This window comes from Urocitellus parryii, chromosome X, assembly GCF_045843805.1.
Source record: "Urocitellus parryii isolate mUroPar1 chromosome X, mUroPar1.hap1, whole genome shotgun sequence".
NCBI classification, from domain to species: domain Eukaryota; kingdom Metazoa; phylum Chordata; class Mammalia; order Rodentia; family Sciuridae; genus Urocitellus; species Urocitellus parryii.
The window spans coordinates 28,146,196-28,218,284 of NC_135547.1; the positions used below are offsets into that span (position 1 = coordinate 28,146,196).

Genomic DNA, 72,089 nt, shown 5'->3' on the forward strand with positions numbered 1-72,089 from the left:
GGGAGGAAAAGCATAGAAAATATGTAAAGGCAAAAAACATTTACATGTGCAGAAGTATAGTTGGATAAAACTTTATGTGTGCTCCAGGATCTCTACAAGCATTGAACTTATCTGGTATAAACATTTCATGGAGTCATAGCAAAAGACAAACCTGGAAATATAGTTGGTGGTGACTATGAAAGGTCAAAGTAACACTTTTGGTCTCCATAGAGGAGGTGATAGTCACTAGAGGATTTTAAGTTGTCTAGTTACATGACTAGGTTTTCATTTTAGCAAAAAAAAAGTACTTTTGTAAGCATCCTTGAGTATGGATTAAAAGGTGACCATATTGGAGGAAGAAAGACTATTTAAGAGGCTGTTGCAGTAATGTAGGCAAGAGATGATGTTTGTTGGAAGGAAAGATAATTATAGATAATTATATCATTTACAAGATGATTAAAAAGTTGAAACTGCAGAATGTAGTGGATATGGGTTGCCTGGAGGGAAGAAAAGAATCAGAGAGAAGTCTGTGCTTTTGATTTTGAAAGATTGAGAAGATAACAACGTCGTATTTTATAATAGGTAGTTTAGAAGGAGGAATGAGCTTTAGGGAAAAGATAATGACTTTAGTACCAGTGTTGTTTTTAATAGTTCATTAGGACATTGGAAAAAATACAATATTTCTGCTTTATTTGTTTAGTAGTGTAGAATTACATATTTCCTTCAGGTAGCTTCTACAGAGTAGTCATGAAACCTCCACTGAGCTCAAAAAGAGAATTCAAGCAAAACTCTCCAGCGTTTTCTGTGGCACAAAAGACTTCATAAAAAATGTGAAATTTAGAGTGTTTCTGGAAGAATGAGTAAGAATTCATTAGAGACATTCATAAGAAAACCATTCTAGTGGGGGAAGTAACATAAACAAAAGCTGAGAGCTGGAAAAGATCACATAAGTTCTAGAAACCATAAGAAATTCAAAATAGGTAAAATATGTTTGGAAAATAGTGGTAGAAGAGATATAAAATAAATTTTCACTTGTATCAGAATGAAGACTTTACATGTTACCCAGTAGGCAAAGAGAAACTAATGAAAGTCCAAACTAGAAATTAGCATCCACAGGTCTGTATATGTAATTGCTGATGAGGCATTGAGTTCAAAGGAGATCACAAATATTGGTGAGGATGTGGAGAAAAGAGGACCCATATATACTATTTGTAGTATTATAAATTTAGTACAGACATTATGGAATATAGAATGGGGTTTCCTTAAATAACTAAAAATAGGATTACCACATGATCCATCAATATCATGACTGGGTATATATCTAAAGAAATTGAAATAAGCATGCCAAAGAGAAATATCTACACTCTCACATTCACTGTAGCACTATTTATAATAGCCATGATATGAAATCAATCTAAGTGCCCATCCACATATGAATTGATAAGGAAAATTATATATATAATAGAGCACACTTTAGCTTTTAAACACATAGGAAATTGTCTTTTGCCACAACATGGATGGATCTACGGACATTAAGTAAAATAAACCAGAAAAAGAAAAACACTGATGTTCTCAGTTATTCTAAAACAATCACACTCAGAAATAGACAGTAGAATGGTTGTTAACAGAGACTTGGAATAGGATGGATAGGGAAAGTAGAGACGTTGGTTAATGAGTACTAGATACAGTTAGGAGGAATAATATCTGGGAACCTATTGCCCATCATTTGAAATATAATAATAATAATAATATATATTTCAAAATAGGTAAAAGACAGGATTTTAAAAGTCCTTACCACAAAGAAATTATAAACATTTGAGATGATGGATATGCCAGTTAGCCTTATTTTATCATTCCATGAGGCATAACACACATATGTATAAAAATATCACATTGTACACCATAAACATATGTAATAATTTGTCAATTAAAATAAGACTTTAAAAGTGGGCATAGTATATGGAAACAATTTGAGAACTATATAATTTTATAATTATAATGGACAACAAGTGTGTGAATGTAAATAATGGGTATTATGTTGATGGTGATGGTAATAATTATGATGAAGATGCTAAAATTTGCAGCTACTCTTCAATGATAACCCATATGCAGGAACATGGTAAGTTTTCACTATGTATTATTGCATAGATAGCTTGTAATAACCAAATCTTTTTATATCTGTTCTACTTGTAAGATAAAAGCTCAGACAGTTAAATTTGCCAACATTTTTTTTTAATTTCCAGAAGTAGAAGAGCCCAATTTTAAATCTAAACTCTCTCCAGTGTACTTGTGCAATGAAGCAGAATAAATCTATTCTTGTTTCAAAACAAAACAAAACAAAGCAAAAAAGATCAGAAAGGAAGTCTATGGTTCTTTTTTGTAGTATCAGGTAAGACTGTGAGCCTTAATGACTCCTAATTAAGACCTCCCATCAATTCTACATCCCAAGAGATTTGGCTCGATGTGGGATCTTCCTGCTCTTATTTGAGGTTGCCAGACTTTTTTCTTATATACAGAAACAGCTTCTGCCACGGAAATATGACATCAAGCAGGCTTGAATTGATTCTTCTAAGTTCAATATGCCATACAAACATTGAGATTTCCCTTGGAAAGATTATTGCTAAGAGTCCCAGATTTTATCTTGTATTCCTTTATATTTTATTAAAGAAAACAGTTCAATCAAACTCCAGTGATAGATATCAAATATCTAGTTACAAAGCAGATTAGCAACCTATCCAATGTATCTGGCTATTTCAAGGCAAAGAAATTTTGTTTGTTTAGTGTGTATGTGTATGTGTATGTGTATGTGTGTGTGTGTTTGTGTGTGTGTGCATGTGCATGCACATGCATCCATGCACGCACATACACAGAGTAATAATTTACTTTTTGTGTAGAATTATATTTTGATGATTATTTTCATTAATTCAGTATTTCTTCAAGTATGATATTCAAAATTCATGATCCTCATCCTCAACCTACTACATAAAATGTCTAGATTTAAAACCCAATGATAAGCATTTTAAAGACTCTGTATAATTCTGATACAACTTAAAGTTTAAAAACCACTAAAAGATGGATTCTAGATATTAATAAGGTCATAAGGATATATTTAATTTAGAGATTTCCCAGAATCTACACTTCACAAGTTGCTTTTTAAATGCAACAAAATAGGCTTTCTTCAAAATAGCTCCTGGCATTCTCAAGCAAGAGAATAGAGTAGCAGATTAGAAAGAGGATTCAAGGGCTGGGGATGTGGCTCAAGCGGTAGCCGCTCGCCTGGCATGCGTGCGGCCCGGGTTCGATCCTCAGCACCACATACCAACAAAGATGTTGTGTCCGCCGAGAACTAAAAAATAAATATTAAAAAAATTCTCTCTCTCTCTCTCTCCTCTCTCACTCTCTCTTTTTTTTTTTAAAAAAAAAAAAAAGAGGATTCAAGGTTTCAATCTGCCAAGTGGCAAGGTGGTGAATTAGGACAATAAATAAAACTGAAAATAACAATTGAATTATTATTTACTTACTGCAATGGTACAAACAAGAGGCTAAAATGGTGACAACTACCCCATAGGGTAGCCATTTCCCCCATGGAATACAATAGCACTGGGCAAAGATCAAATGGATATAGTACAGGTGGGGGTAGTTCTTACTGCAGAGAAATCCTTAACTAAAGATTCCTTCATTTTATGAACATGTAGGCTGGATATAAGGAGCGAGGGAAGCACTAGCAGCAAAAACATATTGAGTCAAAGAAGAGATGCCTGAAACTATCTCAGTTGAAGCCCACATAATTTGGTCTTCAAACAGAGGTGCTTGGGATGTGAAAACAGGTGTGTGGTGTGTGTGAAGGGGGGAAAGAATATGGCTGGCTCAAAAGGAGCAGCCTGAATTCTTTACTATAACTCCCTCCAGAAAATTGCAATGCACTGGATGTGTACCAAGTCTGGTGTGGGGAGAGCAGCTTTACCCCATGAGGCCTTCCAAGCAAATACTTATAATTCTCTGTAGCCAGACATGAAAGAAACATCATAAGATTCCTACCTGGAGCTGAACCTTTCAAGAATTAGACTAGGAACCAGGAGATGACAGTTCTAACCTCAGTTTTGCTAGAGATTTATAGGGATTCTCTGGGTATTCTCTTTTATCTTTGGGCCTGTTTTCTAATTTATCAAACTCATGCTCAGTCTATAAGGGTTTTTTCTGCCTCTGTTGTTTTCCTTATTTAAATTTATTTTAACTAATATATAAAACATAAAATTATACATATTAATGGGTATATATACATATATATATGTGATTTTTTGATACATGTATAATGTTAAATGCAAACATATCCTTAGATATTTATCATTTCATTATGGTGAAAACTTTAAAAATCCTTTCTTCTAGCTTTTTGAAATGTATAGCACATAATCACCCTCCTGTGCAATAGCACACCAGAGCTTCCGCAACTTGGAACCCAGTGAACAACCTCTCCCCATTCCATCTCTCCACTACTATCCTCAGCCTCTAGTAACCACCATTCTATTCTAAACTTCTCTAAGATCAACTTTTTAAGCATCCACCTGTTATATCTAATGTTTTGTCATTTCATTTCTGAGAGAAATTGTTTGGTATTCATAGCTGACAATACCTGGATTACTCTTCCTGATACAAGAGCAACTCTCATGTTAACTAGGGAAAAATAGTTAATGACTATTAAGCAACCTCTTAGCTCTCAGACTGAGGATTGTGCATCTTGTCTTAGAAAACTGGAGACACTTTTCAACAGTATTTTGCTTTCTGAGAATTCTGTTCAGCAAATACCAGGTAAAGGTCAAAGGCAGAAGCAGATCTTTTAGAGGAGATTCTTGACAAGAGTCTTTTTCCAGTATGGTTTATTAAACTCTACTCTTTATGATCAGAAGGTGCAAAACCAATTTGTTATGGTGTAAGGAACTGGTAGAACATAACAAAAGCATCCATAATGGGGAATTATATTTAACAATTTTTTTCAGCAGCAAGTTTCAGATGGTTTTAGCTATCTAAGATAGAAGTGGATAGACGATTAAATGCTCCAGAACAGGTCTGTTGTTTATTTCACTTTGGTTCTCCAGTCTAGAATATGTAGCACATAAAAGAATGCATATTGCTATTTGCAATTTAGTATTATCATTGGTATTACTAAGTATTAATCAGTATTACTGAGTGCTTATTCAATTTTAGGCATTTTAAATATATATGCTTATTTGATCCTCAAAACCCACCTTATGAGGTAAACACTATTATTTTGTAAATTTTATTATATCTTTTTTGTTCTGGGAATTGAATGCAGGGCCTTGTGTATGCTAGGCATGTTCTACCACTGACCTATACTTGCAGCCTGGTAAACATTATTATTATTTCCATTTTACAAATGAGAAAACTGAACTTCATAGAGGCTACATGATCTAGAATTACATAACTAGTAACTGGTGGAGCCAGGATCTGAAATTAACCATACCTGATTTCAGAGACTATATCCTTGGTTACTATCTTCTAGTCAGATTAATTTAACTGGGGACTGCCACATCCTTGGGTGGCTTATATAATTACCTAGGTGTTATAATTTGAGGATTGCTAAAATATTTAGCCAAGCCAACCATTAGCATTTCTTTCTATGTTAGACTTTAAAGGTGGTTTCATGCATAGTGTATTATATGAGCTTTAGATTGCTGTGACCAAAATGTCTGACAGGAACTACTTAGAGGAAGACAAGATTTATTTTGTTGCACAGTTTCAAAGGATTCAGTTTACAGTCAGTTGGTGCCAAGGCAGCAAAAATCATGGCAGGAGGGCATAGTGAGGAAAGCTCTTCAGCTCCTGGAAGTCAGATAGCAGAGAAGGAGAGAGAGAGAGAGGATGAAGCCAGAGAGAAGAAAGACCCTTCAAGGACATGTATGCCATTACTTACTTCCTCCAAGTAGGCATGTGGTCTTCCAATAAGATATTCTTCCAGCCTGGTAAACAATATTATGATCTCCATTTTACATTTGAGAAAACAGAACCTCAGGGAGACTATGTGACCTACTCAATATTACATTGGTTCTACGAATTCACTATCCATTGCATGACTAGTCCATTCAGCTATTCATCAGATGGATTTGTCCACTGATGAGATCAGAGCCCTCATGATCCAATCATTGCCTAAGAGCCCCACTTCTGAACCTTGCTGCACCTGGGGATCATGCTTTTAATACATGAGATTTGGGGGAACATTCCAGATTCAAACTCTTGACACATAGTTTCAAATATTTAAATTGTCATAAGACAAATACTGGGCCAATATGCCTGTGCATATTTTAATGTAGTTTTCCTATCAAAGACTGATCATATGGGATTGTTCATGATCAATGAGACAATCTCAGTAGTTCAAAAATGTAAGATTCACAGAGGATTTTGAAACCTTGCCATTGATAAACCTTATTAACACTAAGGGCTCTATACTAAAGGAATTGGCTACCCTTGTTTTAGAAATATATTAATAGTAATCTATCATAATAATAAACCTGACTGTCAGGATTAAGAGGCTATAATCCTCTATGTGTTGAATATTGTTATGAAAAAGAATCTCTTTGTGGATATGTATGCACCATGATACAAGAAGAGACCAGAAAAACTTGTATTTTCTCCACTCTGTGTTTCTTTGTGTCTGCTTTCAATCACAATGGGGGAGATTAAGGTAGCTTACAAAACACTCTATCCTGTGGGGGCTGACATGGCAATTTTGGATATTTATTTTTAAATGTCAGTACCATTTTGGAATGATATTTGATGGCATAAGTTCCTTAGTTGTGGTTTACCCCCTAAAATGTAGTATGAGGGAGTCACAGAATACTTAATTTTAGTCAAGTGTTAAATCTGAAATATGGACCAGGAGAATAAGAGCTACTCTATTGAATGCATATTTGAGGGTACTGTGGGATGGCAAAGGTGGAGGGCAAGGTTAACACTCAGAGGCAGGCAGGAGCATCCAAAACTAACTTTACTTCTCTTTAGTACAAAGCATGATTTTGAGCATCTCCATCTTGACAGGGATAGAATTTTTAGAACAGCCAATTTGTGTTGTTTCCTTAGCATTTATTATTTTCCTCCTGAATTCACCGTTATTTACATTATAAATGGTGATACAAAAGGCCATAATTGAATGTTCAGCAGCCTGATTGAAGTCCAAAGAAAGTTCACTAAAAATCTTGAAACTTTGTAGTGAAAAGCAAAAGTACATTTGGAATAACTCTCTAACTTAAAAAACACAAGACAGCACTTTTCTCACACTGGGAATTAGTTGGTTGATGAATTAATTTTACAAAAGATTGCATCCAGGTGTTCTTAAATAAGAAGTCTCATAATGCAATATAAATGCTTCCAAAAATGGAAATAGACTATAGTGAGTGCAGTGGGAAGAGCATGGACTTTGAAAAGAAACAATCCTAGGTTGCAATCTTGGCTCTTCTACTTTATTACCTGTGTGGACATGGACAAATTATTGAACCTTTATATGCCTCAGTTTCAGTTTTCTAATCTATACAATAAAGATGATAAAAGTACTTTTTCTGCTTCAAAAAGTTGCTATGAGGCTTTGGTATGAAAAAATATATATGGCCTAATATATTTCCTGGTACATGGTAGGTCCTAGAAAATATTAGTTTCATTCTTTCCCCTGGCTGAAGGAGGTATTTTGGGGTAGAGAAGAGAGACTGATATCTAGAGGGATGGGAGCCCTAGTTCATGAAAGATGAATCCTAATAAAGATGCAGCAGCACTGAAAGCATGATGTGATTCTGCAGGCAAAGACGATACAATATCTTTAAATGGTTTGTGCACAGTGTCTCAGGGAGCAACTTTCTGCAGTGTTTGGAAAAAAAGGTATAGCTAGCAGAATATAATGGCAGCATTAAATCCATTTGTCTTGGGCAGTCTTATCATTATCAAATATGGCAAATGAACCTTTTTCAAACTCTTACAGAGCTATCCCTGTGTATGAAAGAATAGGCTGCTTATTCAAGTGAGGTTTTCAATGTGGGTTGCCTAGCATTTGGGGAAAAGTTCCTATTCAAATACCATGATATCACTGTAGCTCTTCAAACAGACAAAAATAAATAAATAAATAAATAAATAAACATTTATTAGTGTTGGAGAGGATGTGGGGAGAATGTACTCATATACTGCTTGAACAAGTGTAAATAGTCATAACCTTTTGGAAGATGGCTTGGCAGTATCCATAAAATATTAAATCAGGTATATCAGCCCCCAAATTCTACATCTATGAAGATACCCCAGAAAAACACCTGCATATGCATTTGGAGGCATATAAAAAAGATGGTTATTGTACATTTCATTGTAATAGCCTGACTGCCCACCCGTTGAACAATGGTGAACTATTAAAACATATTCATGTAATGAAATATTATGCTGCCATTTTAAAATGAAGAATATTCAAAACTCAAATAAAATGTATCAAAGACTTAGGAATTAGACTAGAAACTTCATACCTTCTAGAAGAAAACATAGGGTCAATACTGTATCACATTGGTGCTCGCACTGACTTCCTGAACATGAACCCTAAATCTCAAGAAATAAAAACAAGAATCAATAATTGGGATGCCATCAAATTAAAAAGCTTTTGTTCAGCAAAAAAATGATAAAGAGAGTAAAGAGAAAATCTATGAAATGGGAGAAAATCTTTTCCAGCTGCTCCTTTGCAGGGCATTAATATACAGAATATATAAAGAACTCAGAAAACTTAACACCTCTGAAAAAATAACCCAATCAATAACTGGGCAAAAGAACTAAATAGATATTTATCACAAGAAGAAAAACAAATGGTCAACAAATATATGGAAAAATGTTCAATGTCCCTAGCAATCAGGGAAATGCAAATCAAAACTACACTAAGATTTGATCTCCTGCCAGTCAGAATGGAAATGATCAAGAATGCAAATAAAAGTAAATGTAGGCGAAGATGTGGAGGAAAAGACACATTTGTACATTGTTGGTAGGACTGTATACTAGTACAATCACTCTGGAAAGTAGTTTGGAGAATTTTCACAAAACTGGGAATGGAACTACTATCACTACCACTAATACTACCACTCCTTGGTATTTATCCAAAAGAACTAAGATCAGCATAATATATTGATAGAGGTAGATCAGTGCTCAAAGCAGTGAAGCTCACAATAGCCAAGTTGTGGAACCAGCTAAGGTGTCTGTCTATATATGAATGAATTAAGGAATTGTAGTGTATATATAACAATGGAATTTTATTCAGCCATAAATAAGAATGAAAGTATGACATTTGCTAGTAAATGGATAGGAATGAAGGATATAATGTTAAGTGAAATAATCCAGTCTCAGAAATTCAGGGGTCAATTTTTTCCTCTCATATATGGAAGCTAGAGCAAAATTAAGGAAATAAGGAGGGTAGGATCAGATAGCATAAAGATATAGAGAAGATCAGTAGAGTAGAAGAACAAAATCCAGAGAGAGATAGGAGGGACAGAAAATATGAGAAAATGGAGAATGAATTTTAAAAATTCATACTATGTGCATATAAATATACCACAGGAATTTCTCCTTTATGTATAGATACAACCAATAAAAAATAAATAAGTAGATGAATGAAAGGAAGAGCAGTAGAATAGAGGCAGGAGAATGGGAGTGGGGAGAAAGAAGACAAGAATGTGAACTGAAATAGAAGTCTATGCATATATAATCTGTTGGCATGAACTCAACCACTATGTCTGAGTAAAATGTTCTAATTGTTTTAAATGAGGTGTATTTGATACAGGGGCACAGAAGTATGGAAATATTCCTATGATTAATTGTTGAGATATAAAAAGAATTTACAATAGAGCATTTATAACATGACATCAATTTCAATTTGTAAAATTTGAAAAGAACCTCAATGTAATATATTTGCATAGGAAAAAGTCTTACAGGATATGAGTTTCCCATGGCATCTGAAGAAAGGAGTGCTATTGATGGGGGGAGTCTTAAGGGATCACTTTGCTTGTATACTTTTTAAATGTCTACCTTATTTGAAACTCTTTGGATAAGTATATTTTACTATTGCAATCTTTTCAGTAAATAAATAAAACACATGCATGTGATAGATAGGCAATTACTTCTAGCTCATGTGTGCTTTGTATTTTCTGAGTTTTAGTTTTCACAATAGTAGCTAAATTTATTAAATGCTACTATGTGCCAAGCAATGCTCTGAGTGCTTTACATATAATCTCCACATATACTTATCTTCACATTATATAATATTCTCAAGATAATTATGAGGTAGGAAGTAATATCATCTCTATTTTACCAACCAGAAAAAAACTGTGTCTCAGATAAGCTAAATAACTTATTAAATCTCACACATCTTGTGATAGAACTAGTATTTGAAGCCAGAGAGATTCACTTCAGAGATGGCATAGTTAAGCAGTGTTCCATGTTGTCACTCTGAAGAAAGAGGTAAACAACAAGTTCTTTACTCTCAAGAAAATTAGAGACTAGTTGAGCAGATATTCATTCTCTCTCTGTCCCTACACACACACACACACACACACACACACACACACACACACACACATACACACATCCAGAAATACACGTGAAAATTGCAATACAAAATTATTGACAGGGCTGGGGTTGTAGCTCAGTGGAAGAGTGCTTGCCTAGCATGTGTGAGGCACTGGGTTCGATTCTCAGCATCACATACAAATAAATAAAATAAAGGTCCATTAACAACTAAACAGCAAAAAAAAAGTTATATACAAGAGAGTACTATAAAAATGCTACTGGAAGCATCCATAAAAAATATTCTCTGCAGACTGAAGAGGTCTGAAGCCAGTGCTTGGAGTTAGATCTAGAGCTCATTTTCTTGCCCAACTTTTCTTTTGGTCAAGAATATGCTTAATGGTGAGCTGATGGGGTACTATAATAGCTTGAGGCTAAAGAATTATTCAAAACCTAGAAACTCATCCAGATTTCTGCATATATGTTACTCCCCAGAGTTTGGATATTGCAGCAACCCTGAACCCCATCATGGCAACTGAAGCAGTTTGGTTGGCCTATGCTGCAATGAAATCATCTACAGATTAGGTCAGGAGAGCCACTGTAGCATGCACATAATGGACTTAGTTTGCTCAAGGTTACACTGCTGTTTTGGTGGCTCATGTAGCATGATGTTATTTTCCTTTGAGATAAAATACATCACCTGGCTACAATATTCCCTTTACTTCATAATTTAGATAAAGGGTTAAAGGGATTTCAATAAGGATTTTCTTTCTTCCTCCTCCCCTCTCTAAACATGTGCACATACACATACATATATGTGTACAACAATTTCACTTTTTGATGTTTCCATTTGTGTTTTTCTCTACTGAATATCATTTACCCTCCATAAAAGTATTGATAGGATTGGGGTCAGCTCTTTTCCTATCCGAAAATGAGTGATGAGCCACCACTTTTCAAAGGATATCACCATGGACAGAATGAATGATTGGACTCCTAATAGAATCCTAAGAATAGGCTCCAGTTTTCAGAGATGACATTTCAGATGCTTACTTGGAGGACAATGAGTTAGTAGTACCTCTGCAACATGATCAATTTATAAAGGGCCAGGGTTAGGGTTATATAACAGGACTGTCTGAAAGAAGAACCTTATAAAACAGAGGGGGTGCAAAAATGTGCTGTGCAATTGCATAATAATCTTGTGAAAAGCAAAATGCCTTATTCATTTTAATAAAAACACTGGGAAAAATGATGAGTCTTCACTCTGTCTAATCAATTGCAAGCCTTCGCAATAAAAGTGAGGCTGCTTTTTCCCCACTAATAAGCACAAAATCAATCTTCAAAAGCAACATATTTTATTGCACCTATTCTTGGCTCTTCAACTCCCCAATTCATAAATGTTTATTTTTTCCCTCAGTTTGGTGGAGATGGGTTGGGAAAGAGCAGAACAGTTCTCATAGTTGTGTATAGCTTTCTGACCTGTGTCATGGGGCTGTTGTCAAATTTCTTCTTATTTTAATAGTAGCTTGTATGCTCTTTTGGCTTGGATTCCCAGGCCCATAAAAGTCATTTTGGGGGTATTGGTCATATAGGATAGAAGCACACTAAAAGGTAAGACAGAAAAGAGCCTTGATTTACCTCTGTTGTGGATAAACCCTGATCATTAGCAAAACGGCTAGACTCATGCCTACTTCTAGGTCCAACAAGGCCCATCATTCCTTGAACCTCTCTTGCGTATTTCATCCCTAACTACACATAAACACTTGTCCTTACATTTCCCTTCACCTCCCCATTCAAACACCCCAAACCTGTGTTTTCCTCTTTTATAACAGAACAAGTTCCTGGCTCTAGCCTACTTCCTCTAATTCCAAAGATCTGAAAAGGTGATTTATTCCAGGAAGCATTTGTTTATTATTTCACAAAAAAACCTACCTTCCAATATAGGTAGTTCTCTTTAGTGTCACCTGGGTACACCTTGCTTTATCTATCAACATCTACTTATGTGGCCTTTTTATTCCATTCACAGAATTCTCAAGGACAAGAATCAGGTACATTTTAGTTTTGTATCTGTATCACATAGCACAGTGCTTGCACAGGGAAAGGGCCAAGGCAGTATTCTTTGCATCAAATTAAATAGAGAATAATGCCTGGTATCGTGAGTTAAGAGGGGGCAGTAGGGAGTTAATAAGATAAATTTCTAGTTAGAGTGCATTTTGGGAATTAGTGGTATTTAAGGAGCCTAAAACCAAGAAATATAGAGAGCGTAAGTTACAGCATCATGGCAAACAGGGATAAAAAGCTTGAATCTGTGACCCGGATATGTTTACCTCTACAAGTTTATGTCCTTCTAGCTAACCACTGTGAGGATTATTTCCTCAGAGAGGTATCTTCAGTGAGTCACACTTATAACCTATTTTCCTAAGTTGAATTGGATTTTATGAGTGATTTACCTAGTTCAGGGACTCTCAGCAACATTCAGGGAACACTCTGTGCCCATGGTGAGCATCAAGGTACACCTGTCTTGATTGAGACAGCTGTTCATTTGTAATCAGGGAGGCAAGTGGTTCCAGGTCAGGACTTGCCAGTATTATGGAGAAATAGTTTTGTTTCAGTAGAAGCTCACTAGTCAAGGTGGTATTAAGCAATGAGATACTGAGGACTTTTTTGGGTTTTTTTAATATTTATTTTTTAGTTGTAGTTGGACACAGTACTTTTATTTATTTATTTTTGTGTGGTGTTGAGGATCAAACTCAGGGCCTCGCATGTGCTAGGCAAGCAATCTACTGATGAGCCACAACTCCAGCCCATACTGAAGGCTTTTCTAAGAAGAAGAATACCAGTGCAAATGGAGAGGATAAATAGGAGTGTGTGGTGGGAGATGAGGAAGAACTACTTGATACATATACTTAGACTCATGTCGCCAAATAATAGCAAACATTTGGAAAGTATTTACTCTATGCAAAGTATAATACTCAGTACCTTATAAGGATCATCTTATTTGATTCTAACAACCATGTGAGGTAGTATTATTATTAACCCTATTTTATTTATGAAATTACTAAGGCTTGGGTAAATGAACTATCTTGCCAAATGCCACAGAAATGTAAGTGACAGAGCTAGGAATGTAATTTTGATGTATTTGATTTCAAAGCCTATGTTCTTTCCTGTAATTAAAGGTAAAATTTATATACAGTATATAGAGAGTAAGTCACAAATGTAAAGGGTACAGTTGGGTAATATTTTACCTGTGTATATATCTACAAGGTGATGATCCAGGTTAAGATATAAAATATTAACACCTTCCCAACAAGTTCCTTTGTATCCCTTCCCTATCAATAACTCCCTCTATATACCCATATACATACATTATAACTAACCACTATTCTGACTTCTATCGCCATATATCACTGTTTTTCAAAGTGTGGACCCTGAACCACAACATTAGCATCACTTGGGGACTCAGTAAAAATACAAACTCTCAGGCCTCATCACAGAACAACTGAATTAGAAATACAGGGAATGGGGGCCAGAAACTATGTTTAACAAGCTTTCCTGGTAATTCTATAATACAATCCAGTTTGAGAACTGCTGCAAAGAGTTGTTCTGCATGTTTTAGAAATTCATATACATAAGTAGAATTATATAATATGTAGCCTTTTGTGTCTGGCCTTTTATACTCAGCAAACTGTGAGATTTATTCATATTGCATGTATAAGTAATTCTTTCATTTTTAGTTGCTGATTAGTATTCCACCATATGAATATACAATGTTATCTTTTGATAGGTCATTAGTGGAACTTTTATTAAAAGAAGTAGTTTGTCTTATATTTGTGTATGCCAAATAATTTGTGGAATCACAAAATTAAGGCCCAACTTGTACAAAAGTAAAGGTCATTATATCATATGATATGATTTCAGAAAGTCAATAGTACCCTCAAAACACTCTTATTTCCTTTCTAATGCCAGAAAATTATTTGATAAAAAGCCTAACACTAGAAAAACTAGGGATAACAGGAATATATCTCAACATCATAAAGGCTATCTATGCTAAGCCCCAGGCCAACATCATCATCATTCTAAATGGAGAAAAATTGAAGGCATTCCCTCTAAAAACTGGAAAAAGACAGGAATGCCCTCTTTCATCACTTCTATTTAACATAGTTCTTGAAACACTTGCCAGAGCAATTAGACAGATGAAAGAAATTAAAGGGATATATATATATATATATATATATATATATATATATATATAAACTTACATTAGCACTATTTGCTGACAATATGATTCTATACCTAGAAGACCCAGAAAGCTCCACCAGAAAACTTCTAGAACTAGTAAATGAATTCAGCAAAGTAATAGGATATAAAATCAACACTCATAAATCAAAGGCTTGTATGTATATCAGTGACAAATCCTCTGAGAGGGAAATGAGGAAAACTATCCCATTTACAATAACCTCAAAAAAATAAGATACTTGGGTATCAACTTAATAAAAGAGGTGAAAGATCTATACAATGAAAACTACAGAACCCTAAATAAAGAAATCAAAGAAGACCTTAGAATATGGAAAGAACTACCTTGCTCTTGGATAGGCAGAATTAATATTATAAAATGGCTATACTTCCATAAGCACTATACAGATTTAGTGCAATTCCAATCAAAATCCCAATGACATTCCTCATAGAAATATAAAAAGCAGTCATGAAATTCATTTGGAAAAATAAGAGACCCAGAATAGCCAAAGAAATCCTTAGCAGGAAGAGTGTAGCTGGTGGCATCACTATACCAGACCTTAAAATATACTACAGAGCAATAGTAATAAAACCAGCATGGTATTGGCACCAAAATAGACTGGTAGATAAATGGTGCAGAATAGAGGACACAGAGATTAACCCACAAAATTAAAATTATCTTATATTAGACAAAGGTGCCAAAAACATGAGTTGGAGAAAAAATGATGCTGGGAAAACTGGAAATCCATATGCAACAAAATGAAATTAAACCACTATTTCTCACCATGAACAAAACTCAACTCAAAGTGAATCAAGGACCTAGGAATTAAACCTGAGACTCTGCATCTAATAGAAGAAAAAGTAGGCCCTAATCTTCATCATGCGGGATTAGGCCCCAACTTCCTTAATAAGAATCCTATAGCACAAGAATCAATAAATAGAATGGACTCAAACTAAAACCTTTTTTCTCTGCAAAAGAAATAATCTGTGAGGTGAATAGAGTCTACATCCTGAGAGCAAATCTTTATCCCTCACAAATCAGATAGAGCACTAATCTCTAGGGTATATAAGGAACTCAAAAAAAAAAAACCAAATAATCCAATCAATATATGGTCCAAGAACATGAACAGATACTTCTCAGAGAAGATATATAATCAATCAACAAATATATGAAAAATGTTCAATATCTCTAGCAATTAGAGAAATGCAAATAAAAAATACTCTAAGATTTCACCTTACTCCAGTCAGAATGGCAGCTATTATGAATACAAACAACAGTAAGTGCTGGTGAGGATGTGGGGAAAAAGGTACACTCATACATTGCTGGTGGGACTGTAAATTGCTGCAGCCAATATGGAAAACTGTATGGAGATTCCTTGAAAAACTTGGAATGGAACCTCCATTTGACCCAGCTATCCCTCCTCCTCGGTCTAAATCCAAAAGATTTAAAAAGAGCATACTACTGGGACACAGCCATATCAATGTTTATAGTAGCACAATTCACAATAGCTAAACTGTGGAACCAACCTAGATGCCCTTCAGTAGATGAATGGATAAAAACAATGTGACATATATGCACAATGGATTATTACTCAGCAATAAAAAAAATAAAATCATGGCATTTGCAGGTAAATGGATGGCACTGGAGAAGATAATGCTAAGTGAAGTTAGCCAATCCCAAAAAAACAAATGCCAAATGTTTTCTCTGATATAAGGTGACTGACTCATAGTTGGGTAGGGAAGGGGAGCATGGGAGGAATAGATGAACTTTAGATAGGACAGGGGGTTAGCAATGATGGTGGAATATGATGGATATCAGTATCCAAAGTACATGTATTAAGACATGAATTGGTGTGAACATAATTTATATACAAACAGAGATACGAAAAATTGTGCTCTATATGTGTAATAAGAATTGTAATGCATTATACTGTCATGTATTTAAAAATAAAATCAATTAAAAAAGAAACCTAGACTTTTATTCCAAAATATACATTAGAATTTAAAAGGCATGTATTACAAATTTCTTTTAAAGATAGATTAAAATCATACTGAAATGGTAATGACCTATCCTTTCTTGATAATAAAGTATACATGATATCACTTACTAATTTCAGTACTTGACACACATTACTAATCAATCATGCTAGTTTTATGTGTTGATTCCCAATGCAATCTCAGGATCCTTCTCAACAAATCATCCCCAGCAGAAACTATCAATCCATCAATCCATCACAACTGGCATAGCATCTCTAGCTCTATGCCTCCCTTTCCTGTGTGTGTGTGTGTGTGTGTGTGTGTGTGTGTGTGTGTGAGATTGTAATGGTGCTTAAAACTAAAGAGGCAAAGAAGATATCATGGAAGGGATGTATGGATCAGAAAGGAGAACCAAAGTCACATTATTTTTCTCTGTGACACATTTTATTTTGTGGTTGCATTTAAAAGTCCATGAGGTTTGAGTAGTCAAGATAGAGTAGACTCTTAATTTAAGTGAATCTGTGAGAAATCAGCATAATAACACCAAAATGATAACAATAATTTTATAGTTTAGATCTGAAATGTCACTCAAAAGTCTGAGCATTAAAGGCTTGATTATCACCCCATGGCACTACTGAGAGTCAGTAGAACCTTAAAGAGTTGGGGCCTATTTGAAGGAAATTAGGTCATTGGGAGCATGCCCTTGAATGGGATATTGAGACCTCAGCACTTTATTCTCTGTTTTTGCTTCTCAGCAGCCATGAGATGAACTGGTGTCCTCTATTACACTCCAGCCATGATGTACTACCACTGAAGGCCCACAGCAACAGGGCAAAGAGAACTTGGACTGAAACCTCTGAGTCACAATAAACCTTTTACTTTTTTGTTGATTAAGTTGGTATTCTGTTACAGTAAAAGAATATGTATATGTCCTTATGATACATGATTTACCTGAATTATCTTATTTAATTCGTAGAACTCTGATGGTTCAGTATTACTATCCCCATATTAAACACTGCATTGAAGTTTAGAAAGGTATCTAAATCCCCATGACAGAGCTGAAATTCAAATCCAGGCTATATGACTCCATATCTTGTGTTCTTTAGAAATAATTACTCTTTACAGACACTGAAATAATTAGATTTATTTATGGATACTTAAAACTACTTTTTCCCCCAACATTCCCAATTCTAGCTTAAAGTGTCTGAGGCTACTTTCCTGTTTTAATAAGAATATAGTAAACATCATTGAAGATTGCAGGGTTATCATTAGCATCAGAGGTTACATTTTAAAATGAGAGTCATCAGTGACATAGGTGTAGATGATTAGATATAGGAGATTAATTACTGCTATAGTGTCTTCTACCCAGTTAAATTCTAAACACCATATGATCACACACACCCACAGAAGTTAATTTTTGAAGTATCAATGAATGAATAACTTCATTCATTTATCAGGCATATTATACATGTCTATTATGTATGTACCAATTGTTAGACATGAGGGCAAGGATGTATCTTATTCTCTTCTATATTCCCATCACATATTTCTAGTAAAAGATAGGTGTTCAATAAATATTTGTTGAACAAGTGGAGGTATGAATGAATTAATTCTTCCATAAATTCTAGACATTGTATGAAGTTCTGAGACAAGCTGTAATATTGGTCATTTGCCTAAAAGGAAGGAATTAGTGTAGAGATCCCATTAGTTAAGTAAAGATTACATGCATCTGACTATTAGACTTCTGGAATTTCCATAACCAATATGTAAGGGAAATACAAAGTTTGGTCTTCTCAGAACATATCTGCTATTTTCCCTCCAATAACTAAATAGTTAAGATTTTATGTCCAACAGACAGAAGCTTGCTTCTTTAAAAAGTAAAGCTGAATATATTGACACTGACAGGAGAATGTAAACACTGTTGTCCATAGTGAATTTTACACTGAATGCTATATTTTTAAAAATTCAAAATAATGGAGAAAGGAACAGAATTCCCAACCATTCTTTTCACAGTTAAAATGCATTACATGGTAAGGTTGTCTTTTTAAAAAACAAGTCAGCATTGGTTTAGTATTGAAAGAAAATGCTTCAGTGATTTTATAAAATTGAAAGGAGCAAATTCCTAATCCAGTGAAAGTGAACATTCAAATATGTCTTATTCTCTTCTGAACTTATGTACACCTCCTGGGACAATGGCAAATATCTTACCTAAGCACATTTCTATGGTAGCACAGATCTCCCTGTTTCACACCAAAGCAATACAAATGGCTCACTTGGACAGTTGAAGTGGTACCCACATAACCTTAGCATCAAGTGATATTAGAGTCTACTGAGCAGAAACCAGAAGGCTTATGTTACCCATAAGAATAATACCAATCATTCATTCAATTGGAACCAACCCTCATGCACACACAGTTGTGTGAAGCAGGAAATTTTTCCTTAAATGGTAAAAGAAATGATAACATCATTTTTTCCTATCTCTTGTAGCCACATAGTGAGGATTATCCATAAGGAAAGTCACAAATATCAATAAAAAATTCATTTGGCCCATGTTAGAAATCTATGGCCATGTTGTAAGAAATGTTATTAGTGATAACCATTGAGGGCTCATGTTCCTGAGTGATGCTGTGATTTGGAAAAAAAAGATTTCTGGAGGGTTTTTTTGGCTATTTTATAGACAATGAGTGCTATGGTGACATGCTATGGATATATTTGATGAAACCATCTATAAAAACTATTTTTTTTGAAGAATGATGACAGTATGCAGAATCCTTTATTCCAAATGTGAATATATTAGTTTCCTCTTTCTGAAATGACAAATTACCACAAACTTAGTGGCTTAAAACTACATTACTTATTATTTTACTTTTTTGAAGATAAAAAATCTTCAAGTCAATGTGTCCATAGGGCTATGTTCCTTTTGAAGGCTTTAGGGGAGAATCAGTTTCCTTAACTTTTTCAGCTTTCAGAGGTCATCTGCATTCCTTAGTTTAAGCTTCCCTTCTCCAACTTTAAAGCATATCAGTTCAATTTCTGTTTCCATCATCACATCTCCTTTTTCTTTGAATCTCTTGCCTCCTCTGACAGGGACCTATGTAATTATGTGAAGCCCACCAGAATAATGAAGAATAATTTTTTCCTTCTCAGGATCTTCAACATTTGTAAAAAATCCCCTTTTCCATGTAATGTAAAATATTTGTGGTGATTAGGGTGTGGACACCTTTGGAGGGAGGACATTAATCTGTCTGCCACACTAGTGTAGCTGCAATGATACAATGCTTTACTCACTTGGTTAAGGCACATAAGTTTATGAGGCCAATATTGCTTCCCTGATGCTTGTAAATACCCTCCTGATTATTATGGGTTACACTGTTTGATCCTAATAATCACTGTAGAAGGTAGACATTATTATAATCTTAATACTGAAGATATAGTACTGGAGCTCAGAGAAATTAATAAACTTGCTCAAGTTCACAGAGATAGTTTCAAAGACAGGACTCAAATACATGAAAGCCTTATTCTAAGGCCCATGAAAATCCTAGTTTCTCACTCTGCCTCATTAGATGTGTTAGGTTTTCTTGCTCTATTTTCTGGCCACAGATGTACCTAAACCTTGACTAGAAATATCACAGTTGGGTGGTTTTTGGCTGCATGTGGCTAGCTCAGTCATCATCCCTGCAAGTGCAATTCAGTGTAATTCAAGGAACAATTAGTGAACTTCAGTGTATGCCCCTTCTTGAGTAAGGTCCATGCTTCACTGATGATTATGAGCCATTTGAGGCATATTGCTGTTATATTACATCCAGAGATATAGATTGTAGACAAGTAATTTAATGATTATCTCAGGATAAAAGGAAGCAGATACCTCCTGAGTTCGTATGCCTTGCCACTAGGAAATTGTCAACTTTCATAAGCTCTTATAACTCTGGAGATAAGACATAGTTTTCACCCTTAGGAGATAAGATAGTTTTCTACATTTTCTATTTGTTTAAAAGACAGTCTTTAGGATAAACACTCTCTCATCCTATGGATATGGGAGTGCAAATAAAATTTATAAAAGTACTACATGAACTCAAGAGTAACATGGCTATATTTCTTTTAGTACTATGTAATTTTGTCTTTTCAGGGACAGTAGAAAGTTAACTCCAAAATTGGAAGTCATGGTGGCATTTATCTGATTGTTATATTGTTCAAGGAATGTTTTTAGTCTTTGAGAACTCTAATCCACTCTTTAATTAAGTTCTCCATCTCAGGTATCCAAACTTCTCTACCTGTTTCATATAGCATATCACCCATATGCTCTATTTCCTACCATAGTTCAAACTCAGATTGCTCCTGATTTCCATTCCCAATGAAGCCTAATTTTTATAGTTATAACAAATGTGCACCAAGTTATTTAAATGCACAGAGAAAGGGAGTGAGAAGGAGAAGGAGAGAGAGGAGAAGATATTAATTTTTAAAGCTCTCCTGGAACTTCCCCCTAGTTTGCTCCTCATCTAGAACTCCTTCTTTTTGTAATATTCTCTTAATCGTCCAAATACACAGTAGCCTCAAAAGCTACTTCTTTATTCATATTTGGTTCTGTTTTATACTTCTTAAAATTTAATATATATTAGACATTTTTGTAGATTCTAGAGATACAACAAACACAAAAACAACACAAAGAAACAAGACAGACCCCATAACCTAAAAGTTAAGAAGAAATAGTTACTTTAACAGCATAGTTGGGTTTTGGTCAGTGTGGATAAATGCTCATATAGCTATGGGAGAACATAATTTTTGAAGAACTAACTCCTCCTTTTGATGTATGAAGAGAAGTTAATTTGATTTAAAAATGAAAGATTCTGTTTCCCAAGTAATATCTTTGGCTTGCCTCCTTTCAGTTCCAGGTTCATAGTTTCACTCTGATCCCAATCTAGGTTAACTTAATCTCAGACTGTTTATTTCAACAGTCTCTCAGCTAGTCTTCATGTTACCTCTCTGGTGTCCTAACTGCTCTAATATCCACTCACTCCATCCATCTTCTGCCCTGCTAATAGATTAATTGTCATAAAAATATTACCTTGCAAAAACAATTCATTATCTCTCCCCAACCTCTCCCAGTGTTAAAAATCTTGATTGACTCACTACTACTTTCAAAATAAAATCTAGAGCCTTCATTTGGGATCCCCAGTCCTCCTCCGTCTGGTCCTCATCTATGGGTCTAGCCTTGTCTCCTATAATTTCTGACATACAACCAACTCCCTACTCAAATCTGTGCATAATTGCTCAAAAGCTTGCAGATATATTCTTGCCTATATAATTTTGCTAGCATGGGTTTTGTTCATAATTCCTTCATTTATCTAATCCTTAGATCTAAGTCCTATTTTCCTTTCAAGAACTACTCATTCTCATATATTTTATAGACCTGAATCAGTCTATCCAATCTTTCTGTGATTACTGCTTTCTTCAACAGACTTATTTCACCTATCACTTAGCATATTCAATATTCTACTGTACTTACTTGCCATGTACAATTTCATTTTCTCACACTGGACAGTAATCCCTCAAAGACAAGGACTGTATCTTGTGCCCCTTCGTATCACCATAATTTAAGAAGCTCGGAAGATTTCTTATGATGATGGCGGCAATGAGTCAGTCACATGGTACATATAAGGAAGAGATGTACAAAAAAAAAAAAAAACAACCTTTGGAATCCATCATTTCCCACCATTAAAGAAGGGTCATCCAAATCACTTATATGGAAGATCAAGATGAAATCATTTTGGGGACAAAATTAAGCCAGATATATAAGCCCACAAGTTAATAATTATTTTAAAAAAACTTTATGCAGTACTTGCTGTGTATTGGGCATTATTCTAAATGCTTTATAAGTTTTAAGTCATTTAATTCTCAACAGGATTCTCCTATTACTGTCTGTATTTTAAAGACAAGAAAACCAAGACTCAGGGAGAGTAATTCATTTTTCCAAGGTCACATGCCTAGAAAGTGCTAGATTTTCAATTTCAATTCAAGTGCTCAAATTCTAGAATATGTATTCTTTATTATTGTATAATAACTGTACTTCCAAAAGGGAATGGTGTGTGCAGTGACAAACTGGAAAGCATAGTATATGGGTAAGTTTATTTAAAAGAAAATTATAAACTCAAAAAGCATGCCTGTCAGAGTCCTAACAGTTTCAATTCCTGGTTTGAGTTCAACAATGACAGAATATTTTTTACTTCTCTGTCCTTAGTTATACCATATATATTCCAGGACAGCAAGGATCCCATTACATCCCTTTTACTTTGACTTCTATCACGTGTCCATTATGGAAATTTCCAATCAAAAGGAAATACCATTGTTCACTGTCATCATTTTATATGTTTAGGATTACAGATTCAACTTGCAAAAGATTGATGGACCTTTGAAAGGAGCTAATGGCTCCCCTGCATTTGCTCCCATAGCACTTTGTTTATACATTTACCAAGGTATTTATCAAATGTCAATTTTATATTTATAATGAAGTTTTTACTATTATTAGGGCAAAAATTTTCTCTCCAGACAATTACTTATAGATCTTAGCAGCTTCTAACAGATTTGATGTATATTAATTTAAAATATATTAACAAGTACCTGTCAGCTTCTAAATTATTCACTTTACTTTCTGAAGCAGAACTTCCTCATCTATAATGACTCTAGATATAAATTTAGATATTACTAGTCTCAAACTTTAAAAAATAACACATTAATCTGCATCTTTGAAAATGTTGATAGTTTTTTAAATATTTGTTTTGTTGAGGTTCAAAGAAATAAATGCAAATATGCAATGAACTTGGAAAATTCTAGAAACTTTAAAGAAAGAGAGTAAGTAGACAATTTTACAGTTACAAATTCAGATGAACAAGAGCACCATATTATTTATTTTCCTATAACTGAACTTCATCTAGCTTATTAACCTGTGTCTCAACTATCTTCAGTAAATTTAGTCTTAAATATCATACATCTTTAGTACTTATAGTTTTAAAATCAGTTCCTTATGATTCTCTTCATTCATTTCTTCCTCCTCCCTTCTTCTGGGTGTACTAATTTTCTTTGTGTCTGAGTGTTTACCTTCTATACCTTTTGACTTCCACTGAGGTATATGCTCACATACACCTATATTTATATTTATATATTTATCTAGCCTAGTGTTAGGTATCATCTTGTCTGCATTCAGTGCTGATGCTCCTACTTGTATAACATTCTTGGTATGGGCAATCCATAGTCATGATTTGGAGGTAGGGTAAATGGATAAGTGAAAGGATGGGAAGCCTGGTAGTAAACTTACACTGATAGAATCTCCCCCTTGTTTAGCTCATATAGATAAGTGAGTTGCTGAAAACCTCAATCAAGTTTAACAGTATTAGGCTTTAGTGGTCTGATTTGCATCTTCTATTTAGTTCCCATTCCTTGTGCTATGTTGACATCTTGGCAGTCATGCAATTTCTTTCTTTTCTTTTTTTTTTTTTTTCATTTTTGGTACCAGGGATTGGACTCCGGGGTGCTTACCCACTGAGCAATATCCTTGGCCCTGTTGTATTTTTTATGACAGGATCTCACTAAGTTGCTCAGGGCCTTGCTAAGTCCCGAGGCTGGCTTTGAACTTGTGATCCTCCTGCCTCAGCCTTCCAAGCCACTGAAATTACACGTGTGCACCACCACACCCAGTACAATTTCTTAATTCTCATTTTCCTTACTCCATTCATATCCCTGGAAACTTTTAAGACTTCCTGAGATTTAGGGAAAATTGATGATATATTAATTCCTCTCTGCCTAAACATGCTACATTGCTGTTTAGTGGTAACCCAAGACAATCTTAGAGTCTCCTTTCTCCAAACAATACAACTGGAAAGTGGGGCACTTTTAGAATTCTCAATCTATTTGAATTTTTTTCTATCTTCCCTTTCATTTCATTTGTTTTTGACCTGGAGAGAGAATCAGGAATCATAGTTGCCCACTAACATCTGAAGTTTTCCTTTCTCTCTAAAGCCTCTCCAGACTTCTCCCCCAGTACAGAAAAGATCTTTCTGTCCTCTTTTTTTTTATAGCTGAAAACTGTCCCTGTATTATAAATTCTTCCCTACTAGATAGTTCAGGATGTAAACCTTGGGACTATCAATCTTTGATTTTGATATGAAAAAGCAGGTTTTTAGAATTCTGAAGTACTCTTCTTCTCTTAAGTGCCTCACTCTAGCAAACCAAAGTTTCTTTGGCTTTTATACTCTCCTAACCAAGGACTTCACAATATTATTGTGAAACTCAAATGTAATAAAATTTGATTCTTTGTTATTGCTGGGTTATTGTTTGTCCTAGCTTCCCAGGGGCAATAAGCTTCAGTGTCAGAGTCCAATTTTTAAATATATTTTATTTTTAATCAACACATAGTAATTGAGCATATTTAGAGGGAAAAATACATTCAATAAATGTATACAAAATAGAGTGATTAGATCAGAGTAATTAGTGTATCTATCACCTTATACATTTATCATTTCTTTCTCAACTAACCCTTCTCTACTAGATTATTTTCTCCCCAATTCTATCTACTATTTACTTTGAAACAATCAAGTATTTGTTGTTAATTATAATTATCCCACTGTGATACAAAGCATTAGAAATTATGCCTTCGATCCAAATGTACCTTTGTACTCATTAACCATTTTCTCTCTGTACTATCCTCTGCTGTTCCCTTGTCAGGTTCTGGTAATAACTATTCTATTCTACCTGATTGAGAAAAAACCTTTAGTTTCTACAGATAAATGAAAACATGAGACATTTGTGTTTTGTGCCTGACTTATTTTACTTAAAATAATAAATACCAGTTCCATCAATGTTACTGAAAATGACAGAATTTCATTTGTTTTATGGTTGAATAATATTCTATTGTATACACACACACACACACACACACACATCACATTTTCTTTATCTGTCCATGGGCACTTGGGTTGATTTAATGTCTTGGCTATTGTGAATAGTGGTATAATAATCACGTGAGTGCAGGTGTCTCTTTGACACATTGATTTCAATTCATTTGGGTATATACCCAGTAATTAGATTGCTGGGTCATATGTACTTCTATTTCTAGTTTGTCAAGGACCTCAATACTGTTGACTATAATGGCTATACTAATTTACATTCCCATGAACTATGTATGAGAGTTCCTCTTTCTCCACAAATTTACAAGCATTTGTTATTTTTTATCTTCTATAATAATAGCCATACTGAGTAGGGTGAGATGATATCTCATTGTGGGTTTGATTTTCATTTCCTAGGTTCTAATTTTGATTGTGTAATGTATTGTAGGACAAAAAGAATTACCAAGAAGGAAAAAAAAATCATCAATAAATATTTTAAAAGATTATCATGTTGCATAAGGAAATACATATCAACTATAATTCCAAATCCCAGGAAAACATTGATAATATTTCAGGGCATCTCCTTTATTTTTTGATGCATGTATATATATATATATATATATATATATATATATGCGTAAAAATTTTGGTATACATATTTATGTATGTGTGTACTCTAGGATAGATTACTTACTATTTGTTACCTATATGATAAATCTTTACATATTCTCTTAGAGGAGGAGATGAAGGGCAAATTTTCTGGATGAGTTATTACCTCTTTAGCATATCTCCTCTAACATTCATAGACATTACTTGTTATTCTGTGGAAATAGAATGCTTATTCCCCTCCTTCTGCAAGTTATCTTATGACCTTCACAAATAGACATCACAGAAAGGAGTTCAAGCTGCTTTATACTCAAGTTCCTAGGTGATAAATCTAAACTGTAGAGTCATGGTGGAAGACGTACATTTAAAGTTGTTTGGTGAGCCCTTAATTTTTCTATCTTTTTCTGTCGTCTTATTGAAAGTACATTAGTTTTTCTAGTTCTATGAGTAATATCCTTGGGTTTTTAATAGGAATTGCATTAAATCTGCATAATGCTTTTAGTAGTATGGCCATTTTGACAATAGTAATTCTGCCTATCCAGGAGCATGGGAAGACTTTCCATCTTCTAAAGTCTACTTAAATTTATTTCTTTAGTGTTCTTTTGTTTTCATTGTAAAGGTCTTTCACTTCTTTCATTAGATTGATTCCCAAATATTTTATATTTTTAAAGTATATTGTGAATGGGATAGTTTCCCTAATTTATCTTTCAGTGGATTCATTGCAGATGTATAGGAGTGTGTTTGATTTATGAGTGTTGATTTAATATCCTGCCACCTTTCTGAATTCGTTTATTAGTTCTGGAAGTTTTCTGTCATTAGCAAATAGTGATAATTTGAGTTCTTTTCCTATTCATATCCATTTAATTTCTTTCTTGTGTCTAATTGCTCTTGCTAGAATTTCAAGGAAAATGTTGAGTAAAAGTGGTAAAATGAGGGCATCCTTGTCTTGTTCTAGTAGAAGCAGCAATCATGCAATTCATTTGGAAAAACAAGAGACCCAAAATAGCCTTAGAAAGAAAATTCTTAGAAAGAAAAGCGAAGCAGGAGGCATCACAATACCAGACCTTAAACTATACTATAGAGCTAGAGTAACAAAAGCAACATGGTATTGGCACCAAGACAGACATGTAGACCAATGTACAGAATAAAAGACATAGAGACATACTAGACAAAGGGGCCAAAAACATTCACTGGAGAAAATATAGCCTATTCAACAAACGGTGCTGAGAAAAAAAAAGGAAAGTCACATGTAAAAAAATGAAATTAAATCTCTCTCACCTGCACAAAACTCAACTCAAAGTGAATCAAAGACTTAGGCACTATAACAGAGACCCTATGTAAACTAGAAGATAAAGTAGGCCCAATACTTCACCATGTTGGCCTAGGATCTTTCTTAACAAGACCGCTAAAGTGTGAGAAGTAAAACCAATAATCAATAAATGGGATAGATTCAAACTAAAAAGCTTCTTCTCATCAAAAGAAACATCAATAATGTAAAGAGAGAGCCTACAGATTGGGAGAAGATCTTTACTACATGCACATAAGATAAAGCATTAATCTCTAGGGTATGTAAAGAACTCAATAAACTTAATGCCAAAAAACCAAATAACCCAATCAATAAATGGTCTAAGCAACTAAACAGACACTTCACAGAAGAAGAAATACATTAAATCAACAAATAAAGGAAAAAATATTCAACATCTCTAGCAATTAGAGAAATGCAAACCAAAACTACTCTAAAATTTCATCTCACTCCAATCAGAATGGCAATTAATCAAGAATACAAATAATAATAAATGTTGGCAAGGATATGAAGGCAAAGATACACTCATACATTGCTGGTGGGACTGCAAATTGGTACAACCATACTGGAAAGCAGTTTGGAGATTACTCAGAAAACTTGAAATGGAACCACCATTTGACCCAGTTATCCCACTCCTGGGCATATACCCAAAGGACTTAAAATCAGATCCTACAGTGACACAGCCACATCAATGTTTATAGCAGCTCAATTCACAATAGCTAAACTATAGATCCAACCTAGGTGCCCTTCAATAGATGAATAGATAAAGAAAATGTGATATCTATATCTATATATAGGCATATATAGAAATAGATAATAGATATAGATATATATGTATATATGTGGAATGGAATATCACCCAGCTTTAATGAAAAAATTAAGTTACGGCATTTGCCTGTAAATGGATGGAACAGAAGGCTATCATGGTAAGTTAAATAAGCCAATCCCTAAAAATCAAAGGCTGAATATTTGCTATGTGGATGCTAATTCACAATAAGGGGGGGGGGACTAGGGAAAAAATAGAGTTATTTTAGTTTAGGTAGAGGGGAGTGAAGTGAGGGGAGAGGATAGGAAGGATAATGGAATAAAACAGACATTACTACCTTGTGTACATATATGACTACATGACTGATATAATTCTACAATATGTACAATCAGAAAAATGAGAAATTATACACTGTATGTATGATATAACAAAGTTCATTTATGCATTCTACTGTCATGTATGACTAATTAAAACAAAAAATTATAAAGTAAAAAAAAAGAAAGTGCAGAGGTCACATTTTCTTGTTGTCTCATGTGGGTTTCAATCTAGCTGTGTGAAGAAGATCGCTTTCTTTCCTTTCCTCATGCTTAACTTCTATCTTCCCTCTTGAAGTGTCCACTTCCCCTGTTTCTTCTGTGCCTATTATCCCTCTATCAGATATTCACAAATCTTAGGTCAATGTCAATCAATCAATTAATCCATCTTGCTCTCTGTCTCTCTCTTTTCTTCTCTCCCTCCCCCTCTCTCCCTTTCTCCTTTTCCTTCTTCCTCCCCATCTTGCTTTCTTTCCTCTTTTTATTAAAAAAATGTTTATTTCTCTACATGTAAACTGTTGGCCTCTACCATGTATTGTCTGTTGAAACTGCTATTTCAGAGAGAGAGAGAGAGAGAGAGAGAGAGAGAGGTTCTGAGTCCTATATAATTGGAGGTGGATATGGGGAAGGAAGGATATCAGGGTGATTCTCCATTCTAGGTTGAGGTTTGTTCTTTGATATTTTTATGTTCTTGGAAACAACAAAATAAACAAACAAAAAAGGAAATCTCAAAGGGAAAATTTCTTTCCTGCCAGAACCAGTTATTGGATCCTCATAGGAAATTATTGCTCACTTGCCACTATAACCATGACCTTATATTTGTCCCTTCCTCAATCTGGATTATATTGCAAAGCCTTTTCCATTAACTTAACCCTAAATGGCATCACTGAGGTATCCTTTGCAATTTTTTTTTGTATTTTAAAAACATTTTTAAATATCAAAATGTTATTTCATCATGTCTATCACCACAAAGTATTTATTTACTCATTTATAGTTTAATATTTAGGTTGTGTCTCTATTTGGGTATTATAAATATATAAAGATCATCTGATATATCAAATTTGTGCCCATGTCCAATTAATTCCCTAAGATTGTGCCCTTAAAAGTAGAATTTAAGGCCAAATGATAAAAAATTGTATTTATTGAAATATTTTAAATTACAAATTAATTGTTACTCAAATTATAAAATTAATACAAATCTGATACAAAAAATAAAAATGAATAAAATAGAATTTATGTCATTTTTGTCATGTCATTCCTTAGACATTATCATTTTTATCAGGTTAATGTCTATTTTTAGTATGAACAATATTAATGTTCTTTTTAATATTATCAATTCCTATTCACAAAGGTCATCCACTTTAAAATCCCACTAGTGGTTGATAAAAATGGTGCTCTCACTGAATAAGCATTAACCTTATGGAGTATTGTTCATTAATATTGTTCAACATTGATTAATAGATTTTGAGGGTGAACTTTTAATTTAACAATACTGATTATATGTGTAATCATCATTTATATATATGTATTACAAATTTTATATTTTTACGTGGTGACATTTATCAGCTTTTATCTTTGTGATTTGTGATTTGTTTTCACTTTATAAATGTGTTTTGTAGTTCAATGAGAAATTTTGTAAAAATACAAATTTCATTTTCTTTAATGTATAAAAATATGAGTCGAACCAAAAATATGTAAAAGTTATCACATTTGTTTACATTGCTAATTTCTTTTTATTCCTTATTTATTCACTTACTTTTGAGTCAGGGTCTTCTATATTGCCCATTTGGTCTCAAGTTCCTGGAGCAGCTAGAACTAGAGATGTGTGTCACCATGGCTGGCTAAATTTACTATTCAAAAAATAAAAACTAGGTGTCAGTTTAGGAATCAGGAAAGAGAGAACCCCCCCCACCAAGTTGTACATTTTTACTTCTACACTGTGTATAGCTTTGTTCACAGATGGTTTCTTTTACTTCTACATTGTGCAGGAATTAAGTTTTAGATAGAATTGAACCTGCTCAACAGCTGAGAGAGACTAGAAATAATGGGTCCATATCCTGTTACACTGTCATATAGCTCAAAAAATGGTGTAGCTGCCACTTTGTAAATCATAGAAAGTATAAACCAATCTTCCTCTGGAAGCTGAACCAGAAAAAACCTCTCATTATCCTTGGGCTTTGTAATATGTGTGGAAATATAAGGAGTCTAAGGAGATTCAAAATTTGATCTCTATCAATTACCAGTACAGTCACTGATGGCCCAGGACTCCATCTTGATGACATAGCACGTCTGTCATTAAGTGTTTTAGTCCTTCAACTTCATCTTCTCCTAAGTTGAGCTGATTACCAGGTAATTTGAAGAAATATGTTCCCAGCTATAGCACTAGCACATGGGGTAGCTGGTGCTCCTCTACAATCAGAACTTCTATGATCCTCTTTATTCCAATTTTATCAAAATTTCCCCTCATATTCTGAAACCTGGCTACAATGAAACTAATCCCCAAGAGGAGCTCTTTTGTTTCAAAGGTATGATTGGTAAAAGGGTAAAGGTTGGTAGTGTGCTCCAAGGTAAGGAGTCTGATTGGCTGGATGGATATATTTGTTGTTGAACTGGTAGATCTCCTGGGGCCAGTCAGTCAGCCAGAGAGTATTTAGGCCAGATTGCTGGTGAGCTCCTCTGGCATTGGCAGTGAGCTAAAAGTGGGAAGCAAGGGAGACTTTCCCTGTGTGGGCAGTGGTTACCTGTATCCTGTTCAGCAGCCGGAGGCATCTATTAACATAAGAACACAAGAGGAGGCATCTGGCCCACACTAAGTAGCAATGTACATATCAAGTTGCTATATGCTTTAATTTGAATCTTAAATGTTCTGGAAAGGCCCATGTGTTAAGAGCTTAATCTCCATGCCAGGCATTGTGGCATACACCTATAATCCCAACAACTCAGGGGGCTGAAGCAGGAAGATGACAAGTTCAAAGCCAGCCTCAGCAATTTGATGAAGCCATAAGCAACTTAGTGAGCCCCTAAGCAACTTAGCAAGACCCTGTCTCAAAATAAAACATAAAAAAGGGGCTGGGGATGTAGCTCAGTGGTTAAACATGCCTGGGTTCATTTCCTAGTACCAAAAAAAAAAAACAACAAAAAAACAAAAAAAGAGTTTAATCTTCAGCCCATGTTGATTTTGGGATGCAGTAGAATCTTTGAATGGTGGCCTAGTAGGAAGTATTCAGGTCATTGAGGATATGTCCTGAAAATGATTATGAGACCCCAGCATCTTCCTCCTTGCTTCCTCAACATGAAGTAAATGGTTTTGCTTCACCATGTGCTCCCTACTTTTGCCATATAGCACCTACACTAGGGTCTAAAAGAAATGACTCCACCTGATCTTGGGGTAGAAACTCTAAAACCATGAGTCAAACTATAACTATTCTCTGTATAAACTGATTGTCTCAAGTATTTGTTATAGTGTGTTAACTTTCATCATTGTGACAAAATATCTGAGAATAACAAATTAAAGGAGGAATAATTTGATTTGGCCCATGGTTTCAGAGGGTTACATCAATGCTATGGGTCTGTGATGAGGTACAGCATCATGACAGAGAATGCATGGGAGAATAAACTGTTAACACAAGGGCCTTGAGGAACATTTGAGATCCAAATTATAGTATATGTAACTTGATTTATAACAAAAATAGCATTACTACTCAGTGTGGGCCAGATGCCTCCTCTTGTGCTCTCATGTTAATGGATGACTGCAGCTGCATGGTGGAACAGAGCTGCTACCTCATGGTGAGAGAGAGAGGGAGGGAGGGAGGGAGGGAGGGAGAGAGAGAGAGAGAGAGAGAGAGAGAGAGAGAGAGAACACACAAGAGAAGAGAGGGGTGCATGTGTGAGTGAGCATGAGGAGGAACAAGATATATCCAATGGCATGCTCCCAAACACCCATTCCCTTCAACTATGTTTTTCAATCTACAGTTTCTACCTCTTCCCAGTAGTCCCTTCAGCCATGAATCCATCAATTGATTAATCAATTGATTAATCAATTGATGGGATTAGAGATCTCATGATTCAATTACTTACCAAAAGCTCCATGTGGGGAAGGCCCAAGACGTCTATATTTAGATTCCCACATCAAGACTTCTAGGTGGTTATGTTTTAATATGTAGTCAAGGTCATAAACACCCTGATTCAGCATATGTAGTCAAGGTCATAAATATCTGCTTGTGAGCATGTGCTCACTATGTAACCTATTGGCACCATGCCTTCTTTGTTTGGCCTGCACATAGAAAAGTCCTATGGAACATTCAGGGAACTACTGCTGCCTTCAAATAAAGCATGTCTATTATCTCAACTAGGTTTGTAACTTTTTCCAACTGCCAGAATCCCAAATCTTCTTCCTAGGGTCTGAGCCCCTCCAGGACATTCTCACTTCCTCTGAATATTGATACACTGGGGACTAAGCCTTCAACCCATGAGCTTTTGGGGGACATTCCAGATTCAAACCATAACACACATCATAAAAATATCTTTTTCTAGTCTTTCTGTTCTCTCCCAATGTTTTGTTTTTCCCTAACCCAGCTACCACTGTGTTAATTACTGTTTTATGATGAATCTTTATCTCTGGTAAGGCAAATTTTATTTCATTATTATTCCTTGATGTTTTCTTGATTATTTTTATGCATTTGTTGTTTCCAAGTGAGTTTTAGGATCAAGTTGTCCTCTATTAATATCCATTTGGAACTTATATTGGAATTCCCTTGAATGTGTTGGTCAACTTGGGAACAATTGTGAACTTTAAAATATTTTCTGCATATTAACAAGCATGGTACAAGTTTATATAGGTTTCTTTGATAGCATAATCAACTGTTAATGATACCAATTCTGATTCTTCATATTTAATCCATAGACCTTTATCTTTTCCTTTTTTATATCAACTAGTATCTACATTGTGTGCTTAACAGAAACAGCAACAGAAGGAATTCTTGTTATTTTCCTAACTTTATAAGGAATATTGTATTTCAAATATTTTATTATTAACGTGTCCACTATTGGTTTGGAGTTGATAGCTTTATATTAAGTTAAGGAGGATTCAATGCATTCATGGTTTTCTAAAAATGGTTGTTTCATTCATAAGTGGGCATTGGATTTTTTTTAAATTTTTTTTTTAGATGTTGATGGACCTTTATTTTATTCATTTATTTAGATGTGGTGCTGAGAATTGAACCCATAGCCTCACACATGCTAGGCAAGTACTCTACCATTAAGCCACAACTCCAGCCCCATGGGCATTGGATTTTCAAAAACAATTTTCTGTATCCACATTATCATTTCATACTTCCCTTTTAATCTTAAAATTATTATTTATAAAACAGATTTTCTAATATTGAAAGATCTTTGCATTCCTGGATTAAGCTACATGTGGTCATCATGTGTTTTAAAATACATGTTTCATTTGGTTTGCTAATATTTTATTTATAAACAGTATATCTGTATTATAAATAAGATTGATTTGGTTTTTTTAATATTAGTAGTTATGATTTTGAATATTTTGTTTCCAGTATATCACAAGTTATATCTTCATTCCATGTATTATTAATTTGCCTTCTCTTTTCTCTTTCATGATCACAATTAATATGTGGTTTCCATATGTTACTAATCTTTTCAAAGACTGGATTCAATACTAGTTTGTTGATCCTTTGTATTATTAATCCTCTGTATTGCTTCATTTTTAATTTAACTAATTTTCTTTATATAACATATATATTATTTTGTTCTTTATGATTTCCTTGTGTTTTCTCATTGTCTTCTAACTTCTTGAGATTTTGAAACTTAGACTTTTTAAATGCCAGCATATCAAGTAAGCACTTATTGATATATTGTTATTTTAGCTGAATTCCCTGAGTTATGATTCATAGCTCTTTCATTATTTTCACTTTTTTTTCAAATTTCTATTACAATGCTTTGTTTGGCCCATGTATTGGACATTTTATATTTTCAGATGCATAAAATGATCCATTCACATTTAATATTTATAAAAATTGTATAAATATATTTATATATGTAATTTCATATATTATTTTCAAATCATGAATGGCAATTGGGCCTTTTTCTTTAAAGTTAATTTTTCTGATATACAAATAATTGATCCAGCTTTGATTTTATGGGTCTTATGTTTTTATTATTGTTTATTAATTTTTAAAGAAATAAATGACAGCAGAATATATTACAATTCTTATTACACATATATAGCACAACTTTTCATATCTCTGGCTGTATATAAAGTATGTTGACACCAATTTGAGTCTACATACATGTGCTTTGGATAATGATGTCTATCACATTCCACCATCCTTGCTAATCCCCTGCCCCCTTATTTTCCCTCCCACCCCTCTGTCCCATCTAGAATTCATGTTCATCATTGCTAGCAATAGAGAAATGCAAATCAAAACTACTCTAAGATATCATCTCACTCCAGTCAGAATGGCAGCTATTAAGAATACAAACAACAATAAGTGTTGGCGAGGATGTGGGGGAAAAGGTACACTCATACATTGCTGGTGGGACTGCAAATTGGTGCAGCCAATATGGAAAGCAGTGTTGGGGATTCCTTGGAAAATTGGGACCGGAACCATCATTTGACCCAGCTATCCCTCTCCTGGGTCTAGATTCTAGATTCCAAAAGACTTAAAAAAAAAAACATACTACAGGGACATAGCCACATCAATGTTTAATGCAGCACAATTCACAATAGCTAAACTGTGAAGCCAACCTAGATGCCCTTCATTGTATGAATGGATAAAAAAATGTGGCATAAATACACAAAGGAATTTTACTCAGCGATAAAAGAGAATAAAAATCATGGCATTTGCATATAAATGGATGGCATTGGAAAAGATAATGCTAAGTGAAGTTAGCCAATCCCCCCTGAAAAAAATTGCTGAATGTTTTCTCTGATATAAGAAGGCTGCCTCATAGTGGGGTAAGGATGGGGAGCATGAGAGGAATAGATGAATTATGGGTCTTATGTTTTTATGCATCATTTTGCTTTAAGCCATTTTATTGCCAATGGATTCTTTGAAAAGTGTATTTATTTTTTAAATTCCTTTTTGTGAATATCTGGCTTTCAACCTGATAGCTTAGTCAATATATATTTATTGTATTTACCAAACACTCAAATTTACTTTGTCATCTTATTTTATCCTTTCCACCTACCATCCTTTTTTAATTTGCTCTTTACTTTCTTGTACTCTATTAGATTATTTAAATTTTATTTATTTGTAGGGGCTTTTGGAGAATTAGCTTATAAGTCTACTACCTACTGTTCTTTTTTTCTGTCACATGTTCTGTTCTCTTTCATGAGAGGTAAGCCAGGCATCTAAAAACTATTGTTTTATTTTGTTCATGAAATTAGTGCATCATTTACTAGAAGTCTGTAATTCATGTTTTTAATCCAACTAGAATTTATCTTGGAGGATGGCATAAACTAAAATACTTATTCTTGCTAAATTTCCAAATTGCCAACGAACTGTTGTAGCATCATTATTGAAGAATTCTTTCTTTTTGCATTGATTTACAATGGTACCTAATAATGTACTCATTCTTGTACAGATTAGGATCTATTTTTCACGACATTTAGAATTTCACATAGATATGTATGTTTATTATTATTCTAATGATTGTAACTTTATAATTAATTTTTGTACCAAATAACATCCTACCCTCCTCATTCTCCTTTGTTGTGTAATATTTTACTATTTCATATAGTTATTGTTTTGGATTTAAAAAAAAAAAAAACTTTTGTCAAGTTCAATGTCAAGATCATTGTATTGTCTTGAGCAACTAATAAAAAAAAAAAGAAAGAGGAAAAAAATGGTTCAAGGGGCCAGGGTTGTAGGTCAGTCATAAAGTGCTTGCTTAGCATGCGTGAGGCACTGGGTTTGATTTCCAGCACCACATAAAAATAAAAACAAATAAAGTAAAGGTATTGTGTTCACCTACAACTAAAAAATAAATAAAAATAAAATATACTTCAAGTTTTTCTTTTTAACTCATCAGATGTGAGTGTTATTTTAGGTACATCAGTAAAGTCATATATGTTATTTATATATATTCTCTACTCTTATTTATTGATAAATATCTTGGGCTACTATTTTCCAGATTAAAAATATATAATGTGAGAGATCCACCCACACCGGCCTCTATAGGGCCTGGGCATACAGCAGGCCAGGTGCACCCCTTTCCTGGTAGGGCAGACACTCACCAGAGCCTAGCCTCTGGTGCAGGACCACCCCTTCTGACCAATGCAGTACTGCCGGAGCTAAGATCAAGCCCAGATGGCTCACAACAGCCCATGAGGGATCCAGGATTTCAGTAGGCCAAGTTCACCCCTCCCCTGGTGGGTAGACACTGCCAGAGCCTAGCCTTTGGAGCAAGACTGCCCCTTCCTACTAGCAGACTACCGCAGGAGGGACCCACCCACTCCAACTTGCTCAGGTCCCAGACACAGATTGCAGTAGCATCCATTGAGGGACACCAGCAGGGTCGGAAAGCCCAACATCAAGGTGCGGTACAGACAATCTGCACAGGTACTACAAGAATATAGAGAAGAAACTGTAATATCTCAGATCCACACTGCAATAAAGGAAAACACATAGACAACATGAAGAAAACAAGGGAGGAAAGTGCCCCAAACAAACCAGGACACTATAACAACAGAACTATGGACAGTGAAGTTGATGAAATGTCAGAGAAGGAGTTCAGAAGGTTCATAATTAAAATGACCTGTGAATTAAAGAATGACCTAAATGAGCAAATACAGGCAAAAATTGATCACTCCAACAATGAGATAAGAGAGCAAATACAGGTAGCAAAAGATTACTTCAAGAGAGAGGTAGAGACCCTGAAAAACAAAATAGTCAGAAATCCTTGAAATGAAGGATACAATAAATCAAATAAAAAATTCAGTAGAAAGAATAACCAACAGACTAGATCACTTGGAAGAAAGAACATCAGATAATGAAGACAAAGCATAAAATCTGGAAAATAAAGTTGATCACACAGTGAAGAAAGATAGAAACCATGAACGGAACATCTAAGAATTATGGGACAGCATCAAAAGACCAAATCTAAAAGTATTTGGGATAGAGGAAGGCACAGAGTTTCAAACCAAAGAAATGCACAATCTCTTCAATGAGATAATATCAGAAAATTTCCCAAGCATAAAGAACTAATTGGAAACCAAATACAAGAGGCTTACAGGACACCAAATGTACAAAATTACAACAGATCTACACCAAGGCACATTATAATGAAAATGCCTAGCATACAGAATAAAGACAGAATCTTAAAAGCAGCAAAAGAGAGGAATCTTATTGCATATAGGGGGAGACCAATTTGTATCTCAGCAGATTTTTCAACCCAGAGCCTCAAAGTCAAGAGATTGTGGAACAACATATAGCAAGCTCTGAAAGAAAATGGATGCCAACCAAGAATCTTATATCCAGCAAAACTAAGCTTTAGATTTGATGATGAAATAAAAACCTTCCATTAAAAACAAAAGTTAAAAGAATTTCCAATGAGTAAGCCTGCACTAGAAAACATCCTCAGCAAAATATTCCAAGAAGAAGAAATGAAAAACAATGATGAAAATCAACAGAGGGAGGGATTACACTAAAGAAAAATCTAATCAGAGGAGAAACCAACTCATGTTAAATACCAAAAATAAACAAAAATGGCTGGGAATACAAATCATGTCTCAATAATAGCTCTGAATGTTAATGGCCTAAACTCACCAATCAAAAGACATAGACTAGCAGATTGGATCAAAAAAAAAAAAAGGACCCAACAATATGCTGCCTTCAATAGACACATCTCATACAAAAAGACATTCACAGGCTGAAGGTTAAGGGTTTGAAAAAAATCACACCAGTCCCTTGGACTGCGGAAGCAAGCAGGGGTTTCCATCCTCATATCAGATAAAGTAGACTTCAAACTAAAGTCAATCAAAAAGGATAAAGAAGGACACTACATACTGCTCATGGGAACCATACACCAAGAAGACTTAACAATTATAAATATATATGCCCCAAACAATGGAGCAGCTATGTTCATCAAACAAACTCTTCTCAAATTCAAGAATCAAATAGACCACAACACAATACTTTTGGGTGACTTTAACACACCTCTTTCATCAGTAGATAGATCTTCCAAACAAAAACTGAAAAAAGAAACTCTAGAACTCAATAATACAATCACTAACAGGCATAACTGACATATAGAGAATATTCAAACATTTAATGAGAGAATATACTTTCTTCTCAGCAGCACATAGATCCTTCTCTAAAATAGACAATATCCTATGCCACAAAGCAACTCTTAGCAAATATAAAAAAGTAGAGATACTACCCTACATTCTATCAGAACATAATGGAATAAAATTATAAATCAATGATAAAATAAGAAATAAAATTCACTCTAACACCTGGAGACTAAATAGTATGCTACTGAATGAACAATGTGTTACAGAGGACATCAAGGAGGAGACTATAAAGTTTTTAGAGGTGAATGAGAACACAGACACAACATATCAAAATATCTGGGACACTATGAAAGCAGTTCTAAAAGAAAGTTCATGCATGGAGTATATTCCTTAAAAGAAGAAAAAGTCAACAAATAAAAGACTTAACACTACATCTCAAAGCCCCAGAAAAAGAAGAACAAATCTACACCAAAAGCAGCAGAAGACAGGAAATAATGAAAATCAGAGCTGTAATCAATGAAATTGAAACAAAAGAAACAATTGAAAAAATTGACAGAACAAAAAGTTGGTCCTTTGAAATATATAAATAAAATTGACAGACACTTAGCCATGCTAATGAAGAGAAGGAGACAGAAAAATCACTATCATATATGATGAAAAAGGAAATATCACAACAGACACTACAGAAATAAAGAAGATAATTAGAAATTATTTTGAAAATCTGTACTCCAATAAAATAGAAAATATTAAAGGCATTGACAAATTTCTAGTCATATAATTTGCTCAAATTAAGTCAGAATGATATAATCAATTTAAACAGATCAATTTCAAGTGACGAGATAGCAGACACCATCAAAAGTCTACCAACCAAGAAAAGTCCATGACTGGATGGATACACAGCGAAGTTCTACAAGACCTTTAAAGAAGAACTAATACCAATACTCTTCAATTTATTTCAGGAAATAGAAAAAGAGGCAGCACTTTCAAACTCATTCTACGAGGCCAACATCACTCTGATTCCAAAACCAGACAAAGACACATCAAAAAAAGAGAAAATATCAGACCAATATCTCTAATGAACATAGATGCAAAAATTCTCAATAAAATTCTGGCAAATCAAATACAAAAACATATCAAAAAGATCTTGCACCATGATCTAGTGGGATTCATCCCAGGGATACAAGTTTGGTTCAACATATGGAAATCAATAAATGTAATTCATCACATCAATAGACTTAAAGATAAGAATCATATGATCATCTCAATAGATGCAGGAAAAGCATTTGACAAATCATAGCACCCCTTAATGTTCAAAACACTAGAAAAATTAGGGATAACAGTAACCTATCTCAACATCATAAAGGCTATCTATGCTAAGCCCCAGGCCAACATCATTCTAAATGGAGAAAAATTGAAGACATTCCCTCTAAAAACTGGAACAAGACAGGGATGCTATTTTTCACCACTTCTATTTAACATAGTTCTTGAAACACTGACCAGAGCAATTAGACAGATGAAAGAAATTAAAGGGATACACATACAAAAAGAATAACTCAAATTGGCACTATTTGCTGATGATATGATTCTATACCTGGAATACCATAGAAGTTCCACCAGAAAACTCCTAGAACAAGTAAATGAATTCAACAAAGTACAAGATATAAAATCAACACCCATAAATCAAAGGCATTTCTGTATATCAGTGACAAATCCTCTGAGAGGGAAATGAGGAAAACTACCCCATTTACAATAGCCTAAAAAAAATAACTTGGGAATCAACTTAACAAAAGAGGTGAAAGACCTGTACAATGAAAACTACAGAACACTAAAGAAAGAAATCAAAGACCTTAGAAGATGGAAAGATCAACATTGCTCTTGGGTAGGCAGAATTAATATTATCAAAATGACCATACTTCCAAAAGCACTCTACAGATTTAATGCAATTCTGATCAAAATCCCAATGGCATTCCTCATAGAAATAGAAAAAGCAGTCATGAAATTCATCTGGAAAAATAAGAGACCCAGAATAGCTAAAGCAATCCTTAGCAGGAAGAGTGAAGCAGGTGGCATCACTATACCAGACCTTAAACTATACTACAGAGCAATAGTAACAAAACCAGCATGGTATTGGTACCAAAACAGACTGGTAGACCAGTGGTACAGAATAGAGGACACAGAGATTAACCCACAAAACTACAACTACCTTATATTAGACAAAAGTGCCAAGAACATGCATTGGAGAAAAGATAGCATCTTCAACAAATGTTTCTGGGAAAACTGGAAATCCATATGCAACAAAATGAAATTAAACTCCTATATCTCACTATGCACAAAACTCAAAGTAGATCAAGGACCTAGGTATTATACCAGAGACCCTGCATCTAATAGAAGAAAAATTAGTACCCAGTCTTCATCATGTGGGATTAGGCCCCAACTTCCTTAATAAGACTCCTGTGGCACAAGAATTAAAACCAATAATCAATAAATGGAATGGGATTAAACTACAAAGTTTCTTCTCTGCAAAATAAACAATCTTTGAGGTTAATAGAGCGCCTACATCTTGGGAGCAAATCTTTACCCCTCACACATCAGATAGATCAATAATCTGTAGGGTATATAAAGAACTCAAAAAGCTAAACAACAAACAAACAAACAAATAACCCAATCAATGCATGGCCCAATGACCTGAAGGGACATTTCTAAGAAGATGATGTACAATTACTCAACAAATATATGAAAAAATGTTCATCATCACTAGCAATTAGAGAAATGCAATTTAAAACCTCTCTAAGATTTCATCTCCCTCGAGTCAGAATGGCATGATTATTAAGATAAACAACAATAAGTGATGGCAAGGATGTGGGGGAAAAGGTACACTCATACACTGCTGGTGGGACTGCAAATTGGTACAGCCAATATGGAAAGCAGTATGGAGATTTCTTGGAAAATTGGGAATGGAATCACCATTTGACCCAGCTATCCCTCTCCTCAGTCTATACCCAAAGGACTTAAAAACAGCATACTACAGGGACACAGCCACATCAATGTTTATAGCAGCACAATTCACAATAGCTAAACTGTGGAATCAACCTTGATGCCCTTCAATAAATCAATGGATAAAAATAAATGTGGCATATATACACAATGGAATATTACTCAACAACAAAAGAGAGTAAAATCATGGCATTTGCAGGTAAATGAATGGCATTGGAGAAGATAATGCTAAGTGAAGTTAGCCAATCTCCCGCCAAAAAACCCCCAAATTCCCAATGTCTTCTCTGATATAAGGAAGCTGATTCATAGTGAAGTTGGGAGGGGGAGCATGGAGGAACAGAGAAACTCTAGATAGGGCAGAGGGTTGGGAGGGGAAGGGACGTTACATGGGGTAATTAATGGGATTACTGGCATGCACCCCTACATGCAGGTCTCTCACATTATTTTAAAATCCACTTTCTTCTCTTGCTTGTTTTGATTTTGAGCTGAATTATTGTTTTTCTTAGAATTACTTATATCTACTCTATATCCTGAGTTCTTGCATGTTGAAAGTAATTCTCAGGTACCTTTATGTTTTGAGGATAGCTTGAATGGGCATAACATTTTTGGTCATAATTTCTTTCCCTGAGAATTTTAAAATATTGTTATATTATATTTTAGCAAGATAATTGAGACCATTCTGAGTTCTTATTTCCATTCATAAGTGACTATTTTGCATGGATGCCTTTAGAAGCCTTTGTTTAATTTTGAAGTTAGCTACTTTCGCAGATTTGTTGATAATATTTGTGCATTATGTTTTCCAGCATAATATGAGTTCTTTTCATAATTAAATTATCAAGTGTGTTGGACATTATGAATTCAATAATCAAAATTTTTTCACCACTGTCTTCAAACATATTTTATTGGATGTTTCTTTCTTGTCCTTAAGTTACATATTAGGTATACCTCATAGATTTTTGGTCAATTTTAGGCATTAATTTTTTAAAAATCTAACCTTAGGTGTCAAAATATCCAATATATAATGCTGGGAATTGAATGTAGGTCCTCATATATGCTAGGTAAGCTCTGTATCATTGAGCTACATCGTTAGCCCCCAATCCAATATAATCTAAATAAAAACTTCTTCCTTGCATCTAAACTAAAATTCATTATCTTTCTCTAGCCAGGCTTGGAAATTTTCATTCAATTCTGCTTCTACATGGGTCGTAGGGAATAAATGAAGATTTATATGAAATAACTAAATTCCAGCAACAAATCCTCATCATTGTGACAATCAAAAACACCCCCTATACTTTTACAGATGTCCTCTGGTAGTGGTTGTCCACCTGGATGATTTTGTCCACTAACGGACATTGATGACTAATTTTAAATATCAACTTGACTGGATTAACAGATAGCCAGTAAAGCTTTATTTTCATGTGTATCTGAAAAGGTGTTTCCTGAGGAGATTGTCATGTGAGTTGGTGGACTGAGTGGCAAAGATTCACCTTCAATATGAGTGGGCATCAAACATGGCTCAAGGCCCAGATAGAAGAAAAAGGTGAGGAAAGATTAATTCCCTCTCTTTCACATTTCCTTCTAGGATATGCTTCTCCTTCCCTTGTACATCAGAGTTCCAGATTCTCTGTCCTTTAGATTTCTGAAGTTATGCTACCAACCCCCAATCCCTCCTTGGTTCTTAGTTTTCAATCTCAGACTGAGAGTTATACTGTTAGGGTCCCTGGTTCTAAGGCTTTTGGACTTGTACTGAACCATGATACTGGCATCTCAGTATCTCCAGCTTGCAGATAGCCTATAATAATACTTCTAAGCTTCCACAATTGTGTAAGCTAATTCCTAATAAATCCATCCCCTCTTGGTTTTATCTTAAAACTTTTTATGAGAGAGAGAGAGAGAGAGAGAGAGAGAGAGAGAGAGAGAGAGAGAGAATTTTTTAATTTTCGGCGGACACAACATCTTTGTTTGTATGTGGTGCTGAGGATCGAACCTGGGCTGCACGCATGCCAGATGAGCATGCTACCGCTTGAGCCACATCCCCAGCCTGGTTTTCTCTTTATAGAGAACACATGGATATTTGAAAACATCTAGAGGCAATATTGATGGTCACATCTAGGAGGCCAGGAATGCTTATTGATATCCTATAGTTTATAAGACAGTCCCCACAATAAGGAATTATGTAATTCAAAATACCCTTAGTGCTTAGGCTTGGAAATCCCTGTTCTAGGGGTGGAGGGATGTACCAACCTTGGTGAGAACCACTGGAATACTGACCAGCAATGAAGCCTATGTTTTTTTTATTGATTTAAAAAAATACATGACAGTGCAATGCATTACAATTCTTATTACATGTATACAGCACAATTTTTCATATCTCTGGTTGTATATACAGTAGGTTGATACCAATTCGTATCTTCCTACATGTGATTTGGATAATGATGTCTATCACATTCCATCATCCTTGCTAATCCCTTGCCTCTTCCCTTTCCCTCCCTCCCCTCTGCCCTATCTAGAATTCACCAATTACTCCCATGACAAGCCTGTGTATTATAGGTGTTTACATAATTATATCATAGAACTGCATGCTGATGATCTTTTGCCCACATGCCCCCATTGATGGAAGAATAATCTATTATTCCCTCATTTTGTCTTTTTATTTTGCTATTTTACAGTTATAAGAGAAAGCAAAGATCATTATGGTTTAGATGTGAGGGGTCTCGCAAAAAACTCATGTTTGAGACAATCTAAGAACATTCAGAGGTTAAATCAATGGGTTAAGAGCCTTAACCCAATCAGTGAACTAATGCCCTGATGGGGATTACCTGAGTGGTAACTGAAGGAAGGTAGGGTATGGCTGCAGGAGGTGGGCATTAGGGGCATGACGTTGGGGTATATTTAGTATTTGTCAAATGGAGTCTCTCTCTGTTTCTGATCTTGATGTGAGCCATTTCTCTCTGCCATATTCTTTTGCCATGATGCTCAGACTCACCTCTAGCCCTGAAGAATGGAGCTGGCTGTCTATGGACCAAGAACTCTGAAACTATGAACCCCCAAATAAACTTTCCTCCTCTAAATTTGTTCTTGTCAGGTCTTTTAGTCATAGCATCAAATAAGCTGACTAAACCAGAGAGACTATATTTTATAAACCATAAGGATGTACATCTCCTTTATATTACCTTTAATATTACCAAGGATCTACTATTGAGGCTTGTATTCTACTCTTATGTTCTTCATTCATCTAGGTCCAATTTTCTCCTCACTGAACAACCTAATTCATTGATTGGAACTTGAGTGTCTACTGAGATTTTTGTTGTTGTTATTTCATTGAGGATGTAATTTTTTCTCCATTTCTCTTTCACATTATTGTTTTCAGCTGGTTTCAGAGATGAACACCAGTGTCACATTTGCTTTGACACTTGTAACTTGAAGTTATTTATACTCAGTTGTTACATTTTTCCTTGTTACTTGAAATGAATCTTTTATATGTCCTACTTTCTAACAGGTTATTTCTGGTAGAAGAAATATTTACTTTATATATTTAGTTTGAAACTGGTTACCATATTAAATCATCTTAAGAATTCTATTAATTTTTCAGTGGAATCTCACTTTTAGGTAGACAGTTAACAAATACTGAGAATTACATCATCTCTCCGAAATGGCGGCTACTGTCCTCCTCTGTGGTCCGACCTGTGTCTGGAACCAAACTGGACTGCTTCTCTCCTCTGTCTCAAAGCCGGAACTCAGCACTAAGCGCTGCCAATGTACCACTGGCGGGAGCCCCCGAATCCGTATCGCTGCTACCCTGCTCCGGCACCTTGCCGCTCCCCAGTGCGCGCCACAGACTCCAGCCGCGGGGCGATCGCCTATCAGGCTATGCGACCCTCCGTGCGGAGAAATGGAGCTCCCACAGCCGAACCTCACACGATGGAAATCTGTCCACTAGATTCTGGAGCACCTCAATTTCACTGGAAATTCCCAACAAGATAGCCTTCAGCTGTTTCACATCGTCTTTCTCCCGCTCAGTGACGCGGCGCACTGGGGTGATGCACTCCCTTCGCCGCCATCTTCTCTACAACCCTTTTTTAATAGTTTATTTTGATACAAAGTCTCATTAGGTTGATTAGGACTTTTCTAACATTGGCTTTGAACTTGTGATCCTCCTGTCTAAGCCTCCCAAGCACTGAGATTATAGGTGTGTGCCACCATGCCTGGTTCTCTATCATTATCTTATACCTGCTAAGTAATCACCAACAGTCTTATAGCCTTAATCACTTCTCTTTATATCAATCATAAGTTTCCATCTTTAACTTCTATTTTACTGCATATGTCAGTGATTCCCATTACACATTAGAATTATTCAGAGAGATTATAAAATTCCCAATGACAAAAATGTACACAATAATAATTAAATAAAAATGTCTGTCATAGGAACCAGCAGTTATCATTTTTAAAAGTTCCCCAGGTGAATCCAATGTGTAGTAAAGTTTGAAAATCAGTGACCTAGGTCCATGTCAATACTTCTAACTTTTTGTTTGAGATCTGGATGATCCATTAGCTTTTCAAACTTAATTGTTGAGAGCCACAGCTGAAGGGGCCCCAGCAAACTTCCAGCTGCAAGCTGATCATTGGCTCACAGCGGCCCCAGCAAAATTCTAACTGCCAACTGATTGGCTCTTCTGCGGTGATGCTCATTGGATTGTTTCCCCGCCCTTTCAGACCTCTGGAGCTGCTCATTGGGGGACTTTTTTTGTCTCTGCCCACACGACCCAGCCAATCAGCCTCAAGAGCAGGAGGAGTGGGGGAGGTGGAGAGGCTTATGGGAAGCCGGTGGTGGCAGTTGGGCTCTGAGGGTTTTCCTGAGGAGCTGTGTGGTGCGGTGTGTGTTCTAAAAATAAAGTTCATTTCTTTTAACAAGTGGCTCCTGAATTGTGCCCAGCCAGACTGCGGCACTTAATTTGTCCAATACTCATCTAATTAGGTTAGCCCTCACCCTTGACTCTGTCTGCTAATTCTACCAAATATCATCTTTTTATATTAAACCTGTTGGCTGAGCCTCAAATTTAGGAGTTACCAATCAGCCAAAACAAAAACAAAACACTACTGTAGATTAAACTTCTGATATAGATCATCTTGGTCTCTTTCTAATACCAGACTTATTTAAAACTCTATTTCATTCTTGCTTGTGTTATCACAACACACAAGAATAACACCCTTTATTGAGTTTAGATTATAAAAGTCAATAAAAACTCTTAAGAAAGAATCCCTTTGGAAGCTGACATCATGCTGCAAATGGTCCTGTCCAGTCTGCAGTTGCTCTAGAATTGAAATAGATCACTCTTCTTTTAAGAAGTAGATAATGTAGTTAGCTGGAGTTTAGGAGCAATGTTGTAATAAGACAAAATACATTTATTTTAATTATAGAATCACACACACAGACAGCATGGTGAGATGCTCACAATTTGTATGTTAGTCAGATTTTCATCATTATGACCAAAATACCCACTAAGAATAATTTATAAGAAAAAAAGGTTATTTGGAGTCATAGTTTTAGAAGTCTCAGTCCATGGCTGACTAACTCCATTGCTCTGGGATGGAGATGAGGCAGAGTATCATTGAAGAAAGGCATGAAAAAAGTAAACTGCTCACCTAATGGCACGCATGAAGCAGAGAGAAGAGACTGGGGTATAAAATATAATCTCCAAGGGCAAGATTTCCCAGTAACCGACTTTATTTAGCCATGTTCCACCTGCCTACAGTTGTCACCCAGTAAGGAGTCCTTTCAAATTATTATTCCACTAAATGGATTAATGCAGTGATTAGGTTATACCTATCATAATCTAATAATTCCATGTCTGAACATTCCTGCATTTTCTATAATGTAAGTTTATTAGAGGGCACCTCATATTCAAACCATAACATTATGAGAGTCCCACATGGACATGAGAGATCAGTCAAAGAAATAATGCAATTATGCTTCCATCAAAGGCTCACTTAGGGTATAAATTTCTCAAGTGGAATGGTAAACAAAATATATCAAAATGCTTTCAAAGAACATTATGGAATATATGTAGTAAAATATATGTAGGTTAAAGGTATGTTTGTGTACTATGCCTTTGCATTTATAGTGATTTTCCCCAACCACACACACATACACACACATTCCTGCTCTAATACACATACACACTTCTAATTCATTGTACATACATTTGACAGGTTAATATTTTTGAACCACAGTCTTGTTCAAAATTTATCATCAGTACTGCATTATCAACTAAATTAAGTATAAGTCCCTCAGTCTGTCATTCAAGACCCTTTGTGATCTGGCTCTGAATATGCCTCTCCAGGTTTACCAAGCACTACTCCCCTTCATGAATCATATACCTCAGCCAACGTGAAGTATCTGCTCTAATTTTGCTACCCTGATACATTTGCCAATGTAATCTATTCCCTTTGCCTGAAATACTTCACCATCATACTATCTAGATGTGATTAATACTATTTATACTCCAAAACTACACATCAAATGGAAATTTGGAAATTTCTCTAAGAACTCTTTCCTCTTGCATATCTATCTATCTATCTATCTATCTATCTATCTATCTATCCATCTATTGATCTATCTATATATTATCTATACACATTACATCTATATCTACTTTTATATCTCAACACATATTGGATTGTCTTCCTGTAAAATTTGAACATATCTTCATATGGATACATATCACAGACACTCCCTGGAAATATATGTCACAAATCAGACATTTACTGACTAAACAAACAAAGCATTATCGTTAAAAATGATTTCAGAATTCTTGCTCCTACCTCTCCCTGACCCTTGCCTCACTATTATGCAATGTCTTTCAGTGTTATTTTAACTAACATATTAATATTTCCTTTTTGAGATTACCCAGATTTTAGAGGATAAAAAGAAATTCCAAGCACTGCAATTGTAGGAAGCACTGTGATGAGGGTGAGGTGAGAGAAAAACTAATTTAAGTTAATTTAATTATATCATAAGAGACATGACTTAAATGCCACCATTAGGCTCAAATATAATCATTTGGAGGAAGTATAGGAATTGAACATTATTCTTCTACCTTACCCAATGGAAATAGTCATACTCATGTAGCTAAAGGACTGCATTGTACCAATTTATTTGTGAAAGCAAATGCAAGAAAAATAAATTCATCTTTAGGTATGGGACTCTAGAATGCTTTTGCATGACATTGGAAATGTCCATTAGAATTTCTTCACCAAAATTGCTAGGACAGACCATAATATCCAGGTACCTGGGAAGGCTCCTGATGCCTTAGAGAAAGTAAAATTCTCAATAAGTATCCTGTTTCTTTCTCTCTTATTTCCGGAGTACATTTGCTGCATTGTTGTCAGTACTACATAAAAAGTATAAAAATCAAAAACAGGTCAGAGAAAACAGGTAAACAAAGCCTAATCAGTGAAGAAAAAGTATATTCAGATTCAGGTATTTGTCAAGTCCTACTTTATGATAAGAACAGAAACTATGTGAGTTGGCATCATCCATGGGTAAATTCACAGTGATGAATCCAGACCAGAAGTTTGAAGGTTGGGCCTGTCTGCTATTTATATGTTTCTGGAAGGCACTTAAAGATATGGTTCTCAGTCCAAAATAGAATAAAGTAATGAAAATTCATTGTAGTAATATTTATATCATTTATATACCCTGAATAAAAGTTTCTTTGAACATCTTGAATCTTTGCTAACAAGGATGTGCTAAATGTTCTCATCAGGGATGTGGCTTCAAAATGGCATAGCCTATTGTAATGCTAAGTGACAGGGGTTTTAAAATTTAAATTTTATTTCATATTGCTTCTAATTAGTTATACATAATAGTAGAATGTATTTTGACATATTATACACATAAGGAGTATAACTTCCCATTCTTCTGGTTTATGTGATGTAGAATTACATTGATTATATAATCATATATGCACATAGAATGGTAAAGTCTGATTCATTCTACTATCTTTCCTAATCCCAGCCCTCCTCCCTTCCCTTCATTCCCCTTTGTCTAATCCAAAGTACTTCTGTTCTTCCCTAGCCCCTCCTCTTATTGTGAATTAGCATCTGCATATCAGAAAAAAAATCCTGCCTTTTGTTTTTAGGGATTGGCTTATTTCACTTAGCGTGAAATTCTCCAGCTCCATTCATTTACTGGCAAATACCAGAATTTAATTCTTCTTTATGTCTGAGTAATATTCTATTTTATATATATACCACATTGTGTTTATTAATTCATCTGGTTTTTATTTCTTCTAATCGGTTGTAGATGACAGAAGAATGCTCTTAAATTCATTGTACACAAATGAAGCACAATTTTTTTCCTTCACTGGTTGTACATGAAGTAGGGTCACACCATTTGTGCAATTGTATGTGTACCTAGGGTAATGATGTCCATCTCATTCCACCATCTTTCCTACCTCCATGCCCCCTCCACTCCCCTCTCTCCAGTTTGCCCAACCCAAAGTTCTTCCACTCATCCTGTCCCATGCCACCCCCCCTGCATTATGGATTAGCATACATTTATCAGAGAAAACATTTGGCCTTTGGTTTGGGGGGATTGCTTACTTTGCTTAGCAGGTATTCTCCAACTCCATCCATTTATCTGCAAATGAATGGCAGTTATCAAGAATACAAGCAACAATGTAGCAAGGATGTGGGGGAAAAGGTACACTCATACATTGCTGGTGGGACTGAAAATTGGTGTAACCAATCTGTAAGGTAGTATGGAGATTTCTTAAACAACTTGGAATGAAACTACCACTTAACCCAGCTATCCCACTCCTTGGTCTATATACAAAGGACTTAAAGACAGCATACTACAGTGATGCAGGTACATCAATGTTTATAGCAGCACAATTCACATTAGACAAACTGTGGAACCAACCTAGTTGCTCTTCTGTAGATGAATGATAAAGAAATTGTGGTTTTATATACACAATGGAATATTACTCAGCATTAAAAGAGAATAAAATCATGGAATTTGCAGGTAAATGGATGGAGTTGGAGAATATCATGCTAAGCAAAGTAATCCATTCATTGTTAAAAGGTATTTAGGTTGGTTCTACAGTTTAGCTATTGTAAATTGAGCTGCTATAAACATCTATGTGGCTGTGTCACTGAAGTATGCTGATGTTAAGTCCTTTAGGTATATGCCAAGGAGTGGGATAACTGGGTCAAATGGTGGTTTTATTCCAAGTTTTCTGATAAACTGCCATACTGCTTTCCCCAATGTTTGCACCAATTTGAAGTCCCACAGTAATGTATCAGTGTACTTTCCCCCCACATCCTTGCCAATAGCAGGTTTTATCTGTCTAAGTGTGCTAGTCTAGGGGTTTTTATAGCACTTGGGTCACTGCTATGGGTCCAAACTTGGGCTAATTAGCATTTGGAAAAGTACTAACTCTGATCAACTCTTGAGTCCCAACTTCCATACAGGTCTTCCCCACTTCCTTTTTCTCCACCCAGGTCAGGAAGTGAGAGGTTGAGGTTGTTGGATGGTCTATGCTTACAGGTTCTGGGCTGCAGCACTTCATGTGGTAGTCTTCTGCAACAATCATCCATACCATGCCCAGATCTGGCTGCCAAAGGGTGACAGGTTGGCACTCCTTGGCTTGCAGTGCCTCAGGCCCACCACACCTGCATGGCAGGCTCCATGCAGCAACAAACCATGCTCACTGCCTGTGCTCTGACCACCTGGGTCACCACTCCACTGTTCCCTGTTCTGCTGCCACTTCTCAGCAGGGACCAGTAGGCTGGCTGAATGTTTTGGCAGCTTGGGAACCATGTCCACAATATGACTCCAAAAGATAGCTGTCCCTCATATAATGACCACAGTCTAGGTGCCTTGGTCTTTTGCCTCTCAAGGCCTCCCCCCATGAGTGCTATGGCAGGGAAGGAGAAGTACTGGAGAATTGCACATGAGGTTTCAATTACCTAGATTAGAATTGGCAGGACATCACTGTGCATTTTAATTTTATATGGTTCCACCCTATTATAGAATAATTAATAATGTTCAGAAAGGGCAAATAATTGCATACTAGTAAACAGTAGTGTAACAGATACTTGTATTGTCTCTTACAACATCCCCTTCAGTCCATCTGATTTTAGTATAGTTGTAGAGGGCAGTTCATCTCATATCAAGCACTCTATAATATCTATGCTTTTGTATGTAGCTCTAACTTCAAAGCATTGGAGGCTGCTGGCCCCCACAAAGGTGCAGCCTGGGAAGGTGATGGTGTTAAAGTGCTTGAGGCTAATTCTCAACAAATTGGGGATAGGAGATCAGTGAATAAATTCCCTAACCATCCAATCCTTAAGGAAAGTTCTGAGATGCTTTCTAAATGTTTTTTTTCCACCTGATCTCCAGCAGGATTGAGATTCAGTTCTTCACAGGGTAATTTACTCAGTAACACACACTTTACTATCTTCTCTCTCTTCCCTTCCTCCCATTTATTGACTAAGAGTTTCTTAGGATCACTTCCCATGTGAGCTATCTGTACCCAAGTTCTTGTCCCATGCTCCTCTAGCAGGAGAATTCAAGCTAAGACAAGTAGCAATATTGGTTTATCACAGAGTCAGTGCTTCATGGAATGATTTCATGGAATAGACAATGGATTGGGAGGTGAGAAACTTGGATTTCAGGCTATATGAACTATCTTCATGGATTTGGGCATGTCAATTTTCATGACAGCCTTATGTTTTCATCTTTAAATGGAGTTCTTCAGATTAGCAAATCTCCAACATCATTTTCAAATCTGATGCCCAAAATTCTGTGATTAAATTCTTGCTCATTTAAGGGTTATTAAAACAAGCATGAAGATCAGTATTTCTTTGTCATTGAAGAGGAAAGAAGTTGTTTTAAATATTAGCCAGAGAGTTTCCAAATAGATCCAAGAAAAATATGATGGAATATAGAATATTTCATTGGTGACTTTTAATAACAACATTACTGTGTGCATCTCAAGTAGTTTCTAACTAGGTGACTTCAATGCTCTCTTAATTTGATTCTATGAAGCTATTGTGAATGTGGCAAAAATCATTCACTGGTAGATTTGCTAATTTTCTTGGCCTATAACAGATCCTTTACCCCTTTTTTGATGAAATCAAAAGCAAATACAAATAAATAAGTAAACTTCAAAATACTTGGCTAAAGAACAACTTTCTAGGGGTGTTGACATGTTTACTTAGTACTTGCTTCCAAATTAATAAACAAAACTAGTATTCAGGGCATTATTACTGTATGGCAAATATTGGGCTAAGCATATAACATGAATAATCCCACTGTTATCGGTTAAAATTTTGCTAGTGAGAAAATTAAAGCGTAGAGAGTTTACCTTTTCATGATCACATGCCTAACGAGTAGCATAGCAAGAACTTAGAGTGTGTCTGATTTTTACTACTTGAGTATCTAATTATATTGCCACACTGCCTTGCCACTGTAAAGGCATCACTGATGTTCCCAGCATAAATTTTGAGTTTCTATAGGAGCCTTAACAACAACAATAACAATAACAAAAGATGGAGAAAAAGGGATATTGTGTTTTTGATTCCACTAATGGCAGGAAAATGTGCCATTAGTTCAGAGAAATTTTTATCTAGGAATAAATAGAATTAGGAGAAATGAGGAGGACTTCAGTTCCCTGACTATAGGCTTCTAATTGCAAGATTACTCTATTGATATGAAAGTACATATAAATTCTAATTATTAGGAGTTGGAGTTGGCATTAAAACATTTTTTTTCCAAAGCCTTCAGGAAAGCATTTTTCCAATTCAAACAATTAGTTCCTTCATGTCCAGATCAAAATCTCAGTCCTATCCATTTGATCCCCAAAATACTGAAAATTAAAATGACTGTTCTTTACTTTGAAATACCTAAAAACGGAAATGAACAAGAAAGAGGAGTTCACTTATATATTTGCTTCTGTGGTTTCATACTATACAAATGTTAAATGGGTTGAAGTTTTCAACCTTCTTGTATCCTCTATTCATGGGGGGAAAAACTGTGCTGAACAGGTTGTCTGAGGAAAGAGAGGCTAGATGAGGTTGTGGGAAGCAGTACTTCTGTGTGGTCTCACAGAGTCGTATCCCTGTAGAAACCCTCATTTTATGAAGTACTCCTGAAGGAAGTGTGAATATCTTATTTTAAAACAGGAAGCACAATGATCTTGTATGCTTTTGTTTTGAACATTGTATAGAAGGCATTGCATTTTAAGTCTGTCTAGAGTCCAGAAGAGACAGCTGGTTGAGATGTTTGTGCAAATTCTTTGAAAGTGTAAATTTCTCTGTATAATAGTTAGCCAGGGTTATTCCCTCTGTTGGTAAGAGCAATTTTCCCTCTCCTTTTGTATAATGTGTGCATAAGAAAGGTCCCAGATTTTGGTGGAATGGCAAATGTCCATTCAACTTTTAAAGATCATCTCCTTTATGGAGTTTTTGAATCAGAAGCACTGAAGAAAGAAAAAAAATGGCATAGACAGGAACCTTTCATGACCAGTAAAAGTAGAGTCTTTTATCTTTTTATGGTCAATTTACATTTAAATGGAGAGACCCCTTAGTGCTGATGGAGGTGTTGGGGGAAATGGTGTCTGCATCATGAATAATAAACATCAGGGGGAAATGTCAGTTTTTCAGCCTACTAGCACATTTTGTTGCTATGACAACCAAATGCAAAGCATTCTCTTAAAGGGAAACATGACAATTTGTTGGAGATAAAAGCAAAGCTCACCAAACATAATATATTTAAATACAATCTTAGATTCATTAAAACCAAGAATATACTGAATAGAACATAGATTTTTCTGATTTTTAAGAGGTATAATTATGAGAAGAGCCATGCTGTGGGTAGTGAGGAGAAGCATTAAGATTGAACTTTTCCATGCCTTCAGTTCCTCTTAAAACTCACAGGACCACAGCCATTAGTAGGCCCATCTGGTGTAGAGCCAGAAATTGGCACCAAATAGAAATAGATCCTTTTAGTTCTCAGACATTTAAGCAGGCTGTGTTTTAACATTCTCACTGCATACATAATTTTTCAAACCAAGCCCATGTTAATTATTTTTTAAACCATTAAATATGGTTTGAACTCAACTAAACCAAAAATATAAATTTTCCATGTTACAGGGTGTCTCCTGCCTATCTGTTAATGCTGAGATATGGTTATAGAAATTTTTCATTTTAAGTTCTATAGTGTAGGGAACAGAATTTCTCAGTGGTAAAAAGAATTTATTCTATTGATTTCTTTCAGCCCAGGTGGGTTTCAGATGTTTGATCTTATCAATATCAGATCAAAATTCTTTTGGAGAACTCTTGCTTCCATACCTAGAATGTTTGTAGCCTATGGCATATATCACTAGATTGATCATTGTACTGTTTTATGCTGAGCCTGGTAACAGTTTCAGCATTCTTCTCAACATGGTGCTCTAGGCAGCCAGCAGCCTCTATATATTGTTTGGAACTGGAACAAGAGATGAAACCAATTTGCTAACTCTGCTTGATCCTACAGAAACAACTACCACTCTTTTATCTCATTCTGGGTTTTTGAACTCGAAAGTAAGCTCAAGTTCTCCTTCTCCCAGAAAGCTTCCCTGATTATTCCTGTTCAAACTTATTTCCTCTTCAATGGAAATCTTATTTTCTTTATAGCTACTACCACATATTTTAGTTCTTAGTTGTTCCATGAATCTTAATTATCTCTCCAAATATGTTTGAGAGTCATTTCCAAATAACAAGTTAGGGCAGGGCTCTCATCAACACTATAATTTAAACCTATTTCTACATTGGCCCTGACAGAAGTGTCAAGTCTCCTGGTCTAGTTATCTATCCCTAGCTATAGAGGCTTCTGGCTATTAGACAAGGGGAGAAAGAAAGAGTGCAGGGAGCCATTTTTAATTTGCTTTGTTTTGTAGAATTTTGTTGGCTTAGTACCCAAAGTCAAATTGGAAAGAAAAGTTTCGATATGCTACAGAAACTCATTATCCCACCCTCATGTGTGGCACCCCATTCTTCTTACAACAAAAGAAAATTTCTGATAAATTAGTTATGGTAAAGGATTTCATACTTCATTCTTCTGGAGGTATTTTTACATTTGTAAATGGAAGTCAAAGAAGGTAATACTTAAACCAAAGAATCTATCTTCAGTGGAAGAAATCTAGGCACTGTAATTTCCTTGGGAGGGGAAGAAGAAGGTATTTAAGGGCAGGGAGGCATAAATCATGACATTTAAACAACTATATACTGTAACTACACATATGGCTGACACTGGTGAGAACTGTAGCTATATTCATTCATTTTAGTCCATCTTTGCATAATGCCACTAGCTCTTCTCTGTGGTCTGGTCCACGTGTATTTGGTGATTGAGTGCTGTCATCATATCCCAAACCAATGGGAAAAATTGTCATTTACATGTCACTGGTCACAGTGAAAGAGCAATAGAAACAAATTTTTTACTCCAATTCATAGCTATTTATCAGTGGTTTGTATAAAGAAATTGTATATTGGTGACCAGGCATCAAAAGTCTTGTTTTTCTTAGTAATTCTTTAAGTATAGTCAACCATGAACAAAATTATAGATTGTAAGAAGAAACTCTACACTCCTTGTTTGCAGTTTTGTAGACATCTCCCTGATTCTCAGGGTCTCAAGCCCTTGCCCCTCTTTCCTTAGCAAACCTGCTTGTCTTCCTTCACACTGTGGTGTCAGTCACTGAAACAGCACAGAAGAGGATTTCTCAAGCTGGCATTCTGTGAAACAAATTTGGTAAAGTGTATTCTTGTGAAAAGATACATTTAGGAAACCTTGCATTTCCATAGTGTTTCTTGGAACTTTGCCATGCATATTAACATGTAAAAAGCTTAGAAAAATTCAACAGCAAAGAAATCTGTTTAACTTTGTTTAACCAAGCATCTTGCTAAACTAATTTAACCCTTTTGTCAGATAATGAACCTTAAATTTACCCAGTATTCATGTTCTATGGGAAGAATTTGCAGAATTCTGGCCCACAGAATATACTTTTCCATTTTCTAACTGATGTAAAGCATGAGAGAAAAAGACATATTCATAAAGATAGATTTTCAGCACTAAAGCAGGGATTCAAGGTATAATTTCATTTTTCCTTTATTCCTTTTTCAACCATTAAAAATTTCTCACTGAACTTAGCCTTGAATTACATAAGCCTACAAGTTTGTGGGACTAGCATGATATAATTAAAGGTATACAGCTTTTAAAGTCACAAACATCTGCCTTTAAATCTAATTAATTTGCTTATTTTTTGTATGGTCTTTTGCAACTTAGTGTTTTTATAACCTCAATTTCTTTATTTGTGAAATTGGGGGAAATACCAATATCACAGGTCTGTTTTAAGAATTAAGTTAGATAGCATATATAAAATCTCTGGACACAATGAATGTTATTTTCACTCTCTCTTCCCACCTTCATCACATAAGTAAGGTTAACCTTTTTTATAATATGCTCTACTAGGAAAGGAATATTCCATTAACTGTAGTTGTTAATAATTACAAATTAATAATTTTTCTAAGCTAAGTTTGCCATTTTGCAGATCTTAAAGAATAAAATTCAATGAGTTGTTATGTGCATATAAGGAGCCATCTTTTTTTGAACTATTAAATTCCAAGCCTCAAAAACCAGTAAGGTGTTGTGACCTTGCTAGCTATAGCTCAAGATCTTGCTATTAAATGTGGTATGCCTCACAAACCATTCCAAAATATTGACTTTAGCAATGAATGAATTATTAAATGTCAAATTGTTATTTCCCATGACAGTTTCCAAATGGACTGGGTCTGCACTAACAAGTAGTGAAATGTGCCTCCAGCCACCTCACAGCTGAGGTAGAAATGGATAGCAAATCCAGTGGACTCATTTTACCTGGCAGCAGAGCACTGGAAGGCTCGCCCATCTGTCAACACACATTTTTCTTCCAATCTCCTTGAGCCACTTCTTGAACTGTTTTTTTGTTTAAAGAGAAAATCAAGAGATATTCAAAGTAGCAGCTTTTTATAGGTAAATATAAAGCACAGTCAAATCTTTATAGTTTTCTTGCAGGTTATCCATATCATCAATTAGAACCAATTGACTCCATTTTCTTAACTTATCACCATTTTTGTTTCATTCATTGTTTCTTGTTTCATTCCCTAAAATTAAGTAGACTGAAAAACAATAGGTTGAATAGTTAATTGTAAACATCCTCTAATATTTCCCAGCAGCAAAAATATCAATTAGATAATACTTTAATCTAGATGGTTTGGACTTCATATGAGAGTATAGTAATTCCTTTTAGATTCAGCTAAATTCTTTATGATATGTGTTGATGAGGACATTTTTCTGGGGTTTATGGCATTTCCTCTGAAATATGTGACATTATCACTTACTTGTGACTTTTAAATGGTATAAATAAAGACTGACATGTCATTTAATACAAAAAAAAAATGATTGCCCCGGATTTTCTTGTAATTTGAGACTAAAAATGATGAAATTGTCAATTGTTTGCTGTTATAAGAATTAACCCTGTATAATTCCCTGTCTCTATAGAAAGAAATATTTAATAGATGATTACTGATATATAACCTCATTAATGCACTCTTCCCACTGTTTCTGAGTAAGCTAGAAGATTTAGTTCAAGAACTATTTGGTGATCATTGAAATTGTTGCGAGATTAATTCATCTGGTAGGTTGGAGGTGTTCGGGTTAGGCATTTAACTGACACCCATCCCCAGCCATTTTTATATTTTATTTAGAAACAGGGTCTTACTAAATTGCTTAGGGCCTCAATAAGTTGCTGAGGCTGGTTTTGAACTTCTGATCCCTGGCCTCAGCCTCCTAAGCCACTGACATTACAAGCATGCATTACCAAGCCCAGCACATTGTGGGTTTATAGCTATCTAAAGCACAATTACATGAATCAATAATTACAAATATGTATTAATGGAGGAACATTATATAAATATATAATTTATATGATAAAAGCTGCATAAAGGATAGAAATAAATATTTTTATAAGTAATTTATATTAAGTTGATATTAATTTGAACTAAATTATTACTATAAAATGCTAATTACAATACCCTGTGCAAACACTTAAGAAAGTAACTAAATTTAATATAATTAAAGAAACAACAAGGGAATTAAAATGGTATACTAAGAAATATATATTCAACACAAAAGAAGACAATAATGAGATAAAAGAGAAAAAATTACACAAGATAAATAAAAACAATAGCAAAATGTTAGCCATAAATTCTACCTCATCAATTAGTATGTTACATGTATTTGGATTAAGTACTCCAAAAGAAAGGCAGAATGGATTAAAAAAAAACATAATCCAACTACATAATAGATATAACTCAGATTAAAAATAAAAATAAGTTGAAGGTCAAAGGATGGAAAAAATGTACTCTGAAAACAGTAATAGAAGAGAGATAATGGCTATAGATAGATAGATGGAGACAAAATGAACTTTGAAGAAGTTGTTAATGTAAACAAAATATGATAGTTTAGAATGACAAAAGTTTCAATCAATCAGGATAAAATAACAATTATCAACATATTGTTCATGTAACAACACATCCCTTAAATATGTGAAGCAGAAACAGAATTGAAGGAAGTAATAATTGAACAATAATAGTTTTGGACTTTGTTACCCCACCTTCAATAATGGATATAACAACTAGATACGAATTCAAAAAGTAAATGGAAGGCTTAATCAACACTAACAACCAATTAGACCTAAGAAACATTTATATAACACTTCACTCAACAGTAATACAATATCCATTTTTCTTTAAGTACACATTGAACATCTTGAATAAGTATCATACATGAGGCCATAAATAAGTCTGAATAAACTTAAAAGGATAGCAACCATATGAAATATGTTCCTTCCCCAAAATGGGATGAGATTATAAATTAATAACAAAATTTGACAAATTTGCAAATATGTGAAAATTAAAAATAAAAAAAAACACTTCTATATAACCAGTGGGGTAAAGAAGAAATCACAAGAGTAATTGGACAATACTTTGAAAGGAGTAAAGGTGAAAACATTGAGACTTTTGGAATTCGGTGAAGTAATGCTTAAGAAAAATTTGTAGCTACAAATTCCTGTATTAAAAATATAGTAAAATCTGACATTGATAACTTAAACATAAAATTAAAAAACAAAAAGTAAACTTAAAACAAATAAAAGGAAGGAAATAAAGAATATAGCAGAAATAACTGAAATGGAGACTAGAAAAATAATATAGAAAAACAAAAAATTGATTTTTTGAAGGGAGTAACAAAATTGACAATCATTTAATAAAATTGATTTGGTGTAAAGAGAGATTTAAATTACTAAAATCATAAATAAAAGAGAGGCATTACTACATGCTTTACATAAGAAAGTAAAAAATATTGTAAGGACCTACTAGAAACAATCGTATAACAATTAATTCAATACCATAAATTAAGTGACAAATTTCTAGAAGATAGAAACTACTGAACCTGATGTAAGAAGATTTGAAAATCTGAATAGACAGATAAAAAACAAAGATACTGTGTTAGTAATTAGAGAATTATCACAAAAAGCCCAGAAACAGATAGATTCCCTGGTGATTTCTACTAAACACATAGAAATTAATACCAATCCTTCTTGAACTCTTTGAAAAAATGAAAGAGAACAAAACACTTCCCAACTTATTCTCCAAAGCCAGTATTACCATGATATAAAAGTGAGATAAAGATATAATAAGAAAACTAAAGAACAAAGTTATTCCTGACTAAAAATGCAAAAAAACTTTTTTTTTTAAGAGGGGGGAAAGAGAGAGAGAATTTCAATGGTTATTTTTCAGTTTTTGGCGTACACAACATCTTTGTTTGTATGTGGTGCTGAGGATCGAACCTGGGCCGCACGCATGCCAGGCAAGCGCGCTACTGCTTGAGCCACATCCCCAGCCCCTGCAAAAAACCTTAACAACTGCTGAGAGCCATAGCTAAGTAAGAATGACGCATGGCATGACCCAGGTCATTTGCAGTGACATTGCATAAAAGGTGACCTTGCTCAAGGACCAGGGCGGATCCGGGTTTAGGGTGGATCAGGGTTTAGGGGCTCCTTGGGTTTAGGGCGGTTCCAGGTTTAAGGTGTATCCTGCTGGGAATAGGGTGTATCCTGCTGCCTCCAGGCACCCGCTCCTTGAGTTCCTGTTGAGTTCTCTCGGGATTCAGAGAGTATTTTGGGATGCAGAGCCAAGTGGAAGTGTGGATTTCCCCAGAATGTGCGTGCCTGCGAGAGTTCCGGAATAAAGAGTTGCTGTTTGAATCTACAAGGCTGTGAGTGGCTCGTGATTTTGTGCCCAGCCAGACTTCGGCAAACAAGATTTTAGCAAAATAAATGCAGTAACATATGAAACATATTGTAAATCATGGAAAAGTGTGATTTATTCCAGGGATGCAACTTTGGTTCAACAATTTAAATCAATTTATGTTATACACCACATTAATAAAATCAAAGAAAAATCCCACATGATCATCTCAGTAGATGTGAAAATTTGTTTAAATGATTTGACAAAACCCTACACAATTTCATGATAAAATCATTTAATAAGTTAGGAGTAAAATCGAATTACCTAAATTTAACAAAAAAAAAAATCTAAGAAAAACCTACAAATACTGTCATACTTAGTGTGAAAGGCAGAATAAGTTTCTGTGGGATCAGGAAAAAAGCAAAAATATCTTCTCTTGCATCTTCAGCAGTGTAATGGGATTTCTCGATTTAACAATAGGCAGTAAAAAGGAAAATAAGTCATACCATTGGAAAAAGAGAAGGAGATTTTTTCTATGTTCATGACAAAATCTTGTATATAGAAAACCCTATAGAATCCTCAATAAAACTATTATAACTGAGCAGGTAATAAGTGGTTGTATGGAAGATGATCTCTTCCAGCTATACCCCACCTTCCTACAGTTACCACCCAGCTAGTCCATTCAACCAGGATGGACTTATGAAGTTATATCTCTCATAATGCAATTATTTCACCTCTGAATATTTCAGGACCTTTGGGGAGCTCATATCCATACTATAACAAGTGAAAAATAAATCCTTCCTTATCAGTAATTGCTTTAAATACAAATGGAGTAACTCCCCATTCAAAAGACACAGATTTAAAGAATGACTTCAAAAAAGAAAAAAAGTAGAACTCAACATCTAAGGACACATATATTGAAAGAAAAAGGACAAAAAAAGAATAAAAATAAATATTTAGTTTAAAATAACTAAAATCAGAATAGAAAGTGAGGATTTTAAAGAAATAAAAAGTTTTATATTTTATGTAATGTATATTTACCACAATCCAGACATTTTTTATAAAAATAAGAAAATAAGGAGATTAATACATAAGCAAGATGGCAGAATAAATCCTTCAGTGTGCATAAAAAACTATTATAATAAAGGAGTTCAAGAGATTTGAAGATACAAGATCTCTATACACAAATCAATTGTTTTTCTTGACATTAATAATTATTAATCCAAGAATGGAATTAATACAATAATTTCATTTACAATAAAGTGAAAAATACTTAGGAATAACTTTAACATAATATTTGCAAAGTTTGTACATTGCAAAGTTAAAAATATTTTTGAAAGAAATTAAATACTATTTGAAGAGATGGAAAGAGACCCCATGTCCAAGCATTTGAAAACGACTCCCAAGCTGATATATAGGTTTACACAATACCTATAAAAATATCAGCTTGCTATTCTTCAGAAATTGATAAAATGACCCTAAAATTCATGTGAAGATTTGAGGGACTCAAAATAGAGCAATCTTGAAAAAGAACAAAGTTGGAGGATTCTTATTTCCAGATGTCAACTCTTAGCACAAAACTACTATAATCAAGACATTGTCATTCTGACATGAGCATAAACAAATAAACCATTGGAATAGAGAGTACAGAAATAAACCCATACATCTGTGGTCAACTGACATTAAACATGAATGGGATGAACATTCAGTGGAAGATGAACAATTTCTTCAATAAGTAGTGTTGACACAATTGCATATTCACATGCAAAGAATGTACTTGGACCCTTATTTCACACTATATGTGAAAATTAATTCAAAATGGATCATAGGTCTAAGTATAATAACTGAAACTGCAAAATTTTATAAGAAAATGTATAAGTAAATTTTAATGACCTCGGATTACATAACAGTTTCTTAAATATGACACCAATAGAAAAAATAAGAAATAGATAAATTAGATTTCATCTTAATTTAGAATGATCATGCTTCAAAGAATGCTGTAAAGTAGTAGAAAGAAATTCCACATAATGGGAGGAAATTTTTTCCAAATCCCATAACTGAGAAGGAATTTTATCCAGAATATATAAATAACTACTACAACTTAGTGGTGAAAAGACAAATAACACAATTAGTAATTAAACAAAGGATTTAAATATACATTTCTCCAAAGAATATATACAAATGGCCAAGAAGCACATGAAAAGTTGTTTAACTTAATTAGCAATCAAGAAAATGCAAATCATAATCACCTGCAGATACCACTTCATACTCACTAGTATGGATATAATGATAATTTTTAAAATGGAAACTAAGAAATATTGGCGAGAATGTGGAGAAATTGGAATCACCTAATTGGTGCATCCACTTGAAAAAAATAGATTATCATTTTTTTCCCTGAAGATTATATAATCTAGTAATTCTACTCCTAATTATATTTTCAAGAGAATTAAAAGCATATGATCACTCAAAATTTCTATATTATTGCTCATAGCAGCACTTCTTAGTATATACCAGTGTAAATAACATAAATGTCCATCAATGCAAATGTAGATAAACAAAATGTAATATATCAAACAATGGTATATTATGTAGGTATAAAAGAAATGAATTACTGATACATCCTGCAAAGTACATAAACTTTAAAAACATTACATTACAGGCACAAAATATTACATGTTTTATTATTCCATTTATATCAAATTTTCAAAGCAGGTAAATTCATAGGGAAAAATAATAGATTAATGATTACCATGGTGAGAGGGAATGGCAAGTGACAACTAATGCATACATGTTTTTGTTTTGGGTAATGAAACTATTCTAAACTTCAATTGTTTGATGATGGTTACACATCTCTGGGAATATATTACATATCACTGAATTGTATATTTTAAAATGTTGCATTTTTTGTTTTGTGAGTTATATCTCAGCTAAAAAAATTTACTTTTTCTTGTCTGGCTTGTTTTACTTAGCATAATATCTTCCAAGTCCATCTATGTTATGGCAAATGACAGAATTTCCTTTTTTTAAAAAAAAAAGCTGACTAATATCCCATTGCATTTATATGTAACACATTTTCTTTAACTATCCATCAATGTACATCTAGTTTGTTTCCATATATTCACAATTATGAAAAATGCTACAGTGAACATGTGGATGCAGATATACAAGGTACTGATTTTATTTCTCCTTTATGAATAGTATTATACTCAGATGAGGAATTGCTGGGTGATGTGGTATTTCTATTTTTACTTTTTAAGGAGCTTCCATAATGTTGATTTCCATAATGAATAACTATAATGATCTATGTTCCCATAAACATTGTATTTTCTTCATACCATTTCCTATATTTATTATTGATAATAAGTATCCTTAGAGGTGTGAAGGGATATGTCAGTGTTTTTAATTTGCATTTGCTTGATGATTAGTTGTGTTGAGCACCTATACCTGTTGAAAATTTGTATGTCTTCTTTGAAGAAATGTCTGTTCAGTTTCTTTGCCCATTTTTAAACTGGATTGCTTGTTTTCTTGCTATTCAGTTTATACAGATATAGAGAATGAAAGCATTTACCATGGGCAGGAGGGAGGAGATGGGGAATCTAGGACAAAGGATACAAAATCATAGATATGTATAATAAACTCATTTAGAGATCTAATGCAAAACATGAGGGCTAAAGTTAATAAAAGTATATTATATTAGTAGTATTTGTTAAATAAGTAGATTTTAGCTACTCATGTTACACAAAAATGCAATTATGTGAGATGATAGGTATGATAATCTGCTTCACTATACTAATGATTTTACTATCTGTATCCCATAACATTATGCTGTAAACCTTAAATTTATGTAAAATAAAATGAATCTACCTATCACATATTACTAACTTGTTTTCTGAACATAAAAACAATATATATTCATATAGCCAATGCAAAATATCCATATGAAAAGATGAGGAAAAATCAAAATACCCGTACTGTAGTCTCACAATATCAGGGATAATTAATTGATAGTTTACTATATTGAAGTCTTTTCCCTACTCATAAATATAAATAGACCTATAAATATAATCAAAGGTAATCTGGCATGTTAACCTGCCTCAAAAGAATAGTAGGATCTATTTTCTCCATTTCAAACTTCATTCCCTTGTAGCATATTTCAGAGGGTACAAGGCAAGAACAGGATTTGTTTTTCATATTAGTATACATACAGACTGAAACATTATTCCAGTTCTTTCCTCTTTGCTATGGCCAATTCATCCCTTAGATAATGGTTATCTCCCATATTCTGAAAACTACTTTTCTCCCCTGAATTGATATCGCTCTCACCTTTCTTGTCTTAGAGGAAGTTGTAGTGGTATGTGTAGGGAGACTGCTTCTATCAGTTCTGTTCGAGTCCATGAATAAAAACAAGTCTATTCTGTAATTTAATATACTCAGCTAAACTTAGGCTATGTTGTTTATAAAAGCATGAGATGCAGTCATCAAAATGTGGTGATTAAAGACATGGACTCTGGAATGTTACACCCTGACTCTGCCACTTAATAGGTGGATGCTTGGGTTAGTCTCATAATCTCTTGGTGCCTTCATTTCTTCCTCTGAAAAATGAGTAAAATAGTACCTATCACATAAGATTACAGTAAGAATTAAATAAGTGAATTAAGTGAAGCACAGGTTGATTGAAAGGATGTACAAATAAATGTTATTAAAATTTAATAAATCCTTGTTGATGGCTTGTGCATCATAGAAGATCTTATATAACCAATATGTTAGGAAAATACATTAATATAATATTTCTGAAAGTTGGGATTAAGCACTTTGTTAAGTAGTCTTCTACAGGTTGCTACCTAGTAAAACTCTTATTAGTCTCCTTTTTCTGTGAAGAATCTGTTTTCCTCTTTCCCATAAATCAAGAGATGATATATCTATTACCACTTTCTACTATGAAATCTTGGGTTCCCATCTCTTTTTACTCTATTTCCCAAAATAAGCACTTGGAATTCCCTGACAATTCAAGATATGTCCCATTGGTTACTTGAAGTTTGGCTTTTGAGGTATTTCTCCAAGAAGATCCATTAACAAAAATAATCATAAAACAATACAAATTTTCCCAAACATGATGTTGTTTCATATGTGAAATAACTTTGTTAATAAGTTTTTCCTTTTCATTAAAATAACTAGGTGTTTGGTGGGCACAGAAACTGCCAAATAAAGAAAATGTTGCAAGCAAGAAAATCACTTCATCTCTTTTGAAACACAAGTAGTTTCTGCCTAGAAATAGATGTTCAGACAGATTCAGACATATAAGATATTTTTTTTTGGCAAAAAGTGAGGAAGAGAAGGTGAAAAGAGCCTTTGGATCATTTTTCATGACAGAAAACTATGGAACAAAAGAGAAAATGATGGAGAAATAGACTCAGACTTAACCACATTTCCAAGAATGGTTTAGTCAGGCTGAAGGAAGATGTTGAACCAAAGTCACTTGTCAGAAAAGTTCCACTTTTAGTCAGAAGGAACATGCTTTAATATTCTTACTGTGCTTAGTTTTTAGAAACAGTTCGAGGGATGTGTGGTGTTACATAAATATGGTGGTAGGTTCATGGGACAACAGCTGAGGCCATCACTTATGCTTCAAACAAAAGGAGCTCTACGCAATTCATTTTCTTGCATACCACTCACTCCACTCCAGCCCGTTCTAAAATCTACATTTAATAAAAATATCTTTTAAAATAATTTATAGGAATTGTCTTTGAAATAATTTGTCTGATTAAAAGAGCATACACACACAGATATACATATACATATATATGTTGGCCAGTGGCCAGGATAATGGAAGTATTTTATAAGTAGGAACACATTTGTACAAAATAATCAGGCTCAATATGGTAACTCAGTATCTAAAAATGAACAGAGTAATAGTGTTCCTAAGGAAAAACATTATAATTATTGTATATACTAATATTCTATATGAAATAAGAGTATAATGAAAGAATAGAAAACTATGTAGAAATAATTCTCCATCATATTCTCCAAAAGAAAAAAAAGAGGCTATTAAGCTTGGATTCTGAGCCCCTTCCTTTCCTAGAAGTACATGAAAGGGTATCCTGGCTCTGAATGGTGCCAATGGGACAAAGGTCAGCCAACTAAGATTAAGAACTGATGTTTCAATTTTCTGAGCTTCTCTAGATTTGTGTTTATACATGATTAATATTTGAGCTTTTAGTTTTATTCTTGATTCAGTTTTTATCTTGATCAAGTGTTTCCTTAACTAAAGGCAAAAGAATCTATAAGCATATTTTCATAATCTTAGGAGATCATGTGAACAATTATTTTAATAAAGAATTTAATTGAATATAACATATTAGAAAAACCTATATTATATTAACAAATATTAAGGATATAATTATACCACTAAATCCTAATGACTTAATAAAACAAAATTTCTTTTTTACACTACCTATCCAATATAGGTCAGTGTGAGGCTTTGATCCCAGTAACTCAGGGATCAAAGCTGATGGTGGTGGATCTACCAATATAGAAACTTTGGTCTTTTCAATAAGATAGCAATAGAGTTTCTCAACAGAAGTTACTTCAGGTTGGAAGTAAATATCCATTGGCCAGGATAAGTTACGTGTCTACCTAACTGTGAGAGAGCTGAGAAGTGTGGTGGATTAGGTATGATATTTTGGAGAACTATAAATATATGTGATAAACATCCCTTGATTCTTTCTTCCTACTCATACAACATGATCATTCCCTCCTCAAAGAGGTTGATCCAAAGTACCTAAGATTTCAGTGGTGTCAGAGCTATTAAATTGAACTCTTAATAAAAATTTTATTTTAAAACATTTTGGACTATTTTGGGCAGCTCTGTTTTCAGCTCCCACCTTTTTCCTTGTTTCTTCTACTTCCCCTATTCTTTCCACACTGTTCCTCTTTTCCTATGAAGAGTGATTATAGAAAATAATATATTTCATTTTTTTTTTCTTTCTGTGCAATTTAGTACTCCCTTTATACTGTCACAAGTTACAGACCCTATCTCAGGCTTATGCTTTTACTCCCAAATGACTACTCAAGGGTTTTGCCTCTGGATTGCAATAACATAAAAAAATTGGTTACTCTTAGTGCTGCGATGATTAGTAAATGGTATATTTACTATGAAAATTTTCTGTTTATTCTAGTAAAAGGATTAGCTGGTAGAAAATTATATGATGTACTATACATTTGTTTTTAACCAAGCCATAGGACATCTTACCTTTAGGCCTATGAACTTCTAATACTGGTCTCTGCCTGGAAGCACCTTCCCAAATGCACAATGAGTAGCTACAAATAAATTGCCGCAAAAATCTAGATATATAAATTGAAACTTAGCAAAGGATAACAAAAAATCGAAATTCTGTGAGGTTTTTTGAAATGCTTAAAAGCTACATGTCTGCTATGTTTTCTGAGTGTATGTACTTTAGTTTATGGGAATGCGCGCACACACACACACACACACACACACACGTACCAGTTTATACTCTGGTAACTGCCCAATGTCCAAATGCAATCAGAAAAGTAATCAATTATACCTATCTTCATCATTCTGTTCCAAAATAAAATGATTTGTTTGAATTAGTTCCTGTTGGCTCATCACAGAACAATAGATCAGACTCATAGAATATTAGAGCTGAAAAGTACATTAGGGATTATTTACTACAATGCCCTCAATTTATACCTAAGAAAATGGAGGCCCAGAGAATTTTTGGTGAGTCTTCAGTTGTTCTATTCATACTGAATTGGATATAAAATCCAGATCTCCTCACCATTAGTCTATTGCTTTTTCAATATCCTAGGTCAGGATACTGCATTCCCTAAAGCTTTGCCCAGAACCTTTGACTCAAATACTTTAGACATCTTAGAACGTTTTTCTTCACTGTGGCAACCAACACATTTTCAAGGGCAATAAAGTATTCTTTTTACATCAGTACAACCAAAATACACTGTGAAAAGGTTAAAAGTATTACAGTTTGTCATTCTGCTATTTTGTCTTTAAGTAAGTAGGAGAGCCTGTGGGAGCAACTTGGGGTAATAAAGGTTAATCACTGGGAGCTTAAGGGTGCTTATGCTTAATTGGTGGGCGATTAAAGATGCTCAAGGTTAATAACTGCATTTTCAAAGCCAGTAATTCCTTTCATAGAAAGCTTCCCCTGTGGGATTTGCCAAACCTATCAATCAGTTCTAGTCACTAGCCAAAGGGATTGTAAATTCAGGAGCCTAACACTAAGGGGATGTGGATGTAAGTAGACTATTTAAATCATGGGTATAATTTTAATTTTCTTTAAACAGAGTTTGGTTACCTTCAAAGGACATCATTCTTTTCTTGCTTTATATCCAAATTATTTTGATTTTGCCTTATGGAATAAAACCCAAATGTTACTTTTTGAAGGACCATAAAGCTGATAAAATATGTTTGCTACTTTGTTTAACCTTAATGGCTGTATTTTAGTTTAGATCTTCAATGTTCCCCAAAGGTCCATGTGTTAAAAGATTAGTCCCCAGCTTGGCATTATTTGCAGGTAGTAGAAATTTTAAGATGTAGGACCTAGTGGGAAGTCTTTCAGTCATTGGAGATGTTCACTCAATGGAGATTATGAAAGCCTGTGTCTCTCACTTTTCACTTCCCAGCCACGATGAAGTGAAATTTTACTTCAACCCATGCTTCCTGCCAAGCTGTCATGCTTCACCACAGGCCCAAAATCAATGGAGTCAATAAATCATGACTTGAAACTTCAAAACAGTGAGTCAACATAAACCATTTATCTTTGTAAGTTGCTTTATCTCATGCATTTGTTACAGTAATAGAAAACTGGTTAATGTAGAAAATTGGTACTGACAGGTAGAGCAGTTGTTGCTGTAAACTAGATGATGCAAAGAAGCCTTTAGAATTTATTTTCAGGAGTTTGGAAAAGTTGGGTGGAATTAAAAAAATCTGATTGCTCCAAGCACAGTTAACAGGTGATTCTCTTATGGTCTCAGAAGACCGGTTGCTGATAGGAATGTGGACACTAATGGTCATGCTGATAAAGTCTCAAATTGAAAGGAAGACTCTGATAGAAATTTGAATAGAGGCCACCTGTTTTACATCATGGTAAAAGAGTTTGGAAAAAAAATGTTCATTGTCTGAGACTTTGTTAGGGGGCTTAGTTTAAAGCTGATGAACTACTTTAACTGTACAGGAAATTTCAAGGCACCATGGCATTCAGGAAGTAACAGTAATATTACTGGCTGCTTTGGGCCAAATTTACAATGTAAATCAGGAGCAAAAAAAAAAAACATCAGAGTAGACAGATTTGGCAATTTTTCAGTTTGGCCAGAAAAAGAGTGCATTTAAAGGTGCAGTGAAGGAGACTGAAGTTGCTAAAGAAATTAGCATCATTAGAAATAAGCTAAATGCTTTACACTGGGGCAATAGAAAAGAGGCCTTGAGGACATCTCAGGATATGGTAAAACCCCACTCATTCATCACAGGCTTGATGATATAAAAGAACAAATGTTTTCAAAAACTTGCCAGGGTAGCATCTTTTGAGATAAAAACCCTGGTTTGTCTTGTTCACCTAGTGCTGCTAAGGAAACTATTGTTGCCAAGGCACTTGGTTCAAATGGGTCCAGGTATAGTATGCCATTGGCAGACCTTAGCATCATCCATATGATGCTAGTTTTGCAGGCTTGCAGAATGCAAGAGTTTGGGGTTCATGAAAGTTTTCAGTGAGATTTTAGAGGAAAATCTGGGAGACCTGTGTGTTTTGGGGTCAGAATCCCTGCAAGCAGCCCTTGGCAGGACAGTGTACAGAGCTCTGAGAGTGAGGAGTTGCAGTAAAGACTCCAGGTATTTAGAGATGCCAACACTGTAGAACACTTTGGCAGCAAAGAGAAAGGCCCTGTTGTGCACAGACAGTAAACAAACAGGGATGGAGTTGACCAAGCCCTTGGGAACCCATATTTGACCACTATGTGCCCTGGATGACAGAAATAAAGATTTAGGATCTGATGTGTACCCTGCTGTGTTTTGATTTTGCTGATCCCTCCTTATTATTTCCCTATTGTTTTGGAATAGGAGTGTTTACCCTTTTTTATTGTCTCAGAATTATGTAACTTTCCTTCTGGTTTTTAGAGAGTCTCATAGATAAGTTTGCCTTGAGTCTCAAGGAGATTTTGAACTTGGATTTTTGGGCAAAGCTGGAACCATTAAGACTGGGGACTCTTATGAATGGACTAAATTCATTTTTCATTGTGAAATGGACATGAGCTTTTGGTGGCCTGGGGCAGAATATTATAATTTCAATCAAAAATGTACCCTCCAAACCCATGTGTTAAAGTCTTAATCCCTATCTTGACACTATTGGGAGGTGGTGGGAACATTAAAGAGGGTACTCAATGGGAGGTCTTCTAGTCACTGGGGATTCAATGCCCTCCAAATGTATTATGGGAGCCAGTCTCTTTCTCTTTTCACTTTCTGACCATGAGATAAGCAGCTTTGCCTCACCATGTACTTCCCATCGTGATATAGCAGCCTCACCACAGTCCCAGAAGTTATACAGTGGATCCATCATGGACTGGAATCTTGAAAACTGTGAACAAAATAAAACTTTTCTCTTAATAAGTTGATTTATCTCAAGTAACAAAAATCTGACTAATATACAAGATTAGTCAGTACAATCAAAATCAATTTGTTAATCATTATAGGATACTACATAGCCACTGGCTAAGGACCAACAATGTTAAATATATAGGGTAAAAAGTTCAAATAAATTTTCAAATTGGAAGGGACCTTAAAAACTCTGCATTCATTTTACAGGTGGTAAACTGACCTCTCTGGAGGTGCTGAAGGACATGCTCAAGGTCATGGACCTCAGCTGAGGACCTCATCTTTTGATACCTAGAAATTATTTAGTTACAGTTATCC

At 34.7% G+C, this 72,089-nt stretch overlaps 1 pseudogene; it reads right to left on the minus strand.

Annotated features, from left to right (window-relative positions):
* Positions 1 to 30,573: 30,573 nt before the first annotated feature.
* Positions 30,574 to 51,420, minus strand: LOC113200250 (cleavage and polyadenylation specificity factor subunit 5 pseudogene; annotated as a pseudogene).
* Positions 51,421 to 72,089: the final 20,669 nt, after the last annotated feature.